The following is a 72089-nucleotide window of genomic DNA, read 5'->3' as shown; positions in this document are numbered from 1 at the left end:
CCCCATAGGGAAGAAAAAGTGTAAAAATAAGAAAAAGTAAAACACAAACACACAAATAAATATAAACGTTTTTAATAAAGCACTAACATCTTGAACATATGAAAATTTTTTTGGGTGATGACACTGTTCCTTTAAATTTAGCAAAAAACGGTGGGGTCAAAATACTCAGTACACCCCTAGATAAATACCTTAAGGGGTCTAGTTTTCTAAATGGGGTCGTTTATGGGGAGTTTCTTTCGTTCTGGTAGTTCAAAACCTCTCCAAATGTACAGTGGGGCCTAAAACATTTTCAAGCAAAATATGAGACCTGAATGCCTCCGGTTGCTCCCTTCCTTTCGGGGCCTGCCATGTGTCCAGGCAACGCATTAGGGTCACAATGGGGGCATTTTTTTAAACAGGAGAAACAGGGTAATAGATTTTGGGGTGTGATTCTTCATTCTCATGGTCGCTTTACAAAGAAATCGGTCTTCAAAGTGATACTTTTATATAAAAAGTGTTTTTTTTATTTTATTTCACCTGCTATGCATTAAATTTAGCAAAAAACTGTGGGGTCAAAATACTTACAACACCCCTTAATAAATACCTTAAGGGGTGTAGTTTTCAAAATGGTGTCACTTGTGGGGGTTTCCACCATTCTGACACCTATGAGCCTCTGAAAACCTGGCTTGGTGCAGGAAAACAAAATGTACTTCAAAATGTATAAAATTATTACTAAACTTGTAAGTCTTCTAAATTGCTCCAAAAAAAAATTTTTTTTTTCCAAAAGTGCTGCCAAAATAGAGTAAAGCGATGGAAATATATATTTAATAAAAAAATTGTACAGTATGTATGTACATATGTCACATATTGCAGTTAAAAATAGGGAAAAATGATAATTTTTACAAAATTTCTTCCATTTTTCTATTTTTTAATTAATTTCCGCAAATTGTATCAGTCTACTTTTACCACTAAAATAAAGTACAACATGTGACGAAAAAACAATGTCAGAATTACTTGGATATTCAAAACTTTCGCAGAGTTATTCTCTGATAAAGTCAGACATACCAGATTTAACAAATCTGGCTTGGTCATTAAGGTCTTTTCAGGCCCGGTCATTAAGGGGTTAAACAGAAAAGCACGTGGTGCTTTTCGGTTTTCAGTCATAGTTTTGACTACTGTAGCGCGCATCACGCGCGGCACAAGGAAGTGCGTCCGTGTGCCGTGCGCGGTTTTCACGCACCCATTGACTTCAATGGGTGCGTGATGCGCGAAAAACTGGCAAATATAGGACATGTCGTTAGTTTTACGCAGTAGACATACGCTGCGTGAAAATCACGGACAGTCTGAACAGCCCCATTGACTAACATAGGTCCGTGCGACGCGCTTGAAAATCACGCGCGTAGCACGGACATATTATACATTCCTCTGAATAAGCCCATAGCGTGGTAGACTTTGTTGCAGAATTTTTTGGGGACTGAAAATCAGTCCCATTCATCTAAATGGGTTTATTTCTGCAGCAGGTACATGGATTTCTGCAAGGAACTGGTTTTCTTTCACAGAATTCTTTGCAACAAAATCTGCCGCGTTTTCTTGTACCCTAAGGCCGGGTTCCCACAGGTCGGATACGCTGCGTAAAATTCACGCAGCGTATCTGACCTGGAACTCACAGCACATTCCGCCCGAAAAATTGCACCACAATGCGGTGCGGTTTTTTTCGGATGGAATTTCCACTGCGTAAAAAAAGCGCTCATACTTACCCCCTCCTCCTTTGACGCCTGCTCCGGCTGACGATGACGTTGCAGGCCATGTGATGCTACAGCGGTCACATGGGATAAAACGTCATCCCAGGAGGCCGGACTGCAGGAAGGAGGAGGGCAATCTGGGTAAGTATGATTTTTTTTTTTCATTGTGTAAATTGATTTTCCAGGTTTGAGATTCTTTTTTTATGAATTTAACAAAACTAAAATGTGAATAGATTCTAACCATTGTAGTGTAGAGTATGATGGGTCAGCAAATATGGCGGACAGACGCTCACTTCCTGCATCTTATAGGGCAAGCATGCGCACCCAAATCCTTCCCCATCCTATCCCTGTCAACCACCAGGTATATTAGTCTTCTTCACTGGACGCACCCTGTCTGAGAAACATTGGAACCACCTAGTTTTGCAAAGGTTCCTGTGTGCACCTGATCCTGGAAGCTACCAGGTATCAGCCTGTAGTAAGAGAGAGAGTGGCACTGCTGATCAGCGGCTGTAGGTCAGGTCCAGCGGCTGCTTATTGGCTTAGAATACAGCAGCCGCTCAGCAGTGACTTCTCTCTTTCTCTTATTGAATGAGGCCTGTGAAACCTGCCAATGCACCTCCGCCGCCACTGACCAAACAATGAAGTAACCAATGCTGGGCGGGTAGATGGGATTTTTCCTTCTGGGTGGAGACAACACTGCTTCTTCGATGCCACTTAAATGTTACTCAATTATAGAGGCAGCCAACTTCACCCCCCTTCCCACCCTTGCCATCTCTGTGTCTGGTTAGCGGCCGCTTACAGACAAGCTTGATCAGAAATCACCCAAAGTGAATAAGCTTCAGTCCGCAGCTATAATTAAAAAGAAATATGTGGGATGCAGCCTGCCAGATGGACAATTCGACCCTGGTTCCCTGTACCCTGGTGACCCCACTTCCAAGGAGGAGCCTCTGCCATATGTTGAGTGTGTGTCTCCTTTATGATGCATTTTTTTTTTACTATTGACTTGTTCAAGATAGTTTACTTCTATTTAAACTCTGTTTCTCCCGCTTTTCGTCATGCCTGATATTACTGCCTTGGACCAGGAACGAACGCATGCATGAACGAACGAACGAACGAACGAACGAACGAACGAACGAACGAACGAACGAACGAACGCACGCACACACTTTTGATGTAGTTTACCCTGAGGAAGGAACCACCCAAATGCACCTAAGGGTATGTGCACACACACTAATTACGTCCGTAATTGACGGACGTATTTCGGCCGGAAGACCCGGACCGAACTCAGTGCAGGGAGCCGGGCTCCTAGCATCATACTTATGTACGATGCTAGGAGTCCCTGCCTCTCTGCAGGACGACTGTCCCGTACTGAAAACATGATTACAGTACGGGACAGTTGTCCTGCAGCCAGGCAGGGACTCCTAGCATCGTACATAAGTATGATGCTAGGAGCCCGGCTCCCTGCACTGTGTTCGGTCCACTACTTGCGGCCAAAATACGTCCGTCAATCACAGACGTAATTAGTGTGTGTGCACATACCCTAAGAAGAAACCAATACAAACTCCTCTTTTCATCTCTTCATTCCAATGGAGGGCGCTACCCGGGAGAGAACAGCTATGAAATTACGTAGTTGTGTATACTGAAGATATCATCTGAATTATTCGTTTAGTAAAACAATCTGGATCTGTGAAGTAGTTAATTGGTTATTTATACCCAGGCCAGGGCTACATAGCCATTTGGAGAATATTGAATCGCTGTCTAACTTGACACATTTGAGTCTCAGTAAACATATGACCTCTATATAATTTCCAAAAAACGTCTGATTACAAAATAGTGGATCCTTTCAGCTCATTTCTGGCACGTGGCAGTAAAGTTTCATTTTATGAGCGAATATCAACCACAAGGCTTTTTTCCTGTGCAACTGCAAATACATCCCTGCAAGCTTTGGCCGCAGTAAAAGACAACCATTATGCTCAACACAGATTGACTGTGCATACGTACCCTGGACCCAATCCAACCACATCCAACCTTTTCTGACATATCCTATGAAGGACTAGACACTGATCTAAATCAAGGGGCAGTTTTATAATCGATGACTTCTCAAATTAAAAAAGGTCTGTAACGTTATACAATTTGTAGTATCAGGGGGAAATCTTAACTGGAAATGTCAGATTATATCAAACTAATAGCCATAAAGGACAATCCCATATTTAATTCGGGTTTTCTTTACTGGATATACCGTAGTAAATCTAGTCACACCGTTGTTAACATTACCCATTGTGGATAATAAACATGGGCATGTAACGTCACCTTTTTGGCTTTAAGGTGCCCTGACACGCAACTTTTTTAGGAAAAATGTTATCATTTTTTTAAGGGTTTTCTTCAACAAAAACCGCTGCACCAGATGTTACTGGAAATCAATAGGGAAATATTAAACACACTACAAACAATGCATTTTTGTGGTGTTTTGTTTTTTTCTATTGTCTTGCATTTTTTGTGGTCAATGGCATTTTTTGTTTTTTGCAATTGCAGCATGGCGTTGGTGCAAAGCTTATTCAGTCAGTAGTAATGTATTTTTTCCTCAGACCTCCATTTTTTGTTGTTTTTTGCCTGAACAAAAAAAAATGCATGTGTTGCATCTTGAGTTTTTTTGTGGCGTCTTTTCAGAATGAATAAGGTTGCAAAGAGGAATGTTTGAATCGCATGTGAAAAATGGCACACAAAAAAAAGTAAAAATGCAGGTACTAATACACTATATGGAAAAGAAAAAAAAGATACAAAAAATACATAGAAAGCACATGTACTATTAAAAATGGCAGCTTTTGTTATTTTTAAAAATATATATTTTACATGCGTTTTTTTATACAAAAAGCCTTAGGCTGGGTTCACACGACCATGTTACGCCCGTAATGTACGGAACGTATTTCGGCCGGAAGACCCGGACCGAACACACTACAGGGGGCCGGGCTCCTAGCATCATAGTGATGTACGACGCTAGGAGTCCCTGCCTCTGCATGGAACTACTGTCCCGTACTGAAAACATGATTACAGTACGGGACAGCTGTCCTGCAGCGGGGCAGGGACTCCTAGCATCGTACATCACTATGATGCTAGGAGCCCGGCTCCCTGCACTGTGTTCGGTCCGGGTCTTCCGGCCGAAATACGTTCCGTACTTTACGGACGTAACATGGTCGTGTGAACCCAGCCTTAGGGTATGAACTCACACAGCGTTTTAGGGGCAGATACACTGCATTAAGCTGCGCAGCATATCCGCCCTTAACACCGCAGGGACTGCCGTCTGGAAAATCGCACCACAGTTTCGGGTGTACATTCCGCTGCGTAAATGACCGCACATAATTACCCCCTCCCTCCTCTGACGTCCGCTCCGGCCTCCCTGGATGACATTGCAGGCCCATGTGACGCTGCATCCTGTGATTGGCTCCAGCGGATACATGGCCTGAAACGTCATCCAGAGAAGCCGTACTGGAGAAGAAGCAGGGAACCATGGGTAGATATAGCTTTACAAATTTTTTTCTTGCTTGCGATTTTTGCGGCGCATCGCTGTGATTCCACCGCAAATATCGCAACACACACTGCTTTGTTGTGGGCTTAAGCACCCCATTGAATTCACTGGGTAAACCCGCAAAAGAAGAGTTGCGTATCCGCAGAACTAATGCTGCGGATCAAGTAACCGCACTGTAGGTTAATTTATGTGCGTTTTTTTCCAGTGGAAATTAACCGCAGCGTGGGGATGAGATTTGTTGAAGTCACACCAGCACCGCTGCTACTGTATTACACTGTGGATTTTCCGCAATTAATCCGTTGCGGAAAATCCGCAGTGTTCACGCTGTGTGTGTTCCTACCCTTTAAAAGGGGTTATCTACTTATAAAGATATAATCAGTGAGGATTCATGAACTAGAACTGTAACTATCTATAATGGGGGCTGTGTGGCACTATATGCAAGAGGGGGAGGGCTGTGTGTGGCACTATCTATAGGGGCAGTGGTGTAATGAAGGATTCTTTCATTGATGCCTATAATTGGTGAGTATAACTGTCTATTTTACTGGTGGACTTGTAATATTATAGTATCTTAAAAAGTGATTAAACCCAATTTCAAATAAGTTTTCATATTCACATATTACTTTTGGTCATCAGATCGCCCTCCATGAGACTCGCCCTGCTCCCTAACTGCCCCGCTCAGGAGCTGCCAAGACTTAGAGGGAACATTGGCTGCAGCCCCTTAATTCTCAGATTAGTTGGGGTTTGATGAACGTAAAGACATATTCTAGCAGTAGGAAGCATGTGAAAACCATTATGATGTATTCTCATGGTGAAATAAAAATGCATGCGTTTTTACTGCAATTTGCCACTATTTTCAATTTTCTTGTGAGGCAAAACCGCACCGTATGTGTACACCCTCAGGACTCTATGTCCCCAGTACTGTGCCAAGCAGAGTAATATAACACGAACGTGGCGTTTTTGCGTGCGCAAAAAAACACTTACCAGCTCCGTGTGGCAGCAGCATATGAAGCACGGCTGCGTGCTTTTCGCGCAGCCGCCATCATTATGTCACTCCATTTGGATGTTTGTAAACAGAAAAGCACGTGGTGCTTTTCTGTTAACATTCATCCTTTTGACAGCTGTTGCGCGAATCACGCAGTTCGAACAGAAGTGCTTCCGTGCGGCATTGACTTCAATGGGTGCGTGATTCACGCAAAACGCTGAAAGAACGGACATGTCGTGACTTTTTTTCAGCGGACTCACGCTGAGTAAAAATCACGCACATTCTGCACGGCCCCATAGACTAATATAGGTCCGTGCAACGCGCGTGCAAATCACGCGCGTTGCACGGACATTTTTCCCGTTCGTCTGAATAAAGCCTAAGGTATAGGTTTTTGTTTGAGTATTTCTTTAGGTTTTTCTTTTAACGCCGTATTTGTAGCAGGTTTTTAAACCAAAACACAGGGGTGTACACAAAAGAAAAAAGATGAATCAGTCTTTTCCTTTATACCCTTCCTTCCTTTTGGATCCACTTCTGGCTTTGGCTTAAAAAAACCGGGCCAGAAACTGCATCAAACTGTGTGTGTGAACCTGGACTATTGAAGAAAAGGGTATTTTTCTCAACTCCAGGCCTCATGTACCCCCCAAAAGGTCATAATTTAAGGATTTCATAGTGATATCAGCAGAGTCAATGTTTGATGCTCTGACAAAAATTATATCAACTGTGCGGTGGCGTAACTATAGGGGGTCGCAATTGCAACCGGGCCCCGAAGACAGGGGGCCTGCTGCCCCCTGCACCACATCAATGAAAAGTTACTATAGTAACTGGGACCCATATAATAATAAACTGCACGGGCCCCTGTTACTATAGTGACTGTGTACTTAACCCCCCCTTCTTTCCGGAGAGCCGCTGGGGTTCTGACATCACAGTACTGTGCTATGCGCTGCGCACAACATCCCGACCCTGGATGGAGTCAGGACCTTCGCTGCGGCCGAAGAGTAGGGTAGGAGTTCTGTCTGCTGGAGCTGATGGGTCAAGGTCCGACTCCTGGGACCCCCAACAATCAGCTGTTTCGAAGGGGGTGCAGCGCTCGTAGAAGCACTACTTCCCCTTCGTTCCGGTCACCTTCTCACACTGTGAATCGCCGATACGGACGTGTCAGCGATTCACAGTGTGATCAAGTGAGGGAAATGAAGGGGAAACAGTGCTTGTACGAGCACTGCACCCCCTTCAAAACAGCTGATTGTTGGGGGTCCCAGGAGTCAGACCCCGACCCAGTGGCGCAACTACCGCCGTAGTGGCTGCTACGGGGCCCGCAGCATGGGGGGGCCCATGCCGCCCGCCGGCACGGGCACCCCCCATGGCTGGAGGCTTTGCTGTATGGCGTTACCTACAGGGGGGTTTTAGGGCTGTATGGCGTTACCTACAGGGGGGTTTAGGGCTGTATGGCGTTATCTTCAGGGGGGCTGTATGGCGTTATCTACAGGGAGAGGGCTGTATGGCGTTATCTACAGGGGGCGCGGTGTGGCGGAATCTATAGGGAGGCACTATCTACAAGGGGGGGTTGTGTGATACCCAGGGGAGGAGGGCCCCCGGCTGCTAGTGCTGCATTGTTGGGTCACTTAGGAGACCCAGCGATGCAGCTGAAAGCTGCGGGCCATCGGCCAGGAGAAGTTGGGGGGGGGGGGGGGCCCAAGAAGAACCTTTGCATTGGGGCCCATGAGCCTTTAGCTACGCCCCTGCAACTGTGCATTACTTAGGGAGTCCTGAAAACATAACGTGTTGGGGGCAATTAAGGACTAATGATGAGAAACTGTAGAATAGGGTACTAAGTGTTAGCGTGGGCAAGGTGCGGTATAGGGGGAAGGTGTTGTGATATAAAAGGCTTATTAATGAGGGCAGAATAATTCTCAGTAACACGTGTGGCACTAAGCATAAATATAGTCCAGTTTATGTATAGTACCCATTGATCCTGAATTACCGCACATTTTATTCCACTGGAAATGTGCAAATCCCTCCACCCCGAGTTCTATTTATAATGCACAATTTTTAGTAGAAAGGTGGGCACTACCTAAATTATGTTGAACCAAAAAAACCGATAAGGGAGTACCTCTCCAGAAAAACAGAACACAATAAGTGTATACTAAATATATTCACTTTGCGCTTGCTGTTTTTTTGGGGGATAAACGGCATAGGTCATTTTAATCTTGCATTTATTATATATCATTCGTATCTCTGAAGCATACACTTAGGCGAGTTTCACACTAACGTTTTTCCTGCGTTGCAGTTCCGTCTGGCATCAGTTTTGAATATCCGTGTTGGTGCACGTTTTTTTTTTCTGTGCTTTTCTATAGCAACTGGTGCGTGAATCACGGACAGCGCAACGAAGACGTCCATGTGCTGTTCGTGATTTGAACGCACCATTTGACTTCAACGGATACGTAGTGCGCAAAAACGCACCAAAATAGGACATGCAGTGAGTTTCACGCAACGGGCACACGCTGCGTGGAAAACAATGCAGGTCTGAATGGCCCCATTGAATTTCATAGGTCTGTGTGCGGTCTGTGAAAAAAACAAACACACAGACATGAAATACGCTCATCTGAATAAGGCCTTAGTGTTATTTTTATTTTTTTACTGCAGTGTTATTGCACTTTTTGATATATATACTGTGGAAAGTGTGTGCGCGTGCGCACGTATATAAGGGGGTGTTGCCTTCCTTTTTGCAGACTCCTTGTGAGGAATTCTTTTTATGCTTTTACGGCCTCATGCACCCGACCGCAATTATGGATCCATAATTCACGGACAAGGTGTAGCTTTTAATGGCTTTATGTAATGCATCATATAATATACCGAGGAACTTTTAAAAGAGATTTTGTGGGGTAGAATACAAAAAAAAAAAAATTATTACATTAAAACCCCCAGCAATTCCTCCATTGTTTTTTCAGGGTTTTGTTTCCACGGTGTTCACCGTGCGGTAGAAATCACATTAACTTTATTTTTCGGGTACCAAGTTTATATCTAGTTCTCTTTTTTTATGTTTTACTACTTTTAATTAAAAAAAAAAAAAAATTATATAAAAATGGTTCTGTGTTACAATATACGGAGACTCATAATTGGTTTTATTTTTGTATCACTGTCCTGGGTGAGGGCTTGAGTTTGGCAGGCGGATTATAGTTTTAATTGGTACCATTTGGAGAAATATTACTTTTTAATCCCTTAATTTTTTGAGGGACATGAGGGGACTAAAAGACAGCAATACTAAATTCCGTGTGGGATAAATAGCATTTTAATAGTTTTGGTAGTTGCAGACACGGAGATTCCAAATGTTTCTTTTTTGTGTAAATTATTTTAGGCTACATTCACATCAGCATTGAGTTCCGAAGCAATGGTTTCGAAGCCCAATGCTGACGTGAACAGGCACGAAGGTTTCTTTTTAAAATTTTCTTAAAACCAGTAAAAATATATATGGGGTGAATAGAAGAGGACCGCCTAACCTCTTTAGAACGGCTTAGATGCAGCAGCCTCTAAGCGGTTAAACGGCCGGGATAGTTCCCAGTGCTTGAATACACTGCGTAAAAACACAAAAACAAGAAACTGCAGTGTATCCAACCTGGAAACAGCAGCACATTCCGTCCCAAAAAAAAAAAAAACACACCACATTGTGGAAAGCTGCGGTGGAAAAAGTTGACATTGCAGGCCACGTAATGCTGCAGCCGTCACATTGGATGAAACGACATCCCAGGTGGCCAGCCTGGAGCAAGGAAAGTGTGTTCTGGCTAAATAAGATTTTTGCCCCTAAAACAATGTAAGTAGAAAAAAAAATAAACATAATTGGTATCACTACGTTTGTACCCATCCAAATTATGAAAATATGTTATTTCCCAAGAAAATTCACTGAATGGAGAAAATGTCAAAATAGCAAAAGAACCTATGCTTACCGGATAAACCCGCCTCCGCTCCGCTGGATCCCGCAGCTCTTTTGTTTACGTTGCTGCTACGATGACGTGTTCATAACACGGACGTGACGGCTGCAGCCAATTACCGGCTTCAACTATACAACGCTCCAAATATTACAATTATGAATACCTGGTAAAATAGGAGATACTTAACACGGAGGGTCAGTGGGTATGTCCTACCTAATACCACTTAAGTAGCAAAGGTGAAGCAAGATTTTTTTGGGGAAAAATACCCTAAGTTTCTAACAATATGACATTATACTCTTAGCAGGAGTTAATACCCCTATGCACATATGACTTCCTTTGACAAAGCACAACAGGAAGCTCTATTGTAGAACCTCCGAAGGACACAGCAAGAAGTCAGCTTAGTGTGACAGACCTATTATTGGTCTATCTAGGAAGATCATCAATTAGTTGGGCTTCAAGTGACAATAATATAAGTCTGAGCTATCCTAATGCCTGTTCCGTTGACATTCACAGGTTATTTACAGCAGGTCTTATGTTTGCGGACCAGTAATCTAATTAGAGTGCAAACCCTATATGATGTCCAAAGCAGATTAAAAAACTAATTTAATATGTACAGTCTTATTAAATCTAAACATCCTTTGTGAGACCTATTATAGAAAACAGCCCTCATATTCCTGCGAGACCCTGGCTTCTCATTCTCAGGCTGACAGCACAATGAATGTCCAATCTGCAGACCACTAAACACTTCGCTACGCCATTGTGAAGGAGTACCGAGCTTATCTAGCCTGACCGCAGAATGGCATGGACAATGTTCTGTTTTTAAATGTAGAGAAGCAGAGGTGCTAGGGTAAAAGTAACACTGGGGCGATCAATAGTGTTGTAGGATGCATGAATTTAGGGGATCAGTACTGGTGCAAAGGCCCCAAACCCATTACAATAATCTCTTCCTTACATCACCTTATGGCTGGCAAATATAAGCACCCCTAATTTTTGATAGGTGACTCATCTTATCCACATTCCGTTTAACATTTTTCAAAAACTGTTGGAGGTGCAAAAAATTAGAAAGAAAAATAAATAAGTTGAATGCAGACAATGTACCCATTTTTGGCATGTTTTGCAAAAAAAATTCTGGTGCATTTTGCTTACTAAAATCTCACTTGATAATGCATAATTTTTTTTTATACAAAGTGCATACCCTACTCCCAAAAAACTCACTGAAAAAATACAATCCGCTCCAAGTGTATAGAAGAGTGGGTACAACTTGAAGACCAAACCTTTTGGGCAGAAAGAGAACTGGGCAATTGGCCTTTAATTCCAGGCTGCCTAGCTCAAACCGTAAAGAGTAGCAAAAACACGGATCTTCAGGTAAGTAGTTTGGAGTATAAAACAGTTATCCAAATTATAAAAAAATCCATAGGACCGCTGCAGCCAGGTACACAAAAACCGGAGACTAATCAAAGTCACCGCTGGAGTGGATTGTAGATGAGAAAAATATGGTTCACAACTTTTTTTACATTTTTCAAAAAAAGTTATTTTTCTCTCATCGAGCTCAAACCGTGACAGCAGTAAGGGGGCAGAGAATGTGGTGCAATCATGCTTTTCCATGCAGTCTATATAATTTCATTTGCGGTGGTAAATATGCAGAAGAATGAAAGGTTGACAGCCAAAAGTGTTTTTGTGCTCCCTCTGTGTGTAGGTTCCATGCTTGGGCAGGTGGTTATATAATTGAGAAGGTCGAAAGACAACGCAGCCCCATCCAGTCCAACCTTTAATCCTACAGTGTTGATCCAGAGAAGAGACAAAAATCCCTGTGAGGCAGTTACTATTTGCCTCAAATTAGGGATCAATTTGTTTTCCTGACTCATTAGGGTATGTTCACATGCTGTATTTTCAGATGTATTTCAGGGTGTAAACGCCACAAAATATGCCTGGAAAAATAGTAGCTAAATGCCAACAAACATCTGCCCATTGAAATCAATGGGAAAAACAGAGTTTAGTTCAGACGAGGCGTATTTCTACAGCACAAATTTTAAAAAAAACGGAGCATAAAAAAAAGCCCCATAAAAAGGAGCATATCACTTCTTCAGCCATTTTTGGAGTTGTTCTGAATTAAGTCAATGGAAAAACCGCTCCAAAAACAGCTGAAAATCAGAGGCCGTTTTTCCCTGAAAACCGCTCCTGCACATTCAGATGTTTTTGATTTTGCGTGTGAACATACCCTAAATAGAACAGAATAAAATCCTAAATCAACATCCCATCCCCAGCAATTTTGTACTCAGAACTTGGATATTTTATCTTTCAGGAAGGTGCACCTGGGTGACACTAGAACCGGTTCAATGAATCAACCATTACAACATCCTATGGCAGCGAGAACCATAGCCTCACAGTAAAGAATCTCTAGATCTGATAATGGTGAAACCGTCTTTCCTCTAGACGTAGAGTATACCCCCTTGTCATGGTTACAGGCCTAGGTACACAAAATTAGAAAGATCTCTGTACCGTTCATTAATTGGTACATTTTAATTAGATCACCCCTAAGCCGTCTTCTTTTACAAACTGAACACCTCCAAGTTTGATCATCTCGTTTGCTTTAATCTCCATTAAATAAAATCACGTACACCCCATGAACCGTGGGTGCCTAGTCCTAATATTAACCCCTTATTCTTGTGTACACTGTAGAGAATATCAATCTGAATTAACAAGTATTAAAGTCTATTAATGGCATGTTTCATTTTGAATGCCTTCTGCTTCCTTATCACTACACAACGCCATATGGAGGGTTTACCTTCGCACCTACAAATATTATATGTTCGCGTTATTAGGACATAAATCTATTCGTGTTCATAACCAGACAGCGGTCTAGCTGACATCAATTGCCAGTGCGAAACCTACTTAAAAATCGAATTTTCTATTTATATCTTCCACACTCAATGTTGGAATGGGGCATTAAATGATAATTCAAAAATAAGTAGCCAGTTTAAAGATCTTTCAGTTCACAGTTAAAAGGGGTTATTCCGTTTCAGCAAATTAATGTTAATTTTTGAATTAAGAAAGTTATACAATTTTCCAATATACTTTCTGTATTAATTCCCCACAGTTTTAAATATCTCTGCTTGCTTTTTCGATAGGAACCTTAATTGTTTACTTCAAGTGGATAAAATTTTGTCCACGGTCATGTGTCGGGCACACAGGTGTAGGATTGTTACAGTACGTGTATCAGAGCTGTATCTTCTAACGATCCCAAATAAGAATTGCCAGATACCTCAGATGCTTCTAAAGTGAAAGATGTACAATTCAGATTGGAAAATCAAACCTGACAAATACATTTTCCCCTGGTCCCTAGTGAAAAGTCATCCAATGTTGTCTCAGTCCCGACAAACATCAGATTGTCAGTAAACGCCACTAAATATGTGGGCTCTTTGACAATAACCAAGGTCTATGACCAATTTACAAGGGTCAGAAAAGGTACATGTTTGGCTCTACGAATACTTATACATCAAGGGTAAAAATTCATTTAGCATTAAAAAAAATTAGCAATTTTCTGAAAATGCATAACCAGGTCCTTAGTAATTGGCTGGACATACACATCAAGCCATTCCATACCCTGCCAGATCATATTCTCATGCACGTTCAAACTAAAAGAGCGCGATAAATAAGAGCAGCCAGCTTCTCGGTGTGTAATATTTTTTAGTTATTTTTTCTGTTTTTTTACATTCAAATGGTGTAAATACTGAAACACTGGCAACAGGGCACATACATCTACAATACTGCATAATGAATATTTACACAAAAACAATAAAAAAAACTTTGTGAACGAAAACAGAAGTTACTTTTTACAGTATACCAGACAATATATATCTATTTAAATTAGAAATTCTATTTTTATACACATTAATTCCAACTATAATACTATACTGACCAAAGCATTCTTCATAAATTAAAGTTCCATTTATTAGAGACATTTTGTCAAATTTTATACTATTATATAGAACTCTAGTCCTTAAAATTGGACTCTGACATCAAATCCCCTCCATTGGTAATGTTCATTTGCTCAGTTAGATCCTCGTGAGTTACCGGCAGAGCAATTTTTGTTGCAGAATCAATCTTGAAAAGGTTATCCATCTTTATTAGAGGGTTAATGTTAAAGGACTTTTGAAAAGATTTGGAAGTGAAGTAATATACAAAAGGGTCGAAACAACAGTTCATAGTTGCGATACACAAGGTGATCGGATACATTGTCCGTGCAAATCTCTCGATAGAGCAGTTCGCTATTGCCTGTGAGCGTACCAAAGCATAAAGAAAAAGGATAGAGTTGTATGGCACAAAACATACAACAAAGATGGCAACATGGACGATGATCATCTTCAGAACTTTTTCTTTGTTGGTTCCAATCTGACACAAGGTTGCAGGCTTCCTCAATGTTCTTAAAACCAATGAGGAGCAGGCCAGATTGAGGAGCAAGGGAATAAGAAATCCCACCACTTCAATGAACATGGTGATTTTTGACAAATAGGTTTTCCAGATGCTTTTGGAGAATCCTTCGAAACAAGTGGTGGTTGTGTTGGACACATTGGTGGTGGAGAAAAGGGATGCGGAAATGCCTCCACTGAGCACCAAAATCCAAACCCCTGCACAAACTATAGCAGAATTTCTTCGCGTTCTAATGGTTCGAGAACGGAATGGGTAGACAATTGCCAGAAATCGATCCACACTGATGCATGTAAGGAATAGCATGCTGCCATAGATGTTCGTCAAGAATGCCGTGCCTGATATTTTACATAAAGTGTCTCCAAAGGGCCAATGGCGGTTAAAATTATAAAATATCTTGAAAGGAAGAGTGAACACGAACAGTAGGTCGGACACGGCAAGGTTGGTCATGTAAATGGCAGTTTCATTGTGCATCTTCATTCGAAAGCAGAAGACAAGGAGGGAAGCACAGTTTGTGATTAATCCCAGGACAAATACTACACTATAAACAACTCCATACAGGTTGTATTTAAAAGAGTCATCGATGGAGCAGGTAGTATTGCTGTAGTTTCCCATCCCAAGCTCCAGAATGTTCTGCTGAATCCTCTGCGGATTCTAACTGTACCCATAGAATATTTTAGGAGCAATCTTGGCATGGCATGGTTATCTGGAGGAAAATTAGGCCATGTTCAAATCTTTCTTCATCTCTAGAACACATGTTGGTAGCCTAAAAGAAAAAAAAAAAAGTTAATTTGGACAATTTTAAACTACTTTGGATCAAAATAAGCCTAACATTTATACATAGTCACACTGTGGACAAATACTATTAAAAAGGGTTGTAGCACAAAGATAAATTATCACCTATTCATAGGATAGATCATTTTCTGATTGCTGGGGGCCACATCAATCGTGAGAATGGTCATCTTGAACCCCCTCACTGCTTAACCGGAGTGAGGAGGACATTTAATGGAGCGGCGGTCGAGCATGTGCGCTGCCGCTCTATTCAAAGTGTATGGGCGTGACTGAAACCGTAGCGTACAGTGCTCGGCTGTTTCAGTCATTCTAACAGACATTACAATGAGGAGGATCTGGGGGTTTGGGACCCGCATTCTCAATATTGGTGGGGGTCCCAGCTATAAGGCCTCCAGCGATCAGAAAATTTTGTGGATAGGTGATCATTTGAAATTCTGGAAATACCCCTTTATTAACTACTGTGTTCCAACCTACCTAATAACAGGCCTAAGTTATACCAACATAAAGGGGTTTTCCCATTTTAGACATTTATGCCATATCCATATCCATATTGCTCGATTGATTCCAGAACTCCCTTAGACTTTAATGGAGAGACTCGTGCTCATGTACAGTCACCTCTCCATATAGTCTCCTCTTGGATGTGGTTGGAAAAGGGGTCATGGTACCCCCTTTTTCCTGATTTATAGGTGGGGGTCCCAGAGGTGAGACATCCATCTGACACGAATGCCATAAATGTCAAAAATTGGAAGCCTAAGTTAAAGATTGCCGACTAGATGTAAGAAGTATAATATGGTCGGTTAGCTTGGTAAATCAGGGGTATAACCTAATTTGTCAGGTTTGGAAAACTGGCAAGCGTAGCCACTAATGCTTTTTTTCCAAATTTGTTCAATAACTATAAACTGGGGGGGTCATTATCTTCACACAAGGCATACTGTGGATGCTTTACCAAATCGGAAAAAAAATAGAGATCTCTAGAGTCAAAGAACAAAAAAACAAAAAAAAAAGACAAAAAGTATTACGATGGATAGATTCAAGCACAAAAGTCATGGACATTTCTCATGAAATAATTAACGGGCAAGATATTTGACATTTAAATGATTTACGGGGATGATGACCGCATTAGTCTCAGACTTTTTCCTTTGTTTGAAAAGCAAAGGTCTTTCTTCCTCATTTCCCAAACTTTACTGTACATCACACATTGTCGTTCACCCACTACTCATTTCAACTTTAGAAGGAACTATCTACTACATCTACCCGCAAGGTAAAGTCATACACACTCCAATGGCTACGTGCCAGTAATAAGCCATATTGAGTTTTCTCTTCTACATTTGGAAGTCAAGGAAACCAGATGCATGATAAAAATAAAATGGTCAACCATAGCAATATAATATGTGACTTTGAAGCGAGTTACTGTAGCTTGTGGTTGTGTGATATAAGTAGAAGTTTAACTATAAAGCCATAAGGCATTTCAGGATACAGGAGCACAATTTCTGGCAAGGCTTAGCAACATTAAACAAGTTAAAATCTGTTCTATAGACTGGAATTATAATGTAGGGATTTTAAATCTAGGTTTATGTTCAGCTGTAACCAGTTCAAAGTATAAAAATCAGTTTGTTTTTTTATATAGATCAGATTTTCATTTCTGCAACAAAATCTGCTGCATGTGGCAACTATATCCTTCGGGTTAGGACACAGGAAACCTCATAGAATTCCGCCTGAAAAACCGCGCCAAATAGTGGTGCAGTTTTTCGGGCAGAATATCGGCTGCAGAAATACTGCAGGGAAGAAAAAAACAAGACAAAAAACACCATACAGCCCGACCTCCTGGGATGTTGCTGCAGTCCATGTGACCTCTGCAGCAGTCACATGGGATGAAACATCATCCCACGAGGGAGGGCTGCGCTCAGAACGGAAGATCATGTCGCTAGGAAAACGGCCGGGTGGAAGTATAAGCTTTTATATTCATTTTAAATCCCCCCCCCAAAAAAAAAAAAAAACATTCTAATTTGCGATTTTTTTGCAGCAGCATTTTTTTACCTCCACATTGAATTCAATAGGGAAAACCCGCAAGAGAAGAGCAGCAATTCTGCAGCGTATATGGACATGCTGCGGATGAAAAACTGCACCGCAGGTAAATTTATGAACAGTTCCGGCAGATTTTTTTTTTGCTGTGTGGATGAGATTTGTTCTACCCTGCTGCTACTGTACAATGCTGTGGATATCCCGCAATGGAACCTGTGGTGTTTACGTTGTGCTCTTTCTTAGAGTGGATTCCGCGTCTGACATTTCTTTGAAATCATTGGTATGCCAAAAAACATAAAAAATTAAAAAAAAAATGTTAAATAGCGCTGGCAATTCGAAATCTTCCTCAAAATTACTAAAGGAATTGGGGCAGATTTTTTTCTGCCTGTCAAAAAAAAAAAAAAAGAAGAAGACTCTGCTCTTAGATTACCATAAAACTAGTGATCTAGGTTCAGTTCAGTAGAACAATGGTGGGTCCAGGTGTAGCCAAAATAGAATATATGTCCGGCATGAGATGTACAAGGACCAGCGTAAGAAGGGTTACAAATTTGAATCATTTGGATAGAATTAATCCTTTAATTTTATAAAATCATTTGATTGTATTAAAAAGTTATTTTAGTCACATCAAAATGCTCTATGAAGGTCATTCTGGGTAGTATAGTCATTCTACTTACTAGAAAGGGTGTAAACTGGAAAAAAGTATAGATCCTATTTCACCTAGTGCCATATAGAAAAAAAAAATTTGCTTTTTTGGACATTTTTAAATCGCCCACTAATGTTAAAATTTTACTTGCATGTTAGAGTAACTGAACTGAACTTCTCATTGGCGTGGGTCCGGGTTCTGAGACCTGCACCATTGGCTGAAACAAAAGGTACAGAAGCACTCAGCCGATCGCTCTGCACTTTCAACTGTGATCGCTACTCCTCGTTCGGTTGAAGACGGGCTCAGACATTCTATGTCGAGCATCTTCGTTTCAGTGATTGTGGGGGTCTCGGCACCTGGACCCCAATAAATCAAAACTTCTGATTGGTCATAAAGTACATAAAGTTACTCTGATTTCAACCATGTAGAAATACTTTATGCCAGAAAACTCCCTTTACAGAGGACCTGTCACCTCTCCTGACATGCCTATCTTCGTGAATAATTGTATTTCCGATGAAATAACAATTCTGGCACATTTACTTAGAACACTCTGTTCTGTTGGTCCTCTATTATTCCTCCTAGAAAATAATGAATAAATGGACTACTGGATGTCACTATCTCCCTATTCAGAGTGGTGTGTCCCTATACAGTTTCATTCGGTCAGCACTGATTGGACATTGTTGTCTGTGTCGTGACACACCCCCTGCTGGTAACACCCAGTGGTCAATTTATTCACACATTTCTAGGAGGAACAACAGAGGAATAACACAACATAGTGTACCAAGAAAAGATTCTCCAGAATTGTTAATTCATGGAGATTATAATTAGTTACTAAAACAGACCTGTCAGGAGAGGTGACAAGTGCCCTTGAAGGGAGTGGCTACGTGAGTTTTAACTATCGTTTCAAACTTTAGCTTTTGAAATATTTTTCTCACACTATATGTACTTGAAAATTGTGTGACTTAAGAAGTGTCACCAGTCTCAAGTGTGCAGTTGTCTAGGCAGATTTCAATTATTTGCGATCTTATCCTAGATCACATTCCAATGGATCTTTTAAATTTTATTTATAGGAAAGATTTAGACCATTATGCAGCGACATACACCAAGAAGAATCTAAAGTGACCCGAGCTCTATACATGGCAAATGAGTCTGTCCCTATATGTTGGCGATTGACACGGCTATGAGAAACCAGCTGTTATCCGTTTTATTTCTGCATTTATTATACCCGTTCCAAATGGCCTGATTAAAATCCCATAGTACAGGAGATTTACCTCAACATTCCTATAGGATTAAAATACCACAAGGATCCCTTTGGATACTGAAAGCCATGAATCAGTCTATTTAGCACACATTCAAAGGAGCAGATGGATTCAGAGTCACAGATTCTATGTCTATGTACACTTATCTACTGTAGGAATTGTACACTTCACTGTATGGAGCAAGGTATTCTCTAAGAGAGTTAACGGGACGTCTTAGAAAACTAAGCTAAAGCTTAAAACTTAGCGAGACCCTCCAGGAAGATAGACTAAATAAAATATTCCTCATGTTGTTTCTTAGCTGGTTATCTCTGCTCGGACTTTCACGTCTTGGAAGGTTATTTTACAGTCCTGAAGGAGAAACCAGAGCCAGACTGTAAAAAAGTAAATTCTGCACGATAGCATAACAGATTAAGGGAACATTACTTTGTTTTATGCAGGACTTCACACGACCGGTTTGTCCTACTTTCTGACATATATGCTTCGGTTCTGTTTTTTTTTTGACTATACAGATTTTTGTAACTATACACCCGTATGTTTGGATCTTTCTTTCATTGCCTTCCATTACATAAAAAAATAATACCAACAAAAAAAAAAAAGCACACAACATTTATGGGGGATTTAAATGAGGACTTCTAGGTCTTATTTACACGAGCGTGACGCATCTCGGACGTGAAAAACTGCAGTTTTTCACGTCCGAGGTGCATTCGTGCTCTGTGCTGCAGGATGCGATATCTCGTATCCCCCATAGATGTCTATGGAGGAATGCGTGACGCGTGAAAAAATAGGACATGTCCTATTTTCTAACAGACCCGTCACACGGTCCGTTGAAACAACGGCTATGTGAACGGCCACATTGAATTACAAAGGTCCGTGGGACGGGCGTTGTTTAAACGGCCGTCACACGGACGTTTAACACGCTCGTGTAAATAAGGCCTTACTCTGAGGGCCGCACATTACATCCAAAGCCCATTTGCAGGGGAGAGGTCATCAATCTTCATATAATTCTTTGGGAGACAAAAACAGCCAAGTGAGCGTGCTTAGCCGTTTCTGTATCTCCCTTTCAGGACAAAGGAGGGTGACCACGCAATTACAATCAATGGTTACCAGTCCTCTATTATTGGGATTGGTGAGGTGAGGTCCCAGCTGTCAGACTTCCACCAAGATAACATTTATGACAGATCTTAATCGATAGGTCGTAAATTTATATAGTGGGGCAATCCTTTTAATAGTGCTGGTGATGCTCACACAGAAAAACAGGCCAGGGCATGGTCAATAAAAAGTTTTGTAGGGCTCTGAAGATCTATTTCACAACAAATAGACATGCAATGTACAGTACAAATTTGTAAGAGGGTAACAAGGGACGGTAAAGCGAGCACCCGGACAGTATTATATCCCAGGTCATTAGCTGCCCAATACTGGCCTACACTACTCCATACCTTGAGAAAAATCAATTTAAAAAAAAGGAAGAATACAGGCATAAACATGTCAAATGTATGCTAAAATGAAACATTTTTGGCATATGTCTGCTTTATAGAAGTCTATGGTTAAACTACAGCAAACATATGATGTAAAGTATTCCCCAAAAATTATTAGGGGTTATACAGGATTAGAAAAACATGGCACTGAAGGCTTTCTTTCAGAAACAGCGTCACACATGTCCATGGGTTTTGTCTGGTATTACATATCAGCCCCATTGAAGTGGGCTTGGATTTTAGCTGAGCGGCAATACCACACACAACCTGTGAAGAGGTGGGGCACTGTTTTTAAAGACAAACATTAAAAAGGGTGGCTCGGTTTCAACAAATAAATCTTATTCCTTGTACAGTGAAAAGTTATACAAAATTGCCAATATTCTTTCTGCATCAATTCCTCACATATATTTTGAGATCTCTGCTTGCTGTACATTAATAGGAACCTTAAAATCCTATCCTTGTCATTTGATTGACACACAGGTGCATGGCTCGTTTCAGTAGGTATCTTAGCGGTACCTCGTAACGCACCAGCAGCTACCTGACCAGCACATATTTTTTATCCACTGGTAGTAAAAAAAATAAAATAAGAGTTCCTATTTGAAAGCAAGCAGAGATCTGAAGAAAAAATAAAAAATAAATATTATACACACATACATACATACATACATATCCGAAAATCACATTTGCTTAAACCAGAATATCCTGTTAATTTAAGGTCTTAAATATAAAGTGAATGAATAGCACTCTACTCCTCGTACACTATTGTAGTACAAGTATTCAAGAGGCCTAAAAAGGTTATTTATCAATCAAATTACATGAGCAAGTCCTGTAAAATACGACAGTAGTCAGTGTAGATTTCCAGTACATACAATTCAAGGGAATGCTCGACGTGATACATGACAGACAAACAAAAACTTCTGTCGGAGTCTCGAAAAGATCCATTCTTGGAAGGACAGTTGAAGAGGTTTCATAAGAAAAAGTAAAAAAAATAAATTTATTTATATATATATATATATATATATATATATATATATATATATATATATATACACACATATACACACATATACACACACATTTTTATTTTCTGCGGTTCTCAAATCAAACAATCCTAGATTTTTTACATTAATGTTTACGGATTAATTTGCTACTCAAAACCTGGTCACAAAATGGTAGCTCCCCATTGACTAGAATAGATAGTGCAACATGCATGGCCACATGTCCTGCTGATCTCCCCTCTGAAGGTTCTATGGAATAATGGGCAGCATAGATCCCCATTCTTCTAATCTATGAAGGCCCCAGTGGTGAGATCCCCATCAGACATTTATGGCATATCCTGTGGATATTTTAGAATACCCAACAAGGAGGTTCATGAAAATCTTTAGAGCGATTCTCTTCTCCGCACAGAGGATACTCAGGGTAGATGCTGCAGAATCTAGATCTATTCATAGTGCAGATCCAGAGTCCTATCCAGGCTTTCCTTCACCCAGCATATGTTGCTTATATAGATTGATGGCCTGATCGGCCCATAAGTTACTTAATGTCGTCTTCTCTCACTCATCCACCACACTATGTCCCTGTCAGGAGAATAACAGTACATATACTGACATTATCCTACATTCCCACTGCTGGATATGTTTAGGGCTATATCATAAAGGAGGTGAGTAACCTGCCATTGCTTAAGGTGCTTTTACACAGCCCGAAACTGGTTGGAAAAATGGGAGCCGATCGACAATGCAGCATGTTGATCGTCGCTCGTTAACTATTCACAAAGAGAAACGATCGTTAATGTACGGGGATGAACGACATGATGCTCTATGCATTTGGATCATCGGGAGATGTGCTGTCGAACAGAGACCATTTGTTTTTACCCACTTAAAAGATCTGATCAGCTAATGAACATTTGCTCGTTCATCGGCTGATCGTTGCACGGTTTACACAGGGCAGTGATCGGGCACGAGCGTTCGTATGAATACTAGTTCACCCACTCATTGGCTAGAACCACACATTATCTTGGCACCACCACCTTCCAGCATTCGAGTACTAGGTTTAAACAACATTTTCATGGAGTTTGCACGTTCTTTTCATGGTCCTGTAGGTTTCCTCTAGTATTTCTTCCTCCTCCCATTTTCATGGATGAGTGTAAAACATTAGGATTACAATGAAGAACCAAGACCAATGAAATGTAAGTCACACACATTGTAAATGCTGGATTCCTCAGAGCACATATGGACCGTATTTAGAGTCTGTAGTGCAAATCTAAGACCAATCATCTGATATTCATGCTAGTTCTGAATGCAAGGGCTGCAATATATATAATAAAAAAAATATTTATTTGTTTCTTTAGTGTAAATCACCACCTTGGAGATATTTGAAATAATATTTTAAGTAAATGCTTAAATACAAAAATTTCCTAGAATGCTAACCTGCAGTTTGGAAGCTTTTTTTAAAATCACATTTACAACATACAAAATATGTGCCGCGTCCATGTTAAAGGGGTTTTCCAGCCAGTCAGAATTACTGGCCTACCCTCAGGATGATGGGTCAGGGTCCAACTCCCGGGACCCCCCGCTGATCAGCAGATTTGAAGGGGCCACAGCGCTTGTACGAGCGCTCCTTTCCCTTAATTTCTTCTTGCTCCCTGTGAATCTTCGACACGCATTTAGCGGCTAATCACAGGTATTGCTGCCTTTTCTACCATTGAAGTGAATGGGAAAAAGCGGCTGAAAATAACTGTGAATTGCTGCGGCCCCTTCAAAACAGCTGACTAACGGGGGTCCTGGGAGTCAGAACCTGACCCATCAACTATTGATGGTCTATCCTGAGGATAGGCCATCAATTTTCATTGGCTGGAAAACCCCTTTAACATCAGGTCTCTATTGCAAAAAGCCAGATAAGCCCTGTTCTCGCTGCTTACAGTGGTGCCAGATCATATAATTTATAATGTGAAAGGAACCCAATGTTTACACTGCAATGCATACTTCATTGTGGATTTGCAAGTAACATAGTACATATGAATAAAAAGCCACCAAGGGTATTGGCCTCATGTTCTCTTTTAGAGGATTTGATGAACGCTTGTTCAGCGTTCTTTAGCCGTCTATATCCTGTGAGGTCTTTAAGGCATTTCCTGGCCTAGCGTATGTTGCAGTGAAGGATCTGTTTTGGATTCAGTTAATTATCTTCACAGAGATGTCTTGACCAGATCTTCAGCCTGGGGGAAGGGGGCACATGTTCTCTTCAGAACAGAAATGTCAGCCAACCCACCAACATTCATGCAAACAACAGTCAGAAAACTGGCTGGCCATATGTTGTGCTATCTCCTCGACTTAGAAGTCTTAGTAAATGCCCGCTGGATTTTAGAACAAAGACAGGAAGAACATTAGAAGAATAAACATTTTGTACTAGAAAATAACACAATGTTCTTTCTAAAATATTGGAAATTCACATTTCCAAGCAAGGTTAACACTGGTTAGCTAAACTTTGCTTAGATGCATGTACAGTACTGTAATATTAAAACATTTGATGATAAATAGTAATGGGATTTTCACTCGTGGCGTTTTAAAAATTACATTTGACTTTTGAGCTATTTTCAGCAACACCACCCATTAAATGAAAGTCATGTAAGCGCACCGTTTTGGTTGCATCAGTCAAAGATCTAATGCATATGCGGTCTCCAGACTGCCCCCCAATGATGTCAGAGGAGAGAAAGACCGGACAAGTTGGATTTCAACATTACATCCTTTATTCCTCCCCATTTAAACACGTGGAGTTTGCATATTATTTGTAAAACAGGAGAGAAAGCGGTAGATTCAACAAGCATTCGGCGGACCGCTATCTTGTATGTCTCGCTACCTTAAAGGGGGTTTTACACAGGGCAATTAATCGGGCAAACGAGCGTTCATATGTTGCTCGTCGCCGATAATTGCCCTGTGTAAACAGGGCAGCAAACAGCAGATGAACGAGCAAACGCTCGTTCATCTTAAAAAAAAGTAAAAGATTATTGTTGTTGGCAGAGACGCGCTGCCGACAGGATAATAATGGGGATGAGCGATCGGAGTAACGACCGCTCGTCCCCATCCATAGCTCCATGTGACAGGAGCAAACGAGCTCCGATCAACGATATCTTGTTGATTGGCACTCGCTGCACCGGCCGCTTATCGGCTGGTGTAAAAGGTCCTTTAGGTTCTATTCACACAACATTTTTGCCATATGTTCATAGTTGGCAACATTTTTTTCCAGGGACACTTAGGGTGTGAATTTCTTCCCAGAATTTCTGCATACAAATAAACGAACAAAACGAAGAAAAATTTCTGCACTAGTTCGGCCGAAAACTACTATGGTGGCCAGTATCTCTCTGATTATCAGGTTATTTACAGGCGGGGGAGGTCTCATTTTATTACTAGGTCTAGGCTGTTCTGACCACTACTACTAGCGTAAAAGCCAGAGTCACACTTCTTGCCCCTTGTAGACAGCGCCCCTTGTAGATGGCACCATTGGGGCTCCATCTAGGAGTGGAATCCCCAGCCAGAGCATTGCAGACGCACTAGCCAGGGATACCTCTTCTGGAGGAGCCCTTGACATCACTGTCCATATATGGCCAGGGTTTCCGCTCCAGGAGGAGTGAATGGAGAGCAGGAAGCCGATAGTTTCCTGCTCTGCCATGGTATTTAATTGCATCTGTGCCCTGAGAGGATGCAGATACAATTGAATATGGCAATTGCCGGGACACGTCCAGGACAGTAATTTGCCGGAACTACCTGTAAATTCGGGACAATCCCGGCAAATTCAGAACTGTTGGCAACTATATGTCAGACATACAGGTATGTGTCCCAAAAGAGGGTATACAAATGTATACTGTATCTTACACAATGGACTCATGCACATTGACGGAGATATTTGTATGGAATGCGACAGAAAAACCACTGTGCCTCTGTATGAAATCGGAGTTACAGTAGAGGTGTCATGCATCTCTATGGAAGGCCTTAGACTCCGCACAAAACATCTGTAATACAGAAACGTGCATGAGCCTATAGGCTGGTATTGGTAAGAGGCATGTCAAAAGAGTGTGTATTGTCAATTTTGCTACACTTCATTTTTTGAAAGAGATATTTTACACTATATGACTTTTGAAAAGATTATTGTAATATGGGAGAAAACACATAAGCATAAAAAGAACAAATTAAATTTGTCCTTGTCAGATTTAAGCAGACATTGCAGAATTTCATGGCAACGATACGAACAACTAAGCTGCCTCACTCCGCCAATCGAAGTTTTTATGTTTGTATGTATCCCAAAATGTGATGTTCATTTCCTGAATATAGTCCAATTTAAATTAATATTCTTGTTCCAAGATTGCAATGATATCAGCCTATGACATGTCATTAAAGGGGTTATGTGGGGACCGAAAATTATTAGTACTCACTGCAGTATGCGCGTACACTGCTAATATACATTCCTGTCCCCCGTCCCGTTGATTATGAGATTTTAATAGATTATTACAGCGCTGCCAGGGGACCGGAAGTCTAGTGGCAGAGTCTTCCTCCATGACGGCACGACTCGTCATGTGACTGGCCCCGCTATACACTATGTAATCACTGTAGCAGTAGTACAGCGATTACATAGCATACAGCGGGGCCAGTCACATGACGAAGAGTCATGTCGTCGTGAAGTTAGACTGTGCCACTAGACTTCTGGTTCCCCGGCAGCGGTGTAAAAATCTATTAAAATCTCATAATCAGCATGACGAAGGACCAGGATATATTCACTACTAATCATTTTCAGTCCCCAGATAACCCCTATAAGAGTGGGAAATATGGAAATATTTTGTTATACGCTCTACCAGGTAAAGTCTGGGACCACCACTATGAACAAAATATCGCAGGGGAAGCACAGGGATACATGCTGCAAGTATTAGTTGCCATGGACAGCTTTCATGTCCCCAATGATTAAAATAATTTTCTAGCCCGAATATACCTTAAACGGATAATCAGTTTTATACTGCATCAGTGCCCAGATGGGCATTGGGTAGTGCTGCATTTCCCCTGCGGTGGTGCTGAAGAGGAATTGAACACTTGCTATCTGGTTCCTCCATAGTTTACATCGGATTGCTATTTTTACAATTATTAGCTAGGTACTATTTACCGTACGCTGTATTTTTGTCTAGAAGACAAAAAGCAGGCCAATCGAGCCAGAAATTTCAGTCACTATGGCTAACTGACTGGATTCTTACTCAAGGCACATTAGGCATTATTCACATCACGTCATGTGAGAACGTTTGGTATACCGTATGCGCCGGTTAAGCTCCCGACGCATACACGGAACATATCCATAGGCCCTCTTCACATTAAATTTAAAAAAAAAAAGAATGTACACACTTTTTTTTTTTTTTACTTTTTAAGGAAGTGCAGCAGATTGCGCTTTTATAAACAAAGGGTCACCACAAAAAAATAAATTATAGCGCTGTATATCTTAATTTAATATTGTGGCCAATGGGCAACGAATGCCACTTTATGATTATACAGTGGCATACAAAAGCTATAAAGTACACAGTATATTTAATGTTCCTTCTTACATTTATCTCTGCGCCACATGTAAGTATCAGGGCGGATTTACACGAACATGTAATACGTCCATGCAACACGCGTCATTTTCACACGCGTCGCACGGACCTATGTTAGTCTATGGGGCCGTGCAGACTGTCCGTGAGTTTCATGCAGCGTGTGTCCACTGCGTGAAACGCACGACATACCCTATATTTCTGCACTGTTCGCGCATCACGCATCCATTGAAGTCAATGGGTGCGTGAAAATCACGCGCACCACACGGAAGCACTTCCGTGTGACGCGTGTGATTCGCGCAACAGCAGTAAAAAGTATGAATGGAAACAGAAAAGCACCACGTGCTTTTCTGTTTACAAACATACAAACGGAGTGTCATAATGATGGCGGCTGCGCGAAAATCACGCAGCCGCGCATCATATGGTGATGAGACACGAAGCTGTTAAGTGCCCTTTGCGTGCGCAAAACGCCGCGTTTTTTGCGCGCCCAAAACACACGCTCGTGTAAATCCACCCTAAGTTTATAAGGTTGTCAAAACAGGCAAACGTTTTGCAGAAACTTTTTTTTTTGCAGTTTGTAGGTAACTTTTTACTATTAAACCAAAGATTACGAAGCATCCTTGTCTTTAACGTGAAGATCCTCCCACTTTTTCACACTTTTACCCTACCACAGATGGCAGATGTTCTATATTGGTGAAGTGAACTCCTCAAAAACTATTTTCCACTGTCATCTAGGACATGGTGTGGTTTAAAAACAAATGGCAACATGATCTACCACGAGTTTCTACCCCCCTCGAATTAATTGCAAAGGTACCACATGTAAAACTACAGTGTCATGGTTTGGGAAACCATAAATACGGTACTGTCATAGTAACAGTTATATACATATATCCTAGAGCAGTTACTTAAAAAACAGATCACACTGATGATTTTTTTTTAAAGGTTTTGTGTTGAGACTTTGTGCTCAACCACTACTGCAAAATGTGAACTTGGCCTTACAGATGTTCTGCCATGAAACCTTCCATCAGTCATAAGAAACACATGCAAAGTGCTATAAATGTGTCTATTTCTTGACAACGTAAAGAAATAGTGACGCTAATATGATGATTTCACCATAACAACTGAACAGAGGACGTGAGAGGAGACTTCTTGACATTTTTGGCACGTTCGCATGTCAGTTTTCGTGATAATTTCAGAGAGTATACAGATGTTAAGACAGAGTTCTATTCTCCACAGAGGGTAATTAAAACACATTGGGGCAGATTTACTATTCAAATTAACCTGTTCTGGCCGTACAAGTGTGCACCACATTTATGAAAGTTTTTTGCACAACGATTGACCGAAATGCACATGAATGACGTCCGTGTGCGGTCCTTTGTTTTCATACACCCATTGGAATTCAATGGGCTGCATGGTGCACAAAAACGCACAAAAATAGGACTTGCAGTAAGTTTCACACAGCGGACACACGCTGTGTGAAAGACAACGCATGTCTGAATAGCCCCATTGAATTACATAGGTCCGTCTGACGGCCGTTGTTTTAACGTCAGTAACACGGACGTAAAAAACGCTCGTGTGAATCAGGCCTAAATTTTAGACAGAACAAGTAGATCTGCCTCATTAAGAAACACCATATTTCGTTTCTATGTGATTTTTTTCCCAATAAGTCCACAAAACAGTCAAGAGGGTTGTCTAAAATTAGAAGAGGGATTTTTCTAGGAACAGAGCTACTCTTGTCTGTTGTTGCAGCTCAATTCAGTTAAATAATAATTCAGTTAAATAACGCTGAGCTGCAATACCAAACGCTGTGTTTTTGGGGGAAAAAACAAAAACAAAAAACCATACACCACACCTTGTTTTATACCCTCTGACACCCCCGTTAAAGGATTTGCCTACAGTACTTATGAGCGCTATTCTTTTCTCAAGTTAATCACAAAGGATCTCCCTATCTGGAGTCTTTTCTATCAGCTGACTGTACTTTTATGTTGCCCTGGAGCACCTCTTGAAGAAAAAACAAATCCTAGTAAACCTTCCATAATAAGTCATCATACATCTTCATTGTTTATGATGAACACACCTCCATGAAAATGATGGCATCTGGCAGTTGACCCCATTACATAAATGTGCACCATTTTATTGCAGATAGGGTTTAGAGCTGTAAACTAAGATAACATCATGACGTTGTTTTAGCTTCACATGTCTATGTTGGCATCTATCACTTGTCAGAAGAATAACGTTCACTCCATAGTGCCCCAATTTTGGTGAAGTTCTTGGAATGAGAAGCAGTAAAAAGGATGTACGGTCTTCTGAAAAAGTGTCAACTGATAAACCACAGTATATTGAAGCACCCATCACATCAGTTTCGCCATTCTGAGCTATTTTGACAAAAAAAAAAAAAAAACGGTCCTCAACCATAAGCAGGTATGTCACCATACAAGAGCAGGTGGCAGGGAGCTATCAAATTTCGACACTGAATACTCTATGTGCATTTGTGGTTTTATAGACTACAGCTTCAATTTTATTGGGTGATGGGGGGAGCACACTTGTCAACATTTAGTCTTTGGAGTCACTTTAATGACCTATAAATTGTTCCTGTCATTTGCTCGTCCAAACTTAGGCCGGTTTTTACTTGAGCATTTTACAGTATTGTGCAGGAGCCATATATATATATATATATATATATATATATATATATATATATATATATATATTTATTTTTTTATTAAGAATGGATATTCCGATTTCATTATTGGTGTAGAATATGCAGCTCTCGCATGAAACTGAGGGGGTGCTAACGCGCGAACTGACAATTAGGATGACAAGCACTGGTGTGGACATGGCGCCGCACCGGCTCTGTTTGTAGATGGGGAAAGTAGGTGCTATGGTGAACCCCGTGGTGAGTGCGTAGTGTCAGAGGGCATGACAGAGAAAGCTAGAGTAGTAAATAATGGAGCAAGCGGTCAGGTCCGAGGAGAAGATACCGCTTAGGACTGCCAGTACAGCTGAGACCGGAGGAAGATCTGTGGAGAGGCCTAGAGTTGTGCCAGCATACTTCACGGTACACACCAGATAGCTTTATATGAACCGGCTGCTGTGAATTACTTGGGCCCTGACAAATCAAAGACCCTGTGCCTGCAGCAAGCGGTTACGGACTACCTAGACAAGGAGAGAGCCACTGTTCTGAGGCAGGTGCAGGCTGTGGATCCCCGCCAGAGAGAGAGTGACCACCAGAGTCTCAGCCAGAAGAAGGCCACATAGACCCTCTGTACCGCAAGTGCCAAAAGTTGTACTGTTCACATTAAGCAACAGACTAGCACTGTGCCCATTTGTGACCATAACCACCAAGCTCAGTGCCCATTTGTGACCAATTGCTACGCTGTGTACCATCTTCTGTAACCAACAATGTGTGTACTGTGTTGTAACTATTCAACTCATTGCCACCAAGGGGAGAAAAGTTAAGTTTCCATTAACAACCGCTCAGTCTGATCCATTTACTGCACCATCTTCCAGTGGAGTGCTGGTTGAGGGACAGGGACACATACACACTATGAATTCACCATCTTGATTAACCATAGATAAAATGGGTAAAAAAAAAGGCATGTCTATCAAGTTCAACGAGGGAAGGGAAGACGCCATAAAATGCTGATAGTTAATATCTCCATCTGGTTAGGAGTAAGAAGAGGACAGTATGGATGAAAGAGATTACTTTAAAGTGCAAGTTTACATGTATATAAAGGTAAGCAAGACTGAAATGAGGACACAGCATATGGATACATGCAAGAACATCCCAAACTATGGCAAGTTGCATTGACAGGCTATGAACTGCTCAAGCTGATGAGGTCTGCAGATTATTACATTTAGGGCTTGTCCACACGTAGCGGAGTTGCTGCGTATTTTCTGTCCAGAATTGGGGATAAAAAATTATGCAGCAGAATACAGTAGCAGCAAAGTGGATGAGCTATAACAAACCTCATCCACGCGCTGCGTAAAAATTTTGACCAGAAATTGACTTGCGTTGCGTATTTTTCATACCGTAGCACGTCAGTTCCTGCTGTGGAGAGTGGACTGAATTCCTGTTTTTTCAGAGATGTCACCATCTACCAACATTGAGAAAAATGCAGTAAAAAAAAAAAAACAAAAAAAAAAAAAACAGGAAATGGTGCTGTTTTTTTTCGCAGCAGAACGGCTACTAGCTTCAATGGAATTGCTGCAAAAATGTTCTGCAGCAATTCGGTTACGTGTGGACAAGCCCCTACAAGGCAGAGGTAAATCGAGTAACACAACAGCAGGGTCTGCTTGTAGTATGTTACCATGGAGATGCACAAGTCTGCACAGGTGCTGAAGACCCAAATTGCAAGGACTTTACCAAAACTATTTGCAAACCTTCTTCATTCAAATTCAAAGAATGTATCACCTTTAGTATCACCGTGCCAGTGATTTCCTTTAAGCACGGGTTATTAACAGTAGGTTACATGCCAATGGCCATTGGATCAACCTATGCACAAATGTAAGGCGGGATTCACACGACCGAGTCGTTCCCGAGCCCGAGTGCCGGCCGGTAAAATCGGCCATTCTGCCCGGCCGGTTTGCATAAAGTTATGCATCCGTGCCGGGCCGGGCAGATCCGGACAGTGACATCAGCGGCAGCTCCTGAAGGGGAATCCCCATGTGTTCGGGGATTCCGTTTCAGGAGTTTCCCCTGATGTCACTGCCCAGATATGGACAGACACATCAAGCGCTCTGTCCAGGAGCGGAATCCCCGAAAACACGGGGATTCCGCTCCTTTAAGGAGCTAAAGTGCGGCTAGCACATAGCAGAGCGGGAAGATACCTCCCTGCTCTGCTATAGTGGCGTCGCTGCAGTAGTAGCAGCCGCAGCAGCAGCAGCTGCTGCTACTAGCGGCGCCATCGAAGGTGTCGCCGAGCCAGGGTGCTTTTAACAAGCAGGGGAAGGGAGCCAGCGCAGCGCTCCCTCCACCTGCTGTACACCCCGGCCCTGCCACACCGTGTACAGCGATGCCATTCGTCAGAATGGCATCAACTCCTCCTCCTCACATGCACTCTGCGCTGTGAGGAGGAGGAGATAGAGCGCAAGCGCCGGGAAACCCGGCCATCACTCGGAACACATTCCGGTGATGGCCGTGTAATACCCGGCCCCATACACTTCTATGGGAGCCGGGCGGCCGGGTGCCCGGGCAAAGATAGAGCATGTCCTATTTTTTGACGGACGGATTTTCCGGCCGTCAAAAAATCGGTCGTGTGAATAGCCCCATTAGGGGTCTATCATTCCTAATGCAGCCGGGTGCCGGCCGATTTATGAACGGCCGGCACCCGGCCGGGAAACCCTGCCGTGTGAATAAGGCCTAAGTGTAATAGTCATATTAATGGCTTCTGTTCTGCACCTCGGCTGCAGGCGGTGGACACCAATTACTTACATGTGCTCATCCATAGATGTGGGTTACTTCCCCCACAGCATTACCTGATGTCCGTGCTCTAACACCTCATTTTAACACAGAGGGGGTAGATTTATTAATTCTATCTTAAAGTAAGGCTGAGTTCACATATGCGTCGGGCTTCCGATCATGGGGTCAGACTTTTCCGTCAGGGGAACCCATGAACGGAAAGCATAGCTTCAATGGTAACGCTTCCGTTGCAAATAATTTCCGCTTGTCTCAATTCAGTAAGGATTCGGTTGTTTTGGTGAAAATAGCGCAGTCAACTAAGCTATTGCTTCAGCCAAAACAATGGAAAGCTTACGGAACGGAGACAAACGGAAAGTATTTGCAACCGTTTGGTTTCAGTTCATGGGTTACCCCGACAAAGGTCTGACGGAATTCAACAACAGAACCCAAACGCGATGTGAACGAAGCCTTAGACAGCATAAAACAAGACCAGGCAACGTAAACTTGCTAGATATGTTAGACTCTTCTCTCCCTTTCTCCAGCTCTGCACTGATACAATTCACAAAAAAAAAATCTAAATTATAATTAATATATATATATATATATATATATATATATATATATATATACACACATACATATATACAGTCCAATGGTAGATGAACACAGCACTCCAATGGTTTCCAAAAAATCAGGCCATGTGCTCGTTACCTAGGGGTGAATCAATTCCCCAAAAGAATAGGGAGAGACATAGAACACAGCAACGGCACCAGGACTTCAGAGTAGATGAAAGCAAAAAGTGGATTTATTCACCTCAATAAAGCAACGTTTCGGTTCAACAGGATTGAGAAAGGTTCCTGTTGAACCGAAACGTTGCTTTATTGAGGTGAATAAATCCACTTTTTGCTTTCATCTACTCTGAAGTCCTGGTGCCGTTGCTGTGTTCTATGTCTCTCTCTCTCTATATATATATATATATATATATATATATATATATATATATATATATATATATACACACATACATACACACATACATGCACACACATGTATATCACACACACACACATATACATATATCACGGCATTAATCCTTGTCTGTACTAAATCTAGAAGAAAAATAAATAAATAAAATTATATATATATATATATATATAAAACGTTTTAGTTAAATTCCTGGCCAAACTGTAAGGCCTGTATCAAACAGTCACGTTATAATAATAAACCGAATAAAAGGTTGAAAAATAAAAATAAAATTCTTATGCAAACACTCAATGTTGTAAAGATATTTTCTAGCTTTAAAGTACTTTATATAGAATCAGCAAAATACAATACTTAATTAAACCTTCCCCAATATGCACCTAGAATTAACACATTATATTTCTACTTGCAAAATGTTATAGGAATTCCTTCCATCCACCCAGAGTAAAATGCAACTGCTTCTATTATGTCCGACACTCATTAAAAATGTGTACACTGCCCACTTCCTCCACCCCCCCCCCCTCCGCTCTCGCCCCTTCCCCCATCTCAGAGCATTTCTCATCTCTGATGTTTACACTACAGCCTCCTGTCCATCCTCCCAACATCTGTATCAAAGTTCACAGTTCAATTTAAAAGACCAAGGTCACACCCAACCCGAAAGAGCTGATAATGTGAGGATGTGCCATGGACTCATGCATTGGGCTGACACTAAAGTCATCGTGGTTCCTGTTAGTTCGGACATGAAGGTAACAGATGCTCGCACAGTGTTTGCACACAATCCAACGAGGTCTATGGAGATTGACGAACAACATCATAATTTGCTCAATATGAAGTTTTTGGAATTTGCTTTGTAGCGTTTAGACTGGAAAAGTGGTGAAAGGGAGAATGGGGCAGATAGAGTCCACCATGTTTATTAGGCAGTCCTCGCAGAACAGCAGAACCAGGAGACACCCTCAAATGATCCGCGGTGATGGTGAAACCATCACGTATAATAGTCTAAAAAGTTGGGCAAAGACGTAGATAGTTTTGACCCATATAACCGATATTCATCACTAGTACAGTATAGCTAGTGTGTCTATGGTGATATAACAATTTCAAATGGGTAGAAACCTGTCCCAACAATTGTTTAAAATGTATTGCTCGTGACTTTCAATTTTTCTGGTTGCTCGTTGTAATCTTCTATGGAACAGTCAAATTGTAGCATATTAGGCAGTAGGACTGTGTAATAGTAAAGGAAAAAAAATTCAACAATCACACAATTTTGGGTTTATCTTCGCATCCAAGGACCACTTCACCATCAATAAATCGACAACACATCGTGATCGTAAACGTCAATGAAATCCATAAAAACAGTGAAGATTAAGGTGACCTTATAATGGAACAACATTGCCTTCCCAAAGACCTTTGCCTGTTTCAACCATATCCTTAGGGATCTGGCAGCTTATGAACAGACCATCAATCCTTATAGGCTTTTAACTAGCCAGGGTATTGATCTATAACAGTGGATTGCAATATTGTAAGACTCCAAGTACGTGACCCCCATACATATAGCGCAGGGCTTGGAAACAAAGCGTAGAAGAGTTATAAAGTTTTTCAAACTAGAGTTCACGGGAGTTTGTTAGAATCAATATAGCATATAGGTGTGAGATGATAGATAGATAGATAGATAATGTATGATCTGCAGTCACCACTATACATAAAATACAATTGCAATAGTTCATTCAGATACAGGGATGAATTACGAGAACTTACCCCTTCGAAAAACCAGATCCTGCGTTTCCTGTAGCTCAGGCACATATGACAATAATTAAAAATCCATGTGCATGTCCAGGTTTGGAGGAAATCAAGTCTGTGCCGCTTATAGGACAGTTGTCCAGTTTCTTATTCCTCTGAATGGAGTTAATCCTCCATGTGAAGCAGCATCTGTTATCACCAGTCCTTTGTTAGACAAAACCCAGGCTGCGCATTACAAGCAGCATGCCCTGCAGAGGAGACTGCTCACAAGAATAGGCCTAATGTCTGGGATGGATCTGAGAGCAAGGGGACCTTAGGGGGTCTCAATAGGAAATGTTTTCTATTGGATGAGGAATATTATTAGACTCGGAGTTCCCTCCCAGTCCCCTGTGTTTTGCCATTCTTTGCAAACCAATCCCACTCTATATAGGAGTTTATAAAGAGCACTGCCAGGGAAAACAGCTCCTCCAACAAAAGAATTACCATCAGAGCTCTGCGGCGAATGAATAAAACCCATTTCCCAGTCAATTAGTTTGCAGGAGTGGAAATGGTGGAATCTCACTGTCCAAAAAATAAGAAAAAATAGTAAAATAAATAATTAAAACAAGTGTTTTTTAAATTATATTTCATTTTTACTTTTTTGGACAGTGAGATTCCAGGAGATCTGATTGCTTGAGGAAGGACCTGGAGAGCTCCGAAAACTCGCATTACTATTTACTACAATATGATACTTTCCTCGTTGAAGTTGTGTGTGGAGAAACATTCTTTTCAGATATAATATATTTTATATCTAAAAAAATATAAATGTTTTCCACACAACTTCAACGAGGAAAGTATCATATTGTAGTAAATAGTAATGCGAGTTTTCGGAGCTCTCCAGGTCCTTCCTCAAACACAGTAGATACAATATAAGGCCTCATGCACACAGCCGTGCCCTTATTCATGGCCCGCAATTTTCATGGGCCGCATTTTCGTGCCATGCTCCCATACAAAGTATGGGAGCATGGTCCGCAAAAAACGAAAAGTAGGACATGCTCCATATTTCCCGGAACGGCTCTAAGGCACGGACACCCTTCCAGAGCGATACGGAAAGGTGTATTACGGAGTTGTGCATGGGGCCTTACAATGAGGAACATTTATACAATGAACAGTCTGACGTCACACTGGGTCAAAGTGCATAGTACAAAGGTTAATAGCCATTAATACAACGAGGCAGATTTATTTACGCACGTGTCCGCGCTTAGAATGTGTCGGAAAAGGCGATAAAATTTGGAGCATTTCACCATAGAACAGATGTTTGCACCTCTAGACACTTAAGGGGTTTTCCCGAGTTATTTAAAAAAAAGCCATTGCTCAACTCACGGATTACGGTCGTTCCAGGACCGGCGCGTTCATTCCCGCCGCTGTGCATTGACATAGCTGCTGCAATGGTGCTTTTATACCCACATGATTTCTGCAGCCAATCACAGGTCTCAGTGGGTATACGGCACAGGATTGCGGAGGCCAGCTAGTGCTTGGCTGCCGCGATCACATGGATATACAAACACATCATAGCAGCAGCCATGTCAATACACATAGCGGCAGGGAAGGAATGGAGCGGGGCGCTGGAGCGACGAGGATTTGTAGAGTGAGTAATGGCTTTATTTTGGATCCCTCCTACATTGGCCAATTTTTTAAATAACTTGGAAGACCCCATTAAAATAAAAAAAATTCTGAAAAAGGGTGGGGCTTAGTGGAAAAAGTGGTGTGGCGTAGTCAACTACACAATTGATTCTGCAAAAAAAAAAATGGAGACTTTAAGGGAACGGAGATAAACGTAAACCATTAGCAACTTAAGCGTTACTATTGAAATCAATGGTAATGCAAAGCTATGGTTTCCGTTCATGGGTTCACCTGACTCAAAGGTCCGACTGAACCCCGATGCAGATGTGAACGAAGCCTAAGGGTATGTGCACACGTTTACTAAAAAAAAACAAAAAACGGAGCAGTTTTCAAGGGAAAACAGCTCCTGATTTTCAGAAGTTTTTTAAGCCACACGCGTTTTTCGCAGCGTTTTTTCTGGCCGTTTTTGGAGCTGTTTTTCTATAGCGTCAATGAAAATCTGATCTAAAAATGGCTCAAGAAGTGACGTGCACTTTTTTTGCAGGCGTTTTTTTAAATGGCAGTTTTTCAAACCGGCTGCGTAAAAAAACGCCCGGTCTGAACAGAACGCAGTCTTTCCCATTGAAATCAATGGGCAGATGTTTGGAGGCGATCTGCTTCTGATTTCTGGCCGTTTTTTCGCCCGTTTACGGTACAAAAAACATCTGAAAATAAGCCGCGCCAACATACCCTTAGACTTACCCAGCATTAGTAAATCTGCCCCACTCATATCTATAATATAACCAAAAGATACTATTACATTAATTTATCAAAGATATCAAAAATATCAGAATCTCACAACATACCATCAGCACTTAATTCAGCATCACAACAATCGCATCTTTCACCAAATTTTTATATATTTTTTTCAATAAATCTTGCACTGCGCATGCACCAATATGGATCAAACCAAGTGCAAACAAGAGACCTCTGAGACAGCCAGCAGGTGAGGAAGGGAGACACTGCGCAATGCTAGAAAGAGAAGGTGGGGATTTCACTCCGCCAATCCTCGCTCTTCTTGGAATCCCTTGCCAGCCCAGGCCCGCCTAAGTGTATGTGATTTTTCTCTAAAGCATATACAACTGGTGTTATAGGAAACGTCTTTACAAAATATTTACTCAAAGGTTCATCAATGTTCTCAGATAAACCCTGGTCAACAATATCCTGAATCTCACATAGGCTATCCATAAACGTCCTAGTTGTTATATTGGGACCGAATCCTCATCAGATGGTCTTCAAAATTACCACCAAACCTCCCTTATCGGCTGGCATGATGGTGAGGGTATGTTCACACGCAATGGTTTCAGACGCAATTCGGGCGTTTTACGCCTCGTATTACGCTTGAAAAGACGCCCCTAATACGCCTACAAACATCTGCCCATTGCTTTCAATGGGATTTTAGGATGTTCTGTTCCCACGAGCCTTTATTTTACGCGTCGCTGTCAAAATACAGCGCGTAAAATGACGGCTCGTCAAAAGAAGTGCAGGACACTTCTTAGGACGTTTTTGGAGGCGTTTTTCATTGTCTACATTGAAAAACAGCTCCAAAAACGGCCGTAAAAAACGTCGCAAAAAACGAGAGTTGTTAAAAAAACGTCTGAAAATCAGGAGCTGTTTTTGCCTGAAAACAGCTCCGTATTTTCAGACGTTTTTGCTCACTGCGTGTGAACATACCCTAAGGGTGAATTCACACACCGCATAAGGGTGTGTTCACACGTAGTGACCAAAAATGTCTGAAAATACGGATCTGCGTTTTTCGCTGCGTTTTTAACGGCCGTTTTTGGAGTTGTTTTCCATAAAGACAATGAAAAACGTCTCCAAAAACGTCCCAAGCACTTCTTTTTCGCGGGCGTCTTTTTACGCGCCGAATTTTGACAGCGACGCGTAAAACACCTCGTGGCAACAGAACATCGTAAAACCCATAGAAAGCAATGGGCAGATGTTTGTAGGTGTAATGGAGCAGTTTTTTCAGCCGTAATTCGAGGCGTAAAACGCCCGAATTACGTCTGAAAACACTGCGTGTGAACATACCCTAAGGCTGGGTTCACACGAGCATGTCACATCCGTAATGGACGGAACGTATTTTGGCCGCAAGTCCCGGACCGAACACAGTGCAGGGAGCCGGGCTCCTAGCATCATAGTTATGTACGATGCTAGGAGTCCCTGCCTCGCTGCGGGACAACTGCTCTGTACTGTAATCAGCTTTTCAGTACAGGACAGTAGTTCCACGGAGAGGCAGGGACTCCTAGCGTCGTACATAAACCATGATGCTAGGAGCCTGGCTCCCTGCAGTGTGCTCGGTCCGGGAATTTCGGCCAAAATACGTTCCGTCCATTACGGATGTGACATGCTCGTGTGAACCAAGCCTAAAAGTTACGCTGTATAACCAGCCTAAAATTCTGCACCAAAATATGTAATAAAATCCACGTGTTACATAAAGATTTCTTTGCAGATTTTGGTGCCAATAAACCCACGGATTTCACTCTTGGCATAGCAATGAACAAATCCACAAGGAAAATTTGCAGCATTTCCACAACAGATAGGGCACGCTGTGGATCTGAAAATCCGCAGCATGTCCAGAATCAGCTATGGATTTTTTTTTACAGTTTGAGCGGGGTTTGTTAACCTGTGCAGGGAAATGCTTGTTTCTCCAATGCGAGATGGTCAATAGCCGAATTGTAAACTGTATTGGAGATCTAGTCTCTAGAGTCCCATTCAAATTTGTTGCGCTTGTGTTCTTCCAAATCGGATCCAAACTTTGCGATTAGCGTTGGTTTTTAGGACATTGTAATCCCTGTTGAGGAAGTTGTGCAACAAGTTTCTCTGTTAGAGTTTAGGGTATGTTCAAACGATAGCAGGCTTTTACATCTGAAAAGACAGTGTTTTCAGGAGAAAACAGCTGCGTCGTTTCAGACGTAAATGCTCCTCCTCACATTATGCGAGGCGTCTTTGACGGCCGATCATTTGAGCTGTTCTTCATTGAATTCAATGAACGACGGCTCAAATTACGTCCAAAGAAGTGTCCTGCACTTCTTTGACGAGGCTGTTATTTTACGCGCCGTCTTTTGACAGCGACACGTAAATGACTGGTCGTCGGCACAGTACGTCGGCAAACCCATTCAAATGAATGGGCAGATGTTTGCCGACGTATTGTAGCCCTATTTTCAGACGTAAAACGAGGCATAATACGCCTCATTTACATCTGAAAATAGGTCGTGTGAACCCAGCCTTAGAGTTTATGGTATGTTCAAAGCAGTGTTTTCAGACGTAATTCGGGCATTTTACGCCTGAAAAAACGGCTCCATTACGCCTACTAACATCTGCCCATTTGTTCTGTTCCCACGAGGTGAAATTTTACGCGTCGCTGTCAAAATACGGCGCGTAAAAAGACGCCCGCGAAAAAGAAGTGCATGTCACTTCATGGGACGTTTTTGGAGCAGTTTTTCATTGACTCCACTGAAAAACTGCTCCAATAATTGCCGTAAAATACACCGCGATAAACAAGAGTGCTTAAAAAAACGTCTGAAAATCAGGAGCCGTTTTCGCCTGAAAACAGCTCCGTATTTTCAGACATTTTTGGTCACTGCGTGTAAACATACCCTAAGGCATCAGGCACACGACCGTAGCCATGTGCACGGCCGTGATTTTTGGGTCGGCCAGCTGCGGACTGTCAGCCGCAAGCCGTCCGCAAATCGCGGGACATGCATATGGCCGCGGCCATTATTGTCAATGAGCACGGACCGCAGAACACGGCCGTAATAAGACAGGTCCGTTCTTTCTGCGGTGCGGGCTCCCGGGCCGTGCACGGACCGTAAAAACTACGGTCTTGTGCATGGCCCCATAGAAATGAATGGGGCCGCAATTCTCCCGTGTATTTTCGGGGGAATTGCGGCCACAAAAGCACGTTCATGTGCATGGGGCCTCACAGTAATAGTAGGACTCAAAGTAAATGGTTCTTTTTAAATTCGATGTCTAACGTAATGATGTACACACACACTTTCAACAATACAATTTGAAGTTTCACAAGAGCAGAAGACTGAGCAGAGAAACGGAGCAGTACACCTGTACTTCAGTATAGTGTAGTATGTACTGTATATATATATATATATATATATATATAAAAACACTAATGAATACAGGACAGATACCAAACACCATGTTGTCCATGCGAAACAGTGGCAGCTTTTTTTTGCTGCTGATAGTTAAGGTCATTAGACCCTCGGCAGTCGGGTTGAGATTTATGATCGTAATTTGCCTGCCGGAAGCAGATAGGTCATCAGTTGTCCGGTCATGGAAAACCCCTTTAATTTTTTTGCAGCTTTATTCTTGAAGGTTCTTCACCCTTTATATACATTTCTTTCGCTGACTAATCGAGGAGATCTGCTACTACAGCACCTGACTGGTGGATTAATGAAACTTTTCTGTATGTATTATATAAATGTATGTTAATTTCGACTGTTTCATTCACATTTACGAAGACTGGAATATTTTACACCAGTCTAAGTAACTGAAATTAAAAGAAGCACGTTTCTTAATACATTTGACACATTGTGGCCTATTTTTCTCAATAAAAGTGGCTTAAATTACGTCTCTTATTACAGGGCTTGATTTTGCAAGAAGAATAACGTCCTATTTTCGGAAGTTTTTTGGGCTGTAAACGCCTGAAAAATCGGAAGCAGAATGCCTGAAAAAACAGCTGCCCATTGATTTCAATGAGAAAAACGGCGTTCTGTTCCGACGGGCCGTTTTTTTGCACGGACGTTTTGAAAAACGGCCACGTAAAAAACAGCCGCGAAAAAGAAGTGCAGGTCACTTCTTGGGGCGTTTTTGGAGCCGTTTTTCATATACTATTGAAAGCAGATCCAAAAATGCGAGTGGCTTAAAAAACGTGTGAAAATCAGGATCTGTTTTCCCTTGAAAACAGCTCCGTATTTTCAGAAATTTTTGGTTAAGCGTGTGAACATACCCTAAAGCTGCGTTAATATCTGCGTCAGGGCTCCATTTCGACGTTCTGTAGAAATTTTCCGCCGGAACGGAGCCCTGACTGACACATCCGTTTCCATCACCATTGATTTCAATGGTGACGGATCTAGTGCAAATGGTTTACGTTTGTCTCCGTTGTGCAGGGGTTCCGTCGTTTTGATGGAATACCATAGTCGACTACGCTATTGATTCCGTCAAAACGATGGAACCCCTGCACAACGGAGACAAATCAATGGTGATGGAAACGGAAACCTCTGGTTTCCGTTTGTGTCAGTCGGGGCTCCGTTCCGACGTGTCAAAACATCTGTTTTGTTTCTGAGCTATATTTATTTTTTCTAAACATTTCCTATAGCACTCTCTGGCGTAACAATTGAGGCTTCAGCATAATTTTACAGCAGTATTTTTGTTCCCCCACTCTACAAATTGAAATATCATGCATATCAGGCAGTTTAAGAAGGATTTTCTGCTAAGGCTGTGTACACACAATTGACTTCTGTTACGTAATAGTCGCTAGAGTTGCGCGAGAGTTGTAGTCAAGCAGGTTGCATGCAAATTGCTTGAGAATTGGGCAAGTTTTTTCGACCCCATGTATTCTTGTCATTTTAACAGTCAGATACCTATTGAAGTCGCCATTTTGATAGGAAGAGTAGCGTTGCGTGTTGTGCTATTCTTGCCATCAAAAGCGATTGAACACCCTACGGAGGCTCCAATAGTCAAAGTGCAAATAAAGCGCCCACTGTATACAGCCCCTCAACAAAGCAAGAACGCTTGTCAACACTAAATTGGAAGAGAGCCGCTGGCTAACAGCTGCTTCACATGGCCGTATTATGGATCCGTGTGGTATAGATCAGTATTATGGCACCATAGTCGGTTATGGGCCCATACTGTGCCACTGATTTTATATGTGAAATGCTTTATCACATGGCGTATTACGGAGGTATTCTCTCCTAGAAACGTTTCACATAGAGGTATATGGTGGCAAACAGTGTCTACAGGTCTGTAAGACTGGCGTCATACAGGTTTCTGCTATTGCCATGTGTCTGAACCAAGGGCAAACATAAAATAGAGGCATACCATACGGCTGCTATGGGGCCCTTGGAGAGAGGTGGAGGTTTCAAACAAAAACTACCGCTTCTTTGATTCTGGGTGGCAAAACCAGCACCAAAATATCAGACCAAATTTAAGACTTTGCTATGGGACCCCCTCTCTCATGTACATCCCTTGCATGAGCATAAAAAAAAAAAAAAAAAAGTGAATTTCTATTTCTAATATTAAGCAGAAAGTAACTAAGACATTGTTCACATTTGCATCAGGGTCTAGTCCTGACGTTCCGTCAGAGCTTCTCGTCAGGGACCCTGACTGAAACCATAGGTTTCCGTTTGCATCACCATTAATTTCAATGGTGACTGATACGGTGCCAATGGTATTCATCGTTTTGACTGAATCAATACCGTAGTCGACTACAGTATTGATTCCGTCAAACCAACGGAACCCTTGCACAACTTAGACAAACGGAAACCATTGACACCGGATCAGTCACCATTGAAAACAATGGTGATGCAAACAGAAACCTAAGATTTCCATTTTGACGGGAAGCGGAGACGGAACGCCAGAACAGAGCCCTGACGCACATCTGGACAAAGCCTAAACTGGAGCTTCACGTTAATTTGCAAGAATCAATTAGATCATTTAAAAACTGTAGCCCATTGATTCAGTGTGTAAGTGAGTATTCACACTAGCAGGTTTTAATCAGGTTTTTTTTAATGGAGTTTTTAAAGCCATGTATGGTAAAGGCCATTGCTCCTATTTAAATCCACTCCTGGATTTTACTTCAAAAACTGCATGTGTGAATACATCTTTACAGGGAGTTATTATTACCCATTAATTATCAAATAAATATCACATTTGGAGAATAGTCAATCAAATTTAAAACCCATCCCTTAATGCTTATAAACACATCGTCTTGGTGCCATGGATGTAGCGAATTACAATGAACAGCCAAGTTTTAAGTAACCTGGTGGACAACTCACGACATCCATGATTAGTTGTAGTTACTTTCCAATAAACAGATTTGCGTAGCCGCTGAGTCACATCTCCTGTTGTAATAAAGTTTTCAGCATGCTGGTAAACAGCCACTGCCCAGCCAGGAATTGCGCGCCCTTGTACTTCACTTCTAGGCTCCGTTATCTTGGATTGCACAACAGAGTCATTGCCAGAAAGCAAACTGAGGAGTATTGTAATTCTCATCTACAGAATAAGCAAGCCTAATTGTCTAGCTTACCTTAGTCTTGACTGGAATATCAATTCATCTGGTCTTTGGCCAGCTGCTCGCTCGCAGTGCTAGCCCAAACTATACAAAGCGTGAATGAGTGGAAGACAGTCCTTTATTATCGTGGATCAAGAGGAACAATCTGATCCAAAAACAAACCCGTTCTTTCTTAGGAGTTTCTTCTGGTTCTCAATAGTCATAAAAAAAACAAAATTAAAAACGCCAGAAAAACTAGTTCTACTTTAGATAGTTCCCTTTGCGAAGTAATGGTCTGCAGAAATAAAGCAAACACAGACCCGCCTCTGTATCCACATCATGTGTAAGGAACTGCAAAGCTGTTTCGTTAACCTCAAATGTGCCAGCAAGATTTCAAGCCACTGGTGTGGTTAAAGAACTTTTCCGAGAGACCTCATAGATTGCACCCACAGGTGCTGCATTGTTCACTAATGAGAATCACATTGCTTAGGCTGTGTGCACACGTTGCGGCTGCGGTGCAGTCAAAATAACGCCAACATGCAAGCGGTTTTCAAATTAAGAGCAGCAGAAAGCCTTTCAATTGGTAATGGCCGCCCAGTAATGAAGCTATTGTACCCGTGATACGTGCGACCATTAACCACCATAATTCTTTTTTGCTGCATTTGGTTTGAGCACTTGTATGGCGGCGCAGTTTCGGATGTGTGAGCAGCCTAAGGGTATGTTCACACGTGCACATCCGTTACGGCTGAAATTACGGAGCTATTTTCAGGAGAAAACAGCTCCTGAATTTCAGACATCATTGCTCGTGCTCGCGTTTTTCGAGGCGGCAATTACGGACGTAATTGGAGCTGACATGCACTTCTTTGACGCGGGCGTCTTTTTATGCGCCGTCTTTTGACAGCGGCGCGTAAAAAAAAAGCCAGTGTGCACAGAACATCGTAACCCCATTGATTTCAATGGGCAGATGTTTGCCGGCGGTTTGGAGCCGTATTTTCGGATGTAATTCGAGGCGTAAAACGGCAGAATTACGTCTGTAAATAGGGCGTGTGAACATACCCTAGGACCTTGTTCATGCAACGGAATTTTGACGTCGATTCTGCACTGAAATCCACATGAAATCCGCTTGTTTTCCACGTCCCATTGTTTTCCCATTGTACAAACTACGGCGTGGATTTTTCCGCCCGGATTTGAAAATCTGCATTGTAGAAAAAAGTAAACATGTCACTTCTTGACACGGTTTCCATGTGGAAATTGCATCAGGTAGCCACATGTGGAACAGCCCCATTGTATGGCACTAATCAGCGTGCGGATCCGTAGCAGATTAAACTGCAAATCCGCTGCAGAAATCAGAGAGTCAACCACAGACTTCTGCACGGATTCTCATCCAAATATGTCATGTGAGCATAACCTAAAGAAAAAAAACACACAAAAAAACCTAATCTCATCCACGTGCTGCGAAACATTTTCCTCACAGAAATCAGAGCCTTCTTTGGATTTTTAAATGCGCAGCGTGCTCCTTTCTTACAGATGTTCTCAGTGGATTTCACCCTTTTCAATGTAGAAGAGATAAAATCCGTGGGAAATCCGCACCAACACATGTGAATTTTGATGCAGATTCACTGCAGAAAATCCACAACAAATCTGCCACGTTCGGTCGACAGCTATTCCCTTGACACCACCGAACCTATTCACACTTAAAGAGGCTGTCACCACATTATAAGTGCCCTATCTCTTATATAATGTGATCGGCGCTGTAATGTAGATTACAGCAGTGTTTTTTATTTCGAAAAACGATCATTTTTAACGCCGTTATGACCTATATTAGCTTTATGGTAATGACTTTCTTAATAGACAACTGGGCGTGTATTTACTTTTTGACCAAGTGGGCGTTGTACAGAGGAGTGTATGACGCTGACCAATCAGTGACCAATCAGCGTCATACACTTCTCTCCATTCATTTACACAGCACATAGTGATCTAGCTAGTTCATTCTATCAGAGAGCTACGTAATTCTTAGAACTTGATAAGTCTGTGGAAACAGTCCGATTTTTTACGTGTATTGAGTTCATGTATGAGATCATGTGTCTGATTGGGAGGAAATCTTTACATCATTACTTCATGTTGAGTTCACCAAGAATTTTTGAGTTCGTCTTGAAAGTTGTTTATAGGAAGAGTTATCACTACCGGTTGCTTTAGGTTTTTGCTTTCAACTCTGTCAGCGTTTATATTAAATGACTATGTAGTAGGAGAAGAAATGATGAATAAACCCAACTATTTATATAATTTCCAAAAATAAAATATATTATTAGTCAGTTTGAAACCTTCTTGGTATTATAACAATAATTCATAATCACTAAGATCTAAATGTTTCTAAAGTAATCTAACCAAGTCCGTTCACAGCAACGTAAATTATTCATTTAATTTATTTAATAAAATTGTCTGTGGAATTAAAAAAACACTTCTACACACAATGGTATATCCTATACAGAGAGTTGTTTACTGTTGCTCTGGGACCCCCAGCTATTAGGTCAATGTGAATGCTATGACCGGCAGTCCAAGGTGGACAGCAGTGGTTGCATATAGGAAGACACAAAGTGGAGAAGTATATAGGAGCTACAGGAACAACAGAGCTCCCTTCTTTGGATTTTTCAATGGACACCTTTTTGCCAACAGGTGGGGTCTTGAGTTAGGAATCCACCTATCAGACATTTATAGAATATCCTGGGGATATGCTATAAATGTCTGTTGGGGATACCCCTATAATCCACCAGAAGACATTATGGATTAATATTATTTAGGGCAGTCATCATAGTCATCAGTATAATAACAATGTAGCTCCCGTTATATGTAACTTGAATCAAAGAAACACTACTGTATATATGATTCTACGTTTTTTTTCCTTTAAATATTCCTAATGAGATTTTAGCGTATCATTTGTTTAGTACAAAACTGTGTACCGCTGCTCCACACCACCAACTTATTAGAATTTTTTGTACTAAAGAGAGTTTTATTAGGTGCATTGGAAAAATATATACTGCTACTCTCTTTCAAATTATAATTTATGGGAGGTAGAAGGAACTAAACATCTAATAAAAAAATATATTATTATAATTGTATTATAATTGTTAGTATTTGCATCCATTGATGCAGTTATAACCCCCCCCCCCCCTCTATTGCAATTTTAAATGATTCACTACATGCAGAACTCAACTTGGCAAAGAGATGAGTACAAACAGCTCAAAGCCCTTCTCTCTATATCGGAGTCGCGTCAATGAGGATCATGTTTTTTCATACCCCCTCAGCAGGTACTGAAACATATAAAATGATACAGATGATGCAATAAATGTATGTATTCACAATAAAATAGCGTATGCATCAATGACGTTTCTATAATAATTGACGTTTCTATAATAATAATTGAGTCGTGCTGAAATTAAACATATTATTACAGCACAGACTATATTGAAAGACACAAAGGTAAGACACCAGCACTGTATTCACGAGTCATCTCAACATCATCCCACTAACTTCTTTCCACCCCAGCGATGTAACATTTATCACCGATCCAGCAGTTAGATCCCACCTATCTAACATGTATCCCTGATCCAGCAGTTGGACCCCCATTGAGCTAACATTTATCTCCGATCCAGCAGTTGGACTCCATTGATCTAACATTTATCTCCGATCCAGTAGTTGGACCCCCCACCGATCTAACATTTATCATCGATCCAGCAGTTGGACCCCAATGATCTAACATTTATCTCCGATCCAGTAGTTGGACCCCCCATCGATCTAACATTTATCAAGAAAATTACGCACCTCTAAAGCATAGTGAGGAGGGCTACATCTTGCTGATAATAGAAGTCTTTATTCTCATACTCCAACTGCAATTGTGGTATTACATTTTATCGGAGCATGTTTAGGTACAGGTCTGAGGTAACCATTGTATTGTAGAAGATCGGTCCAATTACCCCTTTACATGAAATGGCCACCCAAACTGTAACCCCAGGGTGATTCAACTGTTCTTCAATTGTAGCAAGGGTTTTTTTAGTTGAGTAATAAACACAGTTGTGACTATTAACAGCACCTGAAAGTTTGAAGTCAGCTTCTTTGGATGCAAGTTATTTTTCTAATAATGCCGTCTCCTCCTGTTTCTTCATTCAATGTTGCCTCACAATATTATAATCAGACTGTTTGAAAGATGTCCCCCTGTATACCTACTTATGCACCCACCGGTATAGATTTCAATGGCTTTTATGGGTAACAAACTATTAATTAAAAAAGTAAAAAAAATAAAAAATATTCAAGACAAAAATCAACTTTAGTTATCTCCAGACTTTGGGTACTTTCCCTAATCAACGAGACCCACTGCAAGAGCTGCCCTAACATACTTACATTTCAGAGATTATGCTCCTTAAAGAGGCTCTGTCACCAGATTTTGCAACCCCTATCTCGTATTGCAGCAGATAGGCGCTGCAATGTAGATAAAAGTAACGTTTTTTTTTTTCAAAAACGAGCATTTTTGGCCAAGTTATGACCATTTTTATATTTATGCAAATTAGGCTTTCTTAAGTACAACTGGGCGTGTTTAAAGTTATGTACATCTGGGCGTTTTTACTTCTTTTACTAGCTGGGCGTTGTGAATAGAAGTGTATGATGCTGACGAATCAGCATCATCCACTTCTCTTCGTTAACACCCAGCTTCTGGCAGTGCACAGACACACAGCGTGTTCTCGAGAGATCACGCTGTGACGTCACTTCCTGCCCCAGGTCCTGCATCGTGTCGGACCAGCGAGGACACATCGGCACCAGGCGACAGAGGCTACAGTTGATTCTGCAGCAGCATCGGCGTTTGCAGGTAAGTCGATGTAGCCTCTGTCGCCTGGTGCCGATGTGTCCTCGCTCGTCCGACACGATGCAGGACCTGGGGCAGGAAGTGACGTCACAGTGTGATCTCTCGAGAACACGCTGTGTCTGTGCACTGCCAGAAGCTGGGTGTTAACGAAGAGAAGTGGATGATGCTGATTCGTCAGCATCAAACACTTCTAGTCACAACCCCCAGCTAGTAAAACAAGTAAAAACGCCCAGATGTACACACACAATACACGCCCACTTGTACTTAACTTTAAACAGGACCAGTTGTACTTAAGAAAGCCTCATTTGCATAAATATAAAAATGGTCATAACTTGGCCAAAAATGCTAGTTTTTGAAAAAAACAAAACGTTATTCTTATCTACATTGCAGCGCCGATCTACTGCAATAGGAGATAGGGGTTGCAAAATCTGGTGACAGAGCCTCTTTAAGGCCTTCCCTAAGCAGTGATGCACCCAGAAAAGTTACTGGTGTGGGTGTCCCTGAACAACATGCTGCGCGTCCTTGTAGATTGCCATTACCTCTCTTTTGAACTCAACGACCTGTGCCAGTAGCCACGGTCCATCCTCCTTCTTCTCTACTTTAATAAAATGTGGAGGCTGAGAAGTAACACGGGTGCACAGCTCCAATGCCAGCCATACTCACTCTTTGTCTCTCTGCACCAGTGTGCTCTTCATGTCTACAGGTTTTGCTGACTGGCTGCCTCTTTGATGTGACATGCTGCTATCAAGAATAAGATCTAGGGGTGTGGAAATAAGACAAAGAATGGTAACATACACACTGTCTGCGGCATAAGAAAAAAATTTAGGATGGGGGCAACGTAGGCATCAAACCCCAGATCAGGCCCCAAAATTAAAGGGAATCTGTCAGATCATTTTGGCCTACCAAACTGGTACCAGCATTTGGTAGGTATCTTGAAAGCATGTGCCCACATACCTTTCAATTTCATCCTATTACTTTGCTTGCTGGGATTATTGTCTTTATTCCGATAAGCAAATTAGGATTGTAGTGCCACTCAGGAGGTCCGGTCCGCTTCTATTTTCGGCATGTAAGCCTGCCCAACTCCTCTCTCTGGCCCATGATTGAAGTTGCCTTGCTACGCAAATGTCACATGCAGGATCCACCTGCTAGTGATCACATCTAAGTTATGAATTTAGATGTGATCGATAACAACTGGATCCTGCAAGTCAGAGACACGCAGGACCCGCTGTCACCGAAGCCGTCTGTCCCGCTGACCTGACACATTCGGGTTTCTGTGCAAAATACAGCTTCTATGTATCCAGGATACATAAAAGTTGTATCTCAAAGAGTAAAACATTTTTTTTTTTAATAAAAAGCAATTACAAAGTTGCATTAAACACTATAATACATTGTTTTAGTAGAAAAAAAAAAGTCTTCAAAGGTTTACACAGCCATTAAGTCTTATGTAACCTAATGCAAACCTGCCTAAGTTCAGTGCCTCATAATTACTAAGAGGCTCAGTCCTGAACAACTATTTGTTACTTTTAAATGTTCTTACAGGTTTTGGGTCCGTCTTGAACAAGGTCATACATTCAATAGAAGCAGCCTATGTAGGTGGTGGTATAAGGTTCCATGGGGTGGGAGGTCTACTTTAGTTTGGCCTTGTGCTCTTTACCATGATGGGTGTTCCTAACCTGCTCATGTCTCCCTCTCCTATGGAACTACAACTTTAGCAAGAGAGAGGAAAAATGGGCCAACTACTTCAGCAATAGTTGATAAGAAAGGAGGCAAAGATTTAGGACTTGGAGATGCGACCATCTTGATTTTTTTTACTTAGTCCCTCATCTGTGTTCTCGACCACCCGAGGGTGTGGATACATTTACAATAGCAGCCGCTGGGCTCTATAAAAATTCTTAAGAAATCTACAAGGTTAAGGTTGCTGAAACGTCTTTTAAATAATTATTCTTTAAGAAATAATAATTCTGCTTTGACGGTATTTCGGTTGCTTTTTATTTTTTATACTCTTTGTTGCCTAACTGATGTACTAATTATAACCTCCCTCAGCTCCATATGTTTTGTATGCAAAACAACCAGTGAAAACATACTTTTAAGGACAAGCCCATGTTCTGGAATTGTGTTCCTGGCTCCAGTTTATTCTAATGTGTTTTCCTTCTAAAGTTCTACACAAAGATTCCCCACATTCACATTTCTCTCCTGGCTCTGAGAGAAGTAAATCCAACTAATTTCTTTTCAGAAAAAGTTTTCACCACTTGCATTGTGGCGCATTCATTGGATGTCGGGCTTTGGCTGCAATGCTTTTATTTTCCTTGGAAACAACTATTTCTGCAACAAGAATCCCTGTAAAAAAGAAAAGAATGGGGCCTCAAAGGCTGAAGCAGTACTAGCTTTCTCTGCTGTGGTTTTGAAAAGAAAAAGCAATCTAAAAAATCTCTGTGGACATAAAATGTATACAAATTGCAAACAAAAGTGAGATTAAAATAAGATAAATGTATTGGAATATTTCTTCCACTGCTAAAACATGTATTTTCAAGTTTCACGATTCTTCTGCACTATCCAAAAAGTCATATTCTGCCAACCACTGCCAACCAAAAAAACACTACAACTTAGTGACTGAATAATACTACTATACATCGATTATCTCCATACAAACAAAAAGATCGGGACAACTGCCTTCAGGGGAGAGTTGAGACACATAATGCCATTTTTATTTTTATTGCATCAAGCCAAAGTATTGTACCATGTCCAACTTTAGGCAATATGGACAGACCCTATAAAATTATGTTATTCGATTTAGGTATTTTAAATCAACTTTGTAAGCCGTATTAGCCTACGTGTATTGTCATAACTTAGAGCCACGTTAACAGCATTTCAATTCATTTGCAGGGCCTGAGAGACATAATATAACTTTTTATATATGAATTCATTCAAATTAATGCCAGTTCCGGCCTTGGGTTGGTCGGTGCTCTGGACAATACCTCCTTTTGCCCGCTATGGTGTACATATAGTGGCCATGTAAAATTGCCATATTGTGCCTAGGTAGCACTGTCAATCAAAATGCTAGGTCAGTTCTAGGTGTCAGGACACCAGCAACAGCGATGCCCCCTTCAGTAGTAGCAGGTTTTGCAGTCTTTGAGACTGAATTATTTGGAAACCACTAAGGCCGGCCCTGTTTACTGTTTCTATATGTATGGTATACTATTGGATAGGGCCTTATACAAATGGAAGAGCCTTGTGCACAGAGTCTGAACAGACTCTATGAGGTGCTGTATATACAGAACACCTCCGTACATGTGAAATCCGATGGAGCACACTACAGAAAACCCTCTGTTTGCCTCCATGTAAAATCAGAGGCTGTATAGTAAGGGCCTATACCCTTGTATGGTTGTAGTATTGTGGCTCCTACAACTTGAAAGTTGTACGGAGCCATAATACGGAAGAGTGGATGAGCCCTAAATCCGAATAGTATGGAACTACTCCCCATGATACTTATTCTCGCTATTTTTTTCTGCGCCGAAGGCAAAAATTAGCACGGAAATAGCATCTGAATGGGATTCTGGAAACCCTTTTCACATGCATTGACTGTGAACTGTTGTTGGATTTGACGCAGATTTTGGAAATTCGTGTCATATCCGACATGTGAGAACCGGGCCAAACTGTGTGAGCAGCACATTTTCAGAGCAAGTTTTTAGTCTTTGAATGTAGACAAGAATGTTTCTGTTCACTGACCACAAGCAGAGACTTGAAGTGGTGAGAAAGTAAAATAAATAATTTTAGAAAGTTGTATAAACATTCATTATACAGTGATTAAGCTTAGTTTATATAGAATTAGAATAAATAGCACTAAAAAGGAACTAATATCAGCTTTATCTTTAGCTGGACATTATCTATAGTTCTCATTCATTTGGCAGGAATTCATTTTATTACATTAATGTTATATTTAATAGTGTGTTACTGTTATAAAATGACAGCCGTATAGCGCCTATGTAGTAAATACATTTTATAGAGTTTATACATAGCTCAAATTCTTGGCTCGGTCAACTATGTACATAAACTTTGTCCTTCTACTTCACCCTAGCAAACAAAACAAATCTTAAAGGAGTTAAGGAATTAAAGGAAAATTAGTACAAATTTTATATTTTATATTTTGTTTCCTAGCACAACACCAAAAGGAAAAGCAAAAAGCAAAGGGGACATAGCTAGGCACGCCTTCACCTCCAGTATCTTGCCCTATCCCTGCATCTAAATACCCTGGCCAAGGCAAAGTGGCTTGTTGGTGCCCTTCCTGATGCCCAGCGCTCGGACACATGTGCCCCGAGCCCCGCTTGCTATATCCCTGCTTTGTACTCAATATAAGTCTCAATAATATGTGTGTCTATAGACACAGCAAAACTCAAGATATCAAAATAAAATATCATTCTATGGACCAGACCAGAGGATTGCTGAGATATATACAGTATGATGGTTTTGGCTTTTTTGGCTTGTCCGAAAAATCAAATAACTTTTTTCCAGTGTCCATAAAAAAATAAATGGATGTGTCTTTCATTTTTTTGAAGCTGGAGGAGCTTGTATAGATCTTTGGGATTGTAATTACCATCATTTTAGAGGTCATTGTACCTGCTGCTAATGTGTTTATATCACTATTCTGAGCTATAGACATATATCACATATAATCTTTATGATTTATTATCGTTTTCTATTTTCTCCATAAAAAATGTTGGCTGGCCATGATATTTTAATAAATTGTCCTGAAAAAAATAAAAAAATCTGGTTGGCAACCCTCTGTTAAAAAAATAAAATAAAGCTCCTTGATTAAATGTTCTACTTTATCTAGCATTATTTCACTGTAACATATCTTATTTTTACTTTTTTGACTAGATTATCCTCCCACCTCTTTGTGAACATGGCTGTATCAAAAAAAAAATCCAAAAGGAATGGTTTTCAATTTGCATCCCCTGCACAGCATTAGCCACTCTAAGGCCAAGTTCACACACAGAGTTTTTTATAGCAATGGGAGACGGAGGCGTTTTCTTCCCGCTAGCAGAAAAAAATGCTCGCGGGACAAAGAAGTGAAATGCTCTTTCTTCCCGCGTTTTCGTCTCTGACTTCCCATTGAAATCAATAGGAGGCAGAAAAAATGTTTTTTTTGTTGCGTTTTATGCCCGCGGCGCTCAATGGCCGCGGTTGAAAAATGCAGCAAAAAACGCAGCACAAAAAGTGCAGGCAGGTCAAAATCTGCCTCAAAATTCCTGAAGGAATTTTGAGGCAGATTTTTCTGCCTGCAAAAAACTCTGTGTGAACATAGCCTAAGTGTAAATCTGGCCATAAACACTATATACAAATGCTCCAAACCCACCAATTTTGAATATCTAGTGTGTATTGGGGCTTCACAACTCTTCCCCGATGGCAGTTGTATTAGTAATGTTGGATTTCAAGAGGCCTGATCTATTGTTCCCAGGGCAGTGAAAAAAGTCATGCAGTCATAAGAAATTGATGTCCGAAGCTCAGGATAGGCCATCAATGTCTAATCGGTGGTGGTCCAACCGCTGGAAACTCCCACCGATAAGCTGTTTTAAAGGGTCCACGACACTCGTACGAGTACTGCTTCCCCTTCATTACTGTCACTGCTCGTAATGTGAATCACTAACACACTTGTAGCGGCAGTTCACAGCATTTCAGCCTTCTCCCGTTCACTTGAATGGGAGAAGGCTGTAATACTCTGAATCACCACTACAGGACAACCCATTTAAAATGCTGCCCGAGGGATCTGGCAGTAGTTTAATTCACTCTGCACATTGAAAACAAAACATGTGGAAGTCGCGGAGAATCCTGGAGCTGTCAGTTGTACGAGTGTTCGGCCGACAGCTATCGCATGTATATTGCCGGCTTCAAGCGTCATCTGCAGCCGTGGCTGTTCAGTCGTGGAGAAACAAAAATAAATTTTAGTTTTAAGCTGATAAATTGTGTGATTTTCGTACAGCAATTATGAAGATAGCAAAATATATTTTTATGTATGGTGGTATAGGAAAAACATATTGAATAAATACTGTAAATCTGAACGGTGAGAAATATCTATGCCTAGTTCCTATCATTTACATTGACAGAGGATTTATTATCTACAAATACCTGCAAATATTACTGATTCGGGCTTATTACCATATTTATTTTAATCTGACAGAGAACAACATTTGCTTGAAGTTTCAATATTCACCTTGTGGTTGCGTAGGTTTCGTTTCACACTCAAAAAATATAATGATGGGTTAGTTGACTTCCTATAAAATTGGCCCCAGTGTATATGTCTGAGATGGAAAAATCAGACTGTAATTCTCTTTAATGTTAGGGACTGATGTGAGTCATTACAATCTGTGTACAGCGCTACAGAATAGATTGGAGCTAAATAAGCAATAGGAAATACTAAAGAAATTCTATTTGTTTCGTCTAATATCCTGTAGCTTGGTCACTCTGGCCAGGATGCCAGCGATATTTAGTTCAGCAGCAGATACTCTGCTGTACACCACGGAAGCATGCTCGCATAGATGTCAGCGGCATGCTTCATTCCGGGACTATGAGTTACTATAAGTACCACAAAAAAGGCCATACTTACTAGGTAGGTGGGTGGGTGAAAACCCGTTCCCATCAGGACGCAGACGGGTCAAAGAATGCTGAAGAAGGAGTGTGCATTAAATAGTGATAGCCCCTCCCACTATTCTTGAGGGGAGTGGCAAACTAAGTGCTCAAAGGTGTGCGATAAATGAGTGTCAGTGTAGTGCTAGGGTGTGAATGGATGGTAAAAAATAAATATGTATGTATGAAAGTGTCAGAACTGTAATAATGTAATAAAAATAAATAAATAAATAAATAAATAAATAAAATAAATGTGATGAATAGGGGTCAGTGCTGTGAATAGTACATGGGGTGTCAGTACTATGTGTAATACGTGGAGGGATAATGTGCTGGTCGTCAGGCATGGCGTAACTTGCCGAATAACAGCCTATTTGTAACGCCGCTAGTGTTAGCTAAAGCGGGCTGCTCTGCATTCCAAACCAAACGCCAGCACATCATGCCCTCCCAGCATATAAGACCCGGCTGCGTCCTGAAAAAAAGTGTAGTATACGTAGTAAGAAATATCCATGAAACATGGGGTATTAGTTGTTATTTTGGCCAAAATACGCAAAGCTCGCAACCCAACGTCAAGGGTCCCCAGTGCCTTGCGAGTCCCTAACCAGAACTTTACGTTCCTAATTTAAAAACACAAACAGAAAAAATGGGACATTGATATCATCAAAAACCACAAAAAAGGCCATACTTACTAGGTAGGTGGGTGGGTGAAAACCCGTTCCCATCAGGACGCAGACGGGTCAAAGAATGCTGAAGAAGGAGTGTGCATTAAATAGTGATAGCCCCTCCCACTAGTCTTGAGGGGAGTGGCAAACTAAGTGCTCAAAGGTGTGCGATAAATGAGTGTCAGTGTAGTGCTAGGGTGTGAATGGATGGTAAAAAATAAATATGTATGTATGAAAGTGTCAGAACTGTAATAATGTAATAAAAATAAATAAATAAATAAATAAATAAATAAAATAAATGTGATGAATAGGGGTCAGTGCTGTGAATAGTACATGGGGTGTCAGTACTATGTGTAATACGTGGAGGGATAATGTGCTGGTCGTCAGGCATGGCGTAACTTGCCGAATAACAGCCTATTTGTAACGCCGCTAGTGTTAGCTAAAGCGGGCTGCTCTGCATTCCAAACCAAACGCCAGCACATCATGCCCTCCCAGCATATAAGACCCGGCTGCGTCCTGAAAAAAAGTGTAGTATACGTAGTAAGAAATATCCATGAAACATGGGGTATTAGTTGTTATTTTGGCCAAAATACGCAAAGCTCGCAACCCAACGTCAAGGGTCCCCAGTGCCTTGCGAGTCCCTAACCAGAACTTTACGTTCCTAATTTAAAAACACAAACAGAAAAAATGGGACATTGATATCATCAAAAACCACAAAAAAGGCCATACTTACTAGGTAGGTGGGTGGGTAAAAAACCCGTTCCCATCAGGACGCAGACGGGTCAAAGAATGCTGAAGAAGGAGTGTGCATTAAATAGTGATAGCCCCTCCCACTAGTCTTGAGGTGGGCACCTACCTAGTAAGTATGGCCTTTTTTGTGGTTTTTGATGATATCAATGTCCCATTTTTTCTGTTTGTGTTTTTAAATTAGGAACGTAAAGTTCTGGTTAGGGACTCGCAAGGCACTGGGGACCCTTGACGTTGGGTTGCGAGCTTTGCGTATTTTGGCCAAAATAACAACTAATACCCCATGTTTCATGGATATTTCTTACTACGTATACTACACTTTTTTTCAGGACGCAGCCGGGTCTTATATGCTGGGAGGGCATGATGTGCTGGCGTTTGGTTTGGAATGCAGAGCAGCCCGCTTTAGCTAACACTAGCGGCGTTACAAATAGGCTGTTATTCGGCAAGTTACGCCATGCCTGACGACCAGCACATTATCCCTCCACGTATTACACATAGTACTGACACCCCATGTACTATTCACAGCACTGACCCCTATTCATCACATTTATTTTATTTATTTATTTATTTATTTATTTATTTTTATTACATTATTACAGTTCTGACACTTTCATACATACATATTTATTTTTTACCATCCATTCACACCCTAGCACTACACTGACACTCATTTATCGCACACCTTTGAGCACTTAGTTTGCCACTCCCCTCAAGACTAGTGGGAGGGGCTATCACTATTTAATGCACACTCCTTCTTCAGCATTCTTTGACCCGTCTGCGTCCTGATGGGAACGGGTTTTCACCCACCCACCTACCTAGTAAGTATGGCCTTTTTTGTGGTTTTTGATGATATCAATGTCCCATTTTTTCTGTTTGTGTTTTTAAATTAGGAACGTAAAGTTCTGGTTAGGGACTCGCAAGGCACTGGGGACCCTTGACGTTGGGTTGCGAGCTTTGCGTATTTTGGCCAAAATAACAACTAATACCCCATGTTTCATGGATATTTCTTACTACGTATACTACACTTTTTTTCAGGACGCAGCCGGGTCTTATATGCTGGGAGGGCATGATGTGCTGGCGTTTGGTTTGGAATGCAGAGCAGCCCGCTTTAGCTAACACTAGCGGCGTTACAAATAGGCTGTTATTCGGCAAGTTACGCCATGCCTGACGACCAGCACATTATCCCTCCACGTATTACACATAGTACTGACACCCCATGTACTATTCACAGCACTGACCCCTATTCATCACATTTATTTTATTTATTTATTTATTTATTTATTTATTTTTATTACATTATTACAGTTCTGACACTTTCATACATACATATTTATTTTTTACCATCCATTCACACCCTAGCACTACACTGACACTCATTTATCGCACACCTTTGAGCACTTAGTTTGCCACTCCCCTCAAGACTAGTGGGAGGGGCTATCACTATTTAATGCACACTCCTTCTTCAGCATTCTTTGACCCGTCTGCGTCCTGATGGGAACGGGTTTTCACCCACCCACCTACCTAGTAAGTATGGCCTTTTTTGTGGTTTTTGATGATATCAATGTCCCATTTTTTCTGTTTGTGTTTTTAAATTAGGAACGTAAAGTTCTGGTTAGGGACTCGCAAGGCACTGGGGACCCTTGACGTTGGGTTGCGAGCTTTGCGTATTTTGGCCAAAATAACAACTAATACCCCATGTTTCATGGATATTTCTTACTACGTATACTACACTTTTTTTCAGGACGCAGCCGGGTCTTATATGCTGGGAGGGCATGATGTGCTGGCGTTTGGTTTGGAATGCAGAGCAGCCCGCTTTAGCTAACACTAGCGGCGTTACAAATAGGCTGTTATTCGGCAAGTTACGCCATGCCTGACGACCAGCACATTATCCCTCCACGTATTACACATAGTACTGACACCCCATGTACTATTCACAGCACTGACCCCTATTCATCACATTTATTTTATTTATTTATTTATTTATTTATTTATTTTTATTACATTATTACAGTTCTGACACTTTCATACATACATATTTATTTTTTACCATCCATTCACACCCTAGCACTACACTGACACTCATTTATCGCACACCTTTGAGCACTTAGTTTGCCACTCCCCTCAAGAATAGTGGGAGGGGCTATCACTATTTAATGCACACTCCTTCTTCAGCATTCTTTGACCCGTCTGCGTCCTGATGGGAACGGGTTTTCACCCACCCACCTACCTAGTAAGTATGGCCTTTTTTGTGGTTTTTGATGATATCAATGTCCCATTTTTTCTGTTTGTGTTTTTAAATTAGGAACGTAAAGTTCTGGTTAGGGACTCGCAAGGCACTGGGGACCCTTGACGTTGGGTTGCGAGCTTTGCGTATTTTGGCCAAAATAACAACTAATACCCCATGTTTCATGGATATTTCTTACTACGTATACTACACTTTTTTTCAGGACGCAGCCGGGTCTTATATGCTGGGAGGGCATGATGTGCTGGCGTTTGGTTTGGAATGCAGAGCAGCCCGCTTTAGCTAACACTAGCGGCGTTACAAATAGGCTGTTATTCGGCAAGTTACGCCATGCCTGACGACCAGCACATTATCCCTCCACGTATTACACATAGTACTGACACCCCATGTACTATTCACAGCACTGACCCCTATTCATCACATTTATTTTATTTATTTATTTATTTATTTATTTATTTTTATTACATTATTACAGTTCTGACACTTTCATACATACATATTTATTTTTTACCATCCATTCACACCCTAGCACTACACTGACACTCATTTATCGCACACCTTTGAGCACTTAGTTTGCCACTCCCCTCAAGACTAGTGGGAGGGGCTATCACTATTTAATGCACACTCCTTCTTCAGCATTCTTTGACCCGTCTGCGTCCTGATGGGAACGGGTTTTCACCCACCCACCTACCTAGTAAGTATGGCCTTTTTTGTGGTTTTTGATGATATCAATGTCCCATTTTTTCTGTTTGTGACTATAAGTACCTGACTCCTCCCCCTGTCCTCGGCAGCGCCAACCGAACCAGCCAATCAAACTCACCACCCGAATTCGTGACACCTGTACATGTGACTCCCGGCCGTCAGCTGACAACCCGGAACCAACATCGGCCGCATCAATACCGAACGCGCAGGCGCAGTAGAGGCCACGGACGCATCGCCCATGCTGCCAGGAACTAACCACTACAAGGAAGGAGTACAACGATATTAAAAGTTTGAATAAGTGTTGCGGATCAGCTCCAAAACGCAACTGGACTGCCAATGATAAAGCAACTTCACTGTGAGTACATATTGTATAGATAAATGAATGTCTACCACACTACGAAGTATTATTGAAACACCTACTGAAAAGGACTTAGCATGTTAGCCCAAAAAATAAATGCAAATGACTGAAAAAACACCTGTCATAACAGCCATATGTATATCTGGCTGCCTTGAAAGGATAACAGACAATAAAAGTGCATGTTTAAATAAAACACGCATAGTTTGTCTCGTTTAAACCCTCTGGTTGTACGCACGCCAATCTATAGATCCACTGGGCTTCTTTTCGCAGAATGAGGTTATCCCCGTTTGGGAGGCCTTATGAGTTCAATTGCCTGAAATTTAAAATATTCTGCACGACCCTGATGTTTAGAGTGTACGTGTTTGGATATAGGAGTATCTCTAGAATGAGCAATGTCTCCAATATGCTCTCTGATCCGGCGCCGAAATTGCCGCACCGTTTTGCCCACATAGTTTAGTGGACATGGACATGTAATCAGGTAGACAGGTAGACCACCCCTGCTGTTTTGCAATTAACAAAATCACGAATGTCGTATTCCACTTTCGTAGCGACACTCCTGAACTTGTTACCTCTTTGGATGAACTCACAGGCCTTGCACCTGCCACATCTATGTGTACCTGGTATCTGTCTGTCCAGCCATGTTCCTTTTTGTGTAATTGGGTCAAAACAGCTATGCATAACCCTGTCCCTAATGTTTTTCCCTCTCCGGAACGTAACTGAAGGCCATTGTGTAATCTGGTCTACTAAGTCTGCATCAGTACTAAGGATACGGTAGTTCCTTTTCAGGATTTGCATAATTTCACATTGTTTGGAATCATAAGTGCCTATGAGTCTGGTAACTCTCTCTTCCCTTCGTTTTCTAGGAACAAGGAGACTCTGTCTATCTGCATCTCTCGCTCCCTCATAGGCCCTTCTGATTACTCCCATGGGAAAGCCTCTATCCTTCAATCTAGTTGTGAGCTCCTGCGCCTGTCTCTCAAAGTCGTCCATGGAGCTGCAGTTCCGGCGTACTCTCATGAACTGACCTTTGGGGATACCCCGTTTGAGGGGATAAGGGTGACAACTGTTCCATTGCAGGAAACTATTGGTTGCTGTTTCCTTACGGTGTACTTGAGTAAAAAATTGTACCTTCGCCTGTTTTTGTAATTTTAAGATCTAGAAAGGACAGTTCCTGATTACTGATTTCGCATGTGAACCTTAGCCCTAGATCATTTTGGTTAAGGGCGGCTAGAAAACTATTGAATTCCTCCACTGTTGAATTCCAAAACAGTAGCACGTCATCAATATATCTGATCCAGATCCCTATTGACGAAGTCCACTTTGAAAAACTCTCCCCAAAGACAATTGTCTCCTCCCACCAGCCAAGAAATAGATTTGCATAAGTGGGAGCAGTTGGACTCCCCATTGCTGTACCACATTGCTGGTGAAAAATCCTGTCTTCAAAGATAAATACATTTTTCTCCAGCACAAAATGTAATAACTGCAGAACAAGCTGGTTATGGGCCACAAATTGAGTACCTCTAGATCTAAGGAAGTACTCTACTGCCTCACACCCAAGTTTGTGTGGAATGTAGGAATACAAAGCCTCTACATCCAGGCTAGCCAAGAATGTACTGCGTTCCAATGTGATACCTTCAATTTGTTTCAAAACATCCATGGTATCACGTACATATGATGTAAGACCCAGTACAAACGGACGCAACACCTGATCTATATATGTGCTCACATTTTGAGTTAGATTGTTTATGCCTGAAACAATAGGTCTGCCGCGTAAGGGGGGATACCCTTTGGGGATTTTGGGCAGGCTATAAAAACATGCCATGATGGGAAATTGTGGAAATAAGAAGTTAAATTCACTAGCACTGATCAAGGACCTACTTTTTGCATCACCCAAAATGCCCAAGAGCTCCTTTTTGAACAGTGCTGTGGGAGGTGCTTCGGGTGGTGAGTTTGATTGGCTGGTTCGGTTGGCGCTGCCGAGGACAGGGGGAGGAGTCAGGTGCTTATAGTAACTCATAGTCCCGGAATGAAGCATGCCGCTAACATCTATGCGAGCATGCTTCCGTGGTGTACAGCAGAATATCTGCTGCTGAACTAAATATCGCTGGCATCCTGGCCAGAGTGACCAAGCTACAGACCCCTGATGATAAGTATTGAAATGCGTAGGGTCGGTTGTTAGGAGGAATTTTAGCATAGGGAACACTAGCATTGTTTGTATACCTTAACACTAGGAGATTCCGGTGCGGTTATCACGGACTCTAGTGTGGTTTAGGGTCAAGACTATTGTTATGTCCATATTCAAATGCTGATTCCGGATTGATATCTTTATCAAATACTGAGTTAAAGAGGGTTCACCAATTGAATCAGAACTCAGTATTTATTGTTTAATACGTTTTTAATACACACGGTGGGGCTTTTTCACAGTGGTGATTGTACCCCTGTTTTTAGAGAGTTATAAAATAAATGTTATATTTTACTCATATATCACTTCAGTGAATCCACCGATATCTAAATAACGGAAGAAGCTAGAATTTTTTTGTAAAGTGCCCCAGGGTTTGTGCACCACTGCCTATTGCCTGGTGCACTCAGCTGCACATGTATGGGCAGGTGAAAGGTTCTTTTTAATACACAGTTATTTATGGGTGTGTTGCTTTGTTTTCCTCCATATTGACTAGTGTATGGACCTGATGCTCATCATCCTCTTTATCCATTGTTCGATATTCAATGTAAATTGAAGATTTGCTGGATATTTTTTCTTTCACCATTACTCTCTGTACTTGCTCTGATTAGCTGTACAATTTGTTTTATTATGGCGGACTAGTTTTCCCCGCCGGACCTAGTACTTATGTCCTTTTGTAGTTTTGCTTTTTGAGTTTATCCCCAAAAATTTTTCAATGAAGACTACAAAAATAATAATAAAGAAATTATTACCAGGGCATGACATGATTTCATAAAGTTGTAGTATTTGGCTACATCTCATGCATGAGGACACATATGATAACAAATTGACCACTTTTTGCTTCATATTTTACAACAATAAAGTTAATAATTATATTCCAAAATAGGTCTATGGAGATACATAATTATATTTCTTTAACAGTCATTGATTGATGGTAACTGTAGATTGGCCACATAGTGCATGAAGGATGGAATTGTTCTAGATTGCCCGAGGTCAAAGATTCATATTAAAATGATGCCTCAAGGGTAGTGTCCAGCTCTGCTGGACCAAGTCTTTACATTCAGCCAGCTGCAGGGTGATGTATTGTGCAGTCACGGTATGGTAATGTGGCATCCAGTCAGTCATTGCTCATTCCATTTGTCTCATCATTTACATTTTATTTGTTAAATAATAAGGGACAGTATACAGGAGTGGAGACCTAAAGTCTATCAAAACGATCTCCTCCTCTATTGTGAACCTGGCTTCCTATCCAAACATCATAAGCACCCATCTACAAACTGTATCTGCCAAGCATATATCACCTATTTATTTTTTTTTAATACATTGTTACATCTAATTTCTTTAATACTTTGTTACATTTCAGCTGTAAAAATCGACATCCACAAAACTCGTTAAGTATTTTACTCAAGATGAATTGCACATCTTCGTGGGTCTGGTAAGTCACCATGCAATACTTTGTGTGTTCTTAAAATTTGTACAGTACATTTTGTCTAGATGCCTTGTCTATCCGTAATGTTTTCTATATACAGTGAAGGAAATAAGTATTTGATCCCTTGCTGATTTTGTAAGTTTGCCCACTGTCAAAGACATGAACAGTCTAGAATTTTTAGGCTAGGTTAATTTTACCAGTGAGAGATAGATTATATAAAAAAAAACTGAAAATCACATTGTCGAAATTATATATATTTATTTGCATTGTGCACAGAGAAATAAGTATTTGATCCCTTTGGCAAACAAGACTTAATACTTGGTGGCAAAACCCTTGTTAGCAAGCACAGCAGTCAGATGTTTTTTGTAGTTGATGATGAGGTTTGCACACATGTTAGATGGCATTTTGGCCCACTCCTCTTTGCAGATCATCTGTAAATCATTAAGATTTCGAGGCTGTCGCTTGGCAACTCGGATCTTCAGCTCCCTCCATAAGTTTTAGATGGGATTAAGGTCTGGAGACTGGCTTGGCCACTCCATGACCTTAATGTGCTTCTTTTTGAGCCACTCCTTTGTTGCCTTGGCTGTATGTTTCGGGTCATTGTCGTGCTGGAAGATCCAGCCACGAGCTATTTTTAATGTCCTGGTGGGGGGAAGGAGGTTGTCACTCAGGATTTGACGGTACATGGCTCCATCCATTCTCCCATTGATGCGGTGAAATAGTCCTGTGCCCTTAGCAGAGAAACACCCCCAAAACATAATGTTTCCACCTCCATGCTTGACAGTGGGGACGGTGTTCTTTGGGTCATAGGCAGCATTTCTCTTCCTCCAAACACGGCGAGTTGAGTTAACGCCAAAGAGCTCAATTTTAGTTTCATCTGACCACAGCACCTTCTCCCAATCACGCTCAGAATCATCCAGATGTTCATTTGCAAACTTCAGACGGGCCTGTACATGTGCCTTCTTGAGCAGGGGGACCTTGCGGGCACCGCAGGATTTTAATCCATTACGGCGTAATGTGTTACCAATGGTTTTCTTGGTGACTGTGGTCCCAGCTGCCTTGAGATCATTAACAAGTTCCCCCCCGTGTAGTTTTCGGCTGAGCTCTCACCTTCCTCAGGATAAAGGATACCCCACGAGGTGAGATTTTGCATTGAGCCCCAGATCGATGTCGATTGACAGTCATTTTGTATGTCTTCCATTTTCTTACTATTGCACCAACAGTTGTCTCCTTCTCACCCAGCGTCTTACTTATGGTTTTGTAGCCCATTCCAGCCTTGTGCAGGTCTATGATCTTGTCCCTGACATCCTTAGAAAGCTCTTTGGTCTTGCCCATGTTGTAGAGGTTAGAGTCAGACTGATTAATTGAGTCTGTGGACAGGAGTCTTTTATACAGGTGACCATTTAAGACAGCTGTCTTTAATGCAGGCGCCAAGTTGATTTGGAGCGTGTAACTGGTCTGGAGGAGGCTGAACTCGTAATGGTTGGTAGGGGATCAAATACTTATTTCTCTGTGCACAATGCAAATAAATATATAGAATTTTGACTATGTGATTTTCTTTTTTTTTTTTTTTATATAATCTATCTCTCACTGGTAGAATTAACCTAGCCTAAAAATTCTAGACTGTTCATGTCTTTGACAGTGGGCAAACTTACAAAATCAGCAAGGGATCAAATACTTATTTCCTCCACTGTATGTTCCTTTGTTGATGTTTATCCTTACATTATACACTTTCTGATGTACTTCTCCACCATGCGACCAATCCAGTCTACACGAGATATTGTAGTAATCAGTATAAAATGAGAAACAATCATTGCCAGGGGTTTAGCTATAGGGGGTGCAGAGGTAACCGTTACCCTGGTGCCTAAAGGGGGTACAAAGGCCCCTCTGCCACATAAGACGACACCAGTATCATAAATTGAACATTATGGGGGCCCTGTTACAGATTTTGATATGGGGCCTAGAGGCTTAAAGTTTTGCCTTTGGTCACAGTAGATTTAGAATTTGACACACTAAACGCATACTGAACGCAAAAAAACAGGTAAGAATTGGCACGTGGTCTCAGTCTCCATTCACATGCGCAACATTGAGGGATAAAGTGTGTCCCGAATCCCTGCACAAAACCACTGAAGGTGTACCTGCCAACAAGTAAAGACCAGAATATACACCATGTCCATCAAATGTTTGTTTTTAGGGTATGTTCACACAAGGTTATTACGTCCGTAATTGACGGACGTATTTTGGCCGCAAGTACCGGACCGAACACAGTGCAGGGAGCCGGGCTCCTAGCATCATAGTTATGTACGACGCTAGGAGTCCCTGCCTCGCTGCAGGACAACTGTCCCGTACTGAAAACATGATTACATTACGGGACAGTTGTCCTGCAGCGAGGCAGGGACTCCTAGCGTCGTACATAAGTATAATGCTAGGAGCCCGACTCCCTGCACTGTGTTTGGTCCGGTACTTGCGGCCGAAATACGTCCGTCAATTACGGACGTAATGACCTCGTGTGAACATACCCTAAATGGCATAAGTATTTTGAAACCCTAAATTGACCCTCCAGCTTTCACACTATAAGTGTCAGAAGATTGCACCTATTGGGTTTTAAAAGAGGTCATCTATCTACATCTTCTATCTAATGACTAGTGGAGTCTTGTTAAAATTTAAGGGACATCTTAAGTAAAAGATCCTGTATATCAGTCTCTATATGTCACTGATTAGTTGGAGTACAGTTTAGGCTCAGTTCCCTAATCAGCAATAATAAGCCAATGTCCCACAACTTGAGGGAGAAAAATCTCAATGTAAGGGAGAAAAATGGCAACAATGCTCAAAAAAAGTCTAGAAACAACCCAACATCAGATAGAATAGGTGGTTTGACACTCATATGCCCCAACTTTGACTACTATTGTAGTCCCGAGCCCTAACTATAGCACCTTGACCAAAGAAAGATTGCCTAGAACCTATTAATAAAAAACTCAAGAAAAGTTACACACTTCTTCTATAAAGTATCTCTAAAAAGTTGTTTGTGAGATGTTTGTACACAGTATCAGAGCTTCATTTACATTTTATGGTGGTCTTGTGTTCTGAGCCCGAAAGTTCCTTCATCCAAAAACATTCAGGCATCCCATCCTTGGGCTCATGGTGTCCTCTGTCTACCTCTGTGTTAAAATGTTCATATACATAACCAAAGTTGTCAGTCAAATTATAACACACAGGTCTGGGGGAAACAAAGGAATGGACAGGTCAAAATATATCCTGCCTAGGGGTGTAGCTATATGGGGTGCAGAGGTAGCAGTCGCACCCTGGCCCTGAAGCCTGAGGGGGCCTAAAAGTCCCTCAGGCAAATAAGAATACACCAGTATTATAAATGATTTATGGTAGGTAGGGGCCCTAATATAGATTTTGCATTGGGGCCCAGGAGCTTCAAGTTACGCCTCTGATCCTGTCCAATCCTTGTTTCCTCAACAGGAATCACTGGAGGATATTCAGGTTAAAATATAAGCTGTTCAATCCTTAGTTTTACTACAGAAGATATTGGAGAAAACAAGATGGCTCAGTGTTGCTCTGGGGTCCTGCGTTCAAGATTGACCAAAGACAACATTTTTATCGAGATTGTATGTTCACCCCATGTTTGCGTGGGTTTTCTCCAGGTACTCTGATTTCCTACTTTATTTCAATAACATAATGATAGATTAATTGGCCTAATGAAATTGGTCCTAGTGTGTTTAAAGGGGTTTATCGACACTGTCATTAACGGTCTGAATATGTTATATTTTGTGCAAATAAGCCAACCAAATGCCCTTCTTGTCAGCACTTTGACTCTTGTCTCCCTGTCTGGGTTTTGCACACTCCAGTTCGTTTACATTTCAAGTTTCGAGTCCACGGCTGTTTCCTGGCAATTTCACATACAATGCCCTAGTACCTAGCGCTGGCATCTCAGCCAGATAAAGATCCTCCCAGTACACCTCCTTGCTAGCAGACCGAGCCCACCCACTCCACCTCCCTTCGGCAGATTGTTTAGAGTAGGAAAAATTACGCAGGCGCCGCAAACGCAGAGGCCTGAGCATGCGGGGTGCTAACTTCATGTGTTTGAACCGCACATGCTAAGACAATGTTGGAGAGGATCTGTACACAATGTCAGCAATGACGTGCCTGTACACTGAGTCCGCTGAACAGGCGCACAGAAAGAGGATGTATGGCAAGTCAGCGGAAGCTGAAATATTCGGTCTGGGTGACATCACGTGACCCACAATGGGATCCAGCGATCCGTGGACATCCTGAACTGCAAGTTTAATGCAAAGTGGCTTGAATTTAAAAGGTGAATGTAGTCAAACAGCAGTTCATAGGTCCCGGATTATCCCTTGAAGACAGTGATTTTAAGTAGTGACAGGGACTGATGTGAGACAGGACAATCTCTGTATAGCGCTAAGGAATATGGGGATGCTATATAAGAAACAGGAAATAAACGTTTTTGTCAGATATCGTAAAAATTGGACACCACCCCCTTCCTCAGTGTGTTAACGGTGAAAATCTAGTTGGTATAAGACCAAGTATACATAAAAATAGAAGTAAAAATTAAAACCATACCTTGTGCTCCAATATATGTGTGTGTGTGTAGAAAGGACCTCAGCACTCCAAAAGTTGATGTCAAACAAAGATGTGGCTTATTATTCCATGTTTCAGAGGCAAGCTACGTTTCAGTCCTTTCACAGGACCTTTTTCAAGCTCAAAAAGCTTGAAAAAGGTCCTGTGAGAGGACTGAAACGTAGCTTGTCTCTGAAACATGGAATAATAAATTTGAATAAAAGTTGACATCAACTTTTGGAGTTCTGCAGTCATTTCTACATATATCTATAGGACCGTTGGATCGAGGTCGGGATCGCATAGCACCAACATATACAAATACGAAGTGCTTCTGTTTTCTTCTACCTTTATATATATATAATGAGAAAAAGGCTTGACAAAGATCCCATAGAGACGGATCGAAACGTTGCCTGCCTGGGGTGAATAAACACACCACTTTTCTTCACCAATTTCCTTGGAGTGCTGCCTCTTCATTCATTTTTTGGGATTTTTTATATATATATATATATATATATATATATATATATATATATATACAGTATACATAAATATGTACATATTCATGCTCAATTGTGTTTGTCCACATTATGAGTGACCTTTATAGCGGAATTCGCACTGCCGTTGATCACATGCACACACGCGCTGCTCCAGGCACACAACTTCCAAGCAAAATCCTAAAGGCTGAACATGCCTTTTTCTTGTAAGATAAGATAGTTAAGTGGTGTGGTGTATATATATATATATTTAGATATATATATGTATATTTAAAAGTGTTACGGGACCTCGCCGTGTCCTGCCTGTCAGTATCCAAAATGAAACAGCTTGTTACGTCTGTTACAAAAGAATGTTGAGAGCTAGGTTGCAAATCGCTTTGGTTTAACAGAAGCGCTATTAACGGCTTTTACAATACGCGTGACATAAATAACAGATTATCTCCAACATCTCAGTATTAAGAAAGAAACTACAGTTTCTTCATCAACAAGGATGTCAAAGTAAAGTTTTTAGTCAGGAATGTATGGGGATTTTCCTCACAATGATATGTTACATCAGCTGTACACTGGTTTCTCTCACTACTTGGATAGAGTTCAAGTTTGTCATGTGATAGTGAAGAGTCTTTCTAGCTGTTCTCTTGAAGGAAAGATTTGATATGTAGAGTGATGGTAGAGAGAAGGACTTGTCACAAACTACTTGTCATGATTTGGGTTATTTTAAGTCATGGTCTGGTAGGAACACACAAATATTAGACACATTTTCCTGAAACAGAATGATAAACTACATTGTAAGCGTATACAATATATATGTATATACAAGTAGGCATTAGGTACAGTTTTTCTTATGTAAAAAAAATTAAACTAATATAAAATAAGAAGGATCGGGCATCTTGAATTTTAACATGCCCAATTTTTGGTTTTCTCATGAGATGAGTCACTGTTAGGAGTACCTCCACCCCTCTCCACTTTGAAATAAACTTGCATGCTTGGACGAGTCAAGAGCGATAGCTTTCACCTGAATTAGCTAATATAATAAGCTAATCCAATGTGTATGGCCACCCACTGTTTTAGTTCTGAAATTTGCCAAACAGCCCCCAATGAAAAGACAAAAAGGCACCCACAGGGGTTTTTACCTTTCAAATTCCTGGACCTAGTGGAGGCCTATTATTTCACTTGGGTTTGTTCTTTGAACATTACTGCATCATCTTCATTACAGGTAGGACATGACGACTGATCTAAATATAATTCTGAAACTTTTGAGGCCCAATCAACACTTCCGACAAAATATATTTAATATCCTTACTTTCCTACACTGTAACGCTGTTTCGCTATTGTCACTCACCCGCACTAGGACAATTGGAGATAATGAACCCTCTATGTCATGACCAGATTGATGCGGGTCTAAGGGGTTTCCTAGTCTTTGCCCACATCTCCCTCACTGAGCTTTCGACTTTGCTGCTGGGAAATCTCTAGATCCCAATCCTTAGAGAAGCTTTGCCTGCAGGCAATGGATGTAGTCACACAGGAACCTACTGTAGGTTGAACCAAAAGGTGCAGAATAAGGTGCCAGCAAAGAACTGAGGAGTAGGTACTGAACAAACAACCAAGGGACAAGCCGAGCCACTAAAATCAGGAAAAAAGGATATTGGACGAAGGAATAACCACTAGAGGTTGGGAAGAAAAAAAAGTATACTCAGGCAACAAGAGGTGGGCCAGCTAGGCTAAAAAAAAAAAGGACCTGATGACCTCATCAACTGGAGACAGTGGAAAAGCCAAGTGAAAGAGGTAAGGAGTGGAAGACTAGGAAGTGGCTGAGAGAGGAAATATCACAGTGTCATGGCGATGCAACACTTTCGGAACGAGGAGGCCCACTGTGCAGTAAGGTCTATGGAGAAAAATATAGTCCTGAACAGGTAAGAGAATTGTTTTAATGAGTATAGTTGCATTTTAAAGAAGTGACTATATGGATTCTACATTTTTATTGTCTATTGAAATTAGTCTATGTTCATGGATGAATAATTTTAGGACCACTTTTTATGTAAGACCATATAGTTGGAGGTTGGAGAACCCTGTTGAAATTATCATTATAGATTGTATGGAAAGTATGATGCAAGTAATGAGCTAAACCGGTATCTCTGACTAAAAACATAGCAACAGCCAGACAAAAATAATCTTAGTTATAAACTCCTACTCAGTATTATCATATATCCTGCAGCTATGAGTCAACCTATTGTTTGGAAGGTTCCTTTTTTGTCAAACCATACGCTTCAATCTTTGTATGGCAGTGTTCAATGAAACAATAAAACTGAATCATAAATGAATATTTTTACCATTATGAGTCATTTCAGAATCAGAGGCGATGTCTTGGGAGTCTGCATGTACTTATACACTGTTTCTTTCCACTTTCTGATTATTTAGATTATCAGAAAAGAAGTGGATGCTTGAAAAGATGCTAAACAACATTCACCATCAATGAGAAGAGCTGTGGAAGATTGCATAGTTCCTTTCAGAATCACATTATTGAAGAACAACAGAGATGGAGAACATTAGCATTAACAGCTAGAGATGAGTGAATTTCCCGAAATTTGTTTTGGGTCCGATTCAGTAGAATCGGTCTTCCAATTCAATCCGAATAAGTTTGCCGCAAATCAAAAGTGCCCCTATTGCCCGAAAACTAGGGTCTGCCTCTCTAATGTCTTCTAGGACTGCATATAACCCCTTTTAGGCTCTTAACACCAAGCCAGCATTAGTAATGAGAAAGTGACCACAACATATAAGGGTAGAGGGAGGGATAAGCACAGTGCATTATGGGGAAGCTCCCCTGAGGTCATGTGATCCTTTTACTAATCTGGAAAATGGTGATTAGCGCTTACAAATGTCTGCCATTTTACCCCGATTCTCACTCCACTAACCGTC

At 41.3% G+C, this 72089-nt stretch overlaps 1 protein-coding gene across 2 annotated transcripts; it reads right to left on the bottom strand.

Moving 5' to 3' along the window:
* Positions 1-13840: 13840 nt before the first annotated feature.
* Positions 13841-44602, bottom strand: LPAR4 (lysophosphatidic acid receptor 4). Of its 2 annotated transcripts, none has more exons than XM_075834407.1 (2): positions 44343-44602; positions 13841-15343 (listed from the first exon to the last, which is right to left on the bottom strand). In XM_075834407.1, exon 2 carries the CDS (start codon positions 15190-15192, stop codon positions 14143-14145), a length of 1050 nt encoding a protein of 349 aa, XP_075690522.1. In that variant the 5' UTR covers positions 15193-15343; positions 44343-44602; the 3' UTR covers positions 13841-14142. The 2 variants fall into 2 exon arrangements, with proteins under 2 accessions (XP_075690522.1, XP_075690521.1); XM_075834406.1 differs by lacking the exon at positions 44343-44602 and adding an exon at positions 35456-35734.
* Positions 44603-72089: the final 27487 nt, after the last annotated feature.

Source organism: Rhinoderma darwinii, chromosome 8 (genome assembly GCF_050947455.1).
Source record: "Rhinoderma darwinii isolate aRhiDar2 chromosome 8, aRhiDar2.hap1, whole genome shotgun sequence".
In the NCBI taxonomy this organism is placed as follows: Eukaryota; Metazoa; Chordata; class Amphibia; order Anura; family Rhinodermatidae; genus Rhinoderma; species Rhinoderma darwinii.
Note: the sequence above shows the minus strand (reverse complement) of the source record. Positions and strands in the feature narration are given on the sequence as shown.

Excerpts from the sequence above, each read along its gene's own strand:
- LPAR4 (XM_075834407.1), bottom strand. The coding sequence starts at position 15,192 with ATGGGAAACTACAGCAATACTACCTGCTCCATCGATGACTCTTTTAAA.